We start from the raw sequence: 70,645 nt of genomic DNA on the forward strand, positions 1-70,645 counted from the left end.
TGATGTCCATTCCTTTTGCCTTTAGTCTTGAAGTCTCCTCTCATTTCCCAAGTTAATTCTTCTAGTCATTAGAGAGATTGTTTCATAATTTGTAATGCAGTGGGATTCTTTTATCACATCGAGCAGTCCATTCTGGAATTCCTTCAAACTTCTAAATTATTTTTAAGAATTGGTTTACATTATAGTTTACTTTTTGTTATTTAAAGGCCTGTGGGTACTGACAAATGTATAGCTAGCTTCACGTATCTACAACTACCCTGTCAGAATAGTTGCACTTCCCCAAAAATTCCCTGTGTATATTCACATCATCCTGTCTTAGGGTCTAGTATTTGTTAATTACTCATTATTGGCCAGGAATATGTTATTTCTTGGGAGATAGAAAGGGGATTTGACCTCTACACTTGTATGGATAGGAGTAAGGTGTATCTGAAGGAGTCAAAGAGTTGTTTAGCTGGCCTCTTGAGTAGGATGCCCATCAGTGGATATAGAAATGTCCATGCTGTCCAAGGATGACTTTTCAGTAATTCAGGTCAAAGCATCTTTTAGTTCAGGACCTGGGCACTTAACCCAAATGGTCTCAATTTGTCTGGAACTGAGTTAGCTCTTTGAGAAACCACTCAAATTGTTGTGGGACGGCTCCTTTCACTACTCTTAGAAGCTTACTCTAGTACGCGGGGCTCAGAAGCCCATGTAATACAGAGCTTACTGTTTTCTAGTTAATTCCATAAATATATGGGTATAGTTTAATCAAGGACATTACAGGCACTCTCTGGTACTATCAAACACAGGGTCTAGTGGTCATTCAAACACATTTGGAAGAATGGAAAAAGGAAAAGAAGGCTAATATTTATTGAAAACTATTATATTGCATATATTCTAGGTCCTTCAGATCACATATTCTAAAAGTTCTAAAAATTTCAACTAACAATGATTTTGGTGAACCAACATCATCACACAGATATAAATCCTCAATTCCCCTACTGCCTTCTTCTGAAGAAATACTGTCACTTCCTTTGAAATATTTCAAAAGACTTGCCTCTTCTCAAACATGTGTATGACGATATTGACAAATGGCTAAATAAGTATCTCCCACAAGTACCCTTCCCATCAACCACAATAATTTGGCATTCATCCATGGACAAAAGTGCCTTTGTGAAACTTTGAGATCCAAGTAGGCCATTGTGAAACTATGCTGTAGTCCAAGACTGAAGATAGGTATTGTGAGAAGGCAGATTGGCATTTAGGTGGCTGACTCACCAGCTGTGGTCTTGGCTATAGAAATGGAAACAGTTCGATAACCCTGAGAATTTGATCACAGTTCTGTCTGGCTTTGGGTCTGGCATCAGGACCATAGACAGGCCAAGGGACCCAGGAAGAATCACACCCATCCGTGTGCAGGGTAATAGACATATAGACCTCATTCCTGGCTGTGTGCCCTGAAATGGCCTATGAACCAGCTCTAGCTCCCCTCCTCTTGTGGTCTGTGAGCCCCTGGAAGCAAGCCTTCCAAACTTGGTCAGAATGTAGATTCTGGAAAGACCCTGTAACTGGGCTCCAGCCCATCCCACCCAAGTCTTCAGGGTTCTATTGGTATAGGGATCCTGTAGGAGACATTCCTTTTTGTGTCCCCAGAGATCCTGAAAGGGTGCCACACATAGCTCCAGCTTCCTTAAAGCCCCAGTCTCCAACTGGCCATCAGCACTCTAGGTTCCAGGGTGCCAGAGGGAGAAACTACCATATGTACCCATGCTACAGTTCTGAAAGAGCCCTATATTCAGCTCTAGCCCTTCTCAGCCATGCTCCAGGGCCAGTTCTGCCCATCCAGGGACCCATGCAGTGACCAGGCAGCAGCCCTGCAAAGGATCTAGTGGGAGCCACACTAACTGAACATCTGGTAATAGGCCTACTATCTGAGACCCCAACTGTGGGGCCTGAAGCAGACCATTGTCCCTCTGCTATCCTACTGAGCAGGATACTAGAGGCAGTTCTGTCTATCCAGAAACAGACAGGATCTACACCTGCCTGTACTTCTGAAAACAAGCTGGCCAACTATAGATTCAGCAGCATCCTCATAACTAGATCTAACCCAAGAAGACTGTGATTCCCTGAAAACCTCTGTGAACTATTGTAGAGAATGTAAATTGATACAGCCACTATAGGAAACAGTATGGAAGCTCCTCAAAAAACTAAAAAATAGAGCTACCATATGATAAAGGAATCCCACTTCTGACTTCTGAAATTAATATTTTGAAGAGATATCTGCACCCTCATGTTCACTGAAATATTATTTACAATAGCCAAGGTATAGAAACAACCAAAGTGTCCATAGACAGATGAACGGATGAAGAAAATGTGGTGTATACATACACAATGGAATATTATACACCTATAAAAAGGAAAGAAACCCTGCCATTTGCAACAATATAGAAAGACCTTATGCTAAGTGCTCATGCTAAGTGAACTAAGTCAGAGAAAGACAAATACTGTATTATTTCACTCACAGGTTCAATCTAAAAAAAGGCCAAACTCACAGAAACAGAGTAGAATGATAGCTTCCAGAGGCTGGATGGTAAGGGAAATTGGGGAGATGTTGGTCAAAGGGTACATACTTGCAGATGAATAAGATGAATAGGTTCTGGTGATCTAATATTCAACATGGCGACTATAGTTAACAAGACTCTACTACGTACTTCAAAGTTGTTAAGAGAGTAGATCTTTAATGTGTTTTCACCACACACAAAATAATTACAATTATGCAAAATGACAGATGTGTGAATTAACTTATGTAGCAACCATTTCACAGTATATACATGCATTAAGTCATCATGTTGCATACTTTAAGCTTACACAATATTATGTGTCACTTATATCTCAGTAAAGCTGGAGGAAAACATATGTCTGGGCTCATTTAAAATATGTCCTATTAGTTCTTCTTTCCAATGGCCTCTTTCAAGTTTTCTAAGTAATTAGGTTCACCTTTTTTTTTTTTTAATGTGTATTTATTTTTGAGATGGAGAGAGACAGAGTGCAAGCAGAGGAGGGGCAGAGATATAGAGAGACACAGAATCCAAAGTAGGCTCCAGGTTCTGAGCTGTCAGCACAGAGCCTGATGTGGAATCAAACCCATGAACCACGAAGTCATGACCTGAGCTGAAGTCAGATGCTCAACTAACTGAGCCACCCAGTTGCCCCCACTTTTTTTTTTCTTTTTTGAGCACTGAGGGGTCATCTTTTTCCTATTTAGTGTTCTAAGAGATCTTACCTCCACTACTGTCCTGATGTCCATAAAACAATTCTTGGAGGATATTTTGGGTATAACCAGATATTTTTTAAAAAGCCTGAAATTTTGATGCATTTGTAATTGAGGTATAGTAATTTTCAGACCCTGACTGTTGGACCCTTCTCCCTTGCTGCAATGTAGTTCTACAACGTAGTTCTTATTAATAGCAAAGCTTTGTTTATACATTTTGAGTTTCTGTCCCTTTTCCAAGATACACGTCATGATTGCACTTTTATATCAATTTTAGTATAGGTTAGGTTCTTTATTTTATTTTGCTTATACAAGTATTGATAACATTAATATTCATATTAAAAACTCATTACATATGGTAACAGATCTAAAAAGATAGTTTGCCTTGCAATTTTAGGATATGATTCAATTTAAACTGATTGAGAAGCTTTAAAGGGGAGCAAGAGTAACTAATACTTGTTTCAAAATTAAGTTTCTAGGAATATCTAGCATAGGTCAGTTTTTTCATAAATATAAAAGTTAAAAAAATAAGTCTCCTCCCACCCTTGGGGCTCCTGGGTGGCTCAGTCGGTTGAGCATCTGACTTCGACTCAGGTCATGATATCACGGTTCATTGGTTCGAGCCCTGCATCGGGCTCTGTGCTGACAGCTCAGAGTCTGGAGACTGCTTTGGATTCTGTGTCTCCCTCTCTCTCTGTTCCTCCCCTGCTCATACTCTGTCTCTCTCTCAAAAATAAAGATTAAATTTTTTTTTAAAAGTCTCCCCCAAAAATGTAAACATTAAAATTCTTCTAAGGTGCTGTTGTCACAATACAGTTGTGTTCTCTTGTACACAATTGTTCAAGAGACAATTATGCCAAAGTGAGAACATGTGTTGAAAGATATATCTGAGCCTTGCTTGGTATTGGACAAATAATTACACAGATATGCACAAGTATGAAAGAAAACAAAGATCAATGTAAATCATTAGTATTCTTAATGATGAATTTACAAAAACTTAAATGGATACTATGGCAAGGCAGGAAATACTCTCTTACAAGTTTTGCCTGCAACTAAGTTATCAGGTAAGTACAAAAGTTAGCAAATGAGAATTCTGACATGTTCAAATTTGATATACAAAATATTTACTTTCAAAATTGTAAACTCTTTAAAAGATACACAAAACTATTCTTTGCTCAGACCTTTGCAGCTCCCCTACAACTTCTCTCTAGACCTAATCACAAATTCATGTCTGTAGAACCCAGTTTGAAAAAATCAATATCCCAGCATATGACAAATGGTTAATCTAAGGCTTAGCCAGACAAGTATGTGTCAAAACTGAGCCCTGGAAAGAAGTGTGGCAGATCTGGAGATCTAGGCAGGGGCAGAATAAGTTGGGAAATTCACAGTGTCACTAGGCAAGGATGAGAGAGAAGAAGAGAAAGTTTGATAGGTAGAAAAGAACCATGGAGGTAACAATTGTCCAGAGACTGGAGGGGCACTTGGTCGGGGAACTGATACTGAGGTTGATGTCACACAGTGGTTTTTATGAAATGCTGTTTTTAGTTGGCCTTTCTCAGAGTCTTTGGTTATCTTTTGAGTTCTTTTCGACACAGGAGTGATCTATGCATTGTGGAATGAGAGACATATATTCACTGTCATTACCTCCCCAGTTGTTCCTTGAATGGGTATTTTTTTCCCATTCCTGATTTTAAGATAATCTGGTCTGAAAGGACGTGTGGAATTTCAGAAAAATGTCTTACTCTTTTCTGTATCCTTAAAAGGATATTGGCTATAGAAATTATCAATTTTGTTTATATTTTTGAATGTAGGTTTCCTATCATATTCCTCTTCAAAGTTAATTTTCATGACATGTATAATTTTCTTTTTTATGTTGATTAATTAATTAGTTAATTTACTCTAAATGGCTGACGGGCCCTTTCCAGGGAACTATGCCTCTGTAAAATGAAATCAAGTTGAAATTTCGCGATGAAATTTGGTATTTTGGTCAACTTTCCCAGCAGACGCTGTTCTCGAATCCTGGGATTGTCCTCACACCTGCAGTGTTGAATTATTCACTCCCTAGATTTCATCCCTAGCATTGTTGATCCTTAATCTTTGCTTGTCAGGAGAGTCATTCAGTTGCAAGAACTAACTTTCAGAAAGGCGCCCAGATTGCTTCGGGCTAAATCCTGTATTCAGGTTCATGCTGAGTCCCTAAGCGAAAGTAATGGGAAACGTGCAGCTGCATGGCTGTGTAGACCTTCCCTTGCTTCCTTCGGTTCTCCCCACTTGCCCTTTAAGCACTTTGAGGACTGTTGTACCTGCTTCAGAGAAAAGCATAAGCTCTGTTTCTGTGACTCTTGCTGGCTCATTTCACTTGAAGTCTGACTATATCTTGTCTGTGGGCCATAGATTAATTTCAGCAGCATGGATATTTGTAATATACCTAAATGAGTTGGATGAAGGCACTGAAGCAAAATTTCTGAGTCTGCAGATGAAACTGGGATTGGAAGCAGAGAAAATAACGAAGGGTGATGAAACCCAATTCAAGGAGAAGATAGTTTGAGTAAGAAGAGTGCCAGCTAGCATCCAATCAACTTAAATGAAGACAAATATTAAATGAGTTAGGAGCAAAGAGCCAAGCTGGAGGCTGGCTGTTAAACAGAATCATGAATCAGCGGTCCAATCAGTATGTGGTTTGAAAGTTATAGAAAATCACAAAAGCTGACTCAGATAAAACCTAACAAGAAGTTAATGGAAACATAATAACGTGCTTATATTTTGAAAGAGATGGAATATGTATTACAACAGTGAAAAAATGCCAACCCAGGACCCTGATTATATCACTGTAGAAATACTCTACTTTGCTTACATTTGTAAGAGGTTTTGTTGAGTTGGAAGTCCCACAAAGACGCAAAGTCTATTTTACCCATCTTCTTGAAGGGGATTTGTTGTGTTTTACAAACGCATTACCCAGTTTTTGTGCCAGCTGTTCATGAAACATTCCAGTAAAATTACCTACTCTGTTAAGCTTGTGTTTCATCATATCACTGAGCTGCCATATAGTTAGCATTTAAGACATTCAGCAGTTATATAATTATAACTAATTAATATAATATAATATAATATAATATAATATAATATAATAATGTTTTTGGGCAGTAGCTTGGGTACTGATACGAGCACTTATATTATCAAGTCCAAACTCTTTCAAAAAATTTTTTTTTGTTTATTTATTTTTGAGAGAGACAGAGTGCAATCAGGAGAGGGACAGAGAGAGAGGGAAACACAGAATCTGAAGCAGGTTCCAGGCTCTGAGCTGTCAGCACAGTGCCCAATGCGGGGCTCAAACCCACGGACTGCAAGATCCTGACCTAAGCCAAAGTTGGATGCTTAAACTGACTGAGTACCCAGGTGCCCCTAGTTCAAACTTTTAGAAAAACCATCTGAGGTAGGAACAAGGAATAATTTATATTTCAATTTTAAAAGGGGAAGGAGGAACTGAGATGTTAAATAACTTGTCTAAGGTCATACATGGTAGAAAATGGAGCCTGGATTCAAGCCCTGGGTTATGTTCAGAATCCATGTTCTTCTTCTTCTTCTTCTTTTTTAAGTTTATTTACTTATTTTGAGAAAGAGAATGTGTATGTGTGAGTGTGGGAGGGGCAGAGGGAGAGACAGAGAGAAAGAGAGAGAAAGAGACAGAATCCCAAGCAGGCTCTATACTCAGCATGGAGCCCTACACAGGCCTGGATCTCACCACAGTGAGATCATGACCTGAGACAAAATCAAGAGTTGGTTGTTTAACCGACTGAGGCAAAGCATTTTCCAAAAAAAAAAAAAAGTTAAATTCCATTTCAAATATGTCTTACATGTGTGCAGACATATTTTGAAACCCACCTGTTCACTGGGAAGCAGCAGCCACTAGGAAATAGAGCCTGTTGTAGGGGCTGGGAAAACATCCAGTTTGGCAAAAGGAAAATGGTGTTCAGATGTGACAAATGAGAGGAGTTGGCAGTGTGGGTAGACAATAGGCATCATGGGTATCAAACCATTACAGTGGGAGGGTTGGAGTTGATGCATGGGCATGGCAGTTAGTGGTTCAGGCACAAGTCAATGCCCATGATTTTCTGGTTGAAACATCTCTGCATGGGGGAAAATGCTCGGTAGGGTTTGGGCTGGGGTTCTGAGGTAAGACATCATCTCACCCAGGGGAACTATCAACTGTCAGAAATAAGGCAGACCCCTAGTTTTAGAAGTGTTAGACAAGTTATAAAGACAAAACTCAGGGTCAGAGATGCAAAGCTGGGATATGTTAACTGGGTGTCAGTGAAATCCAGACCAGGTTAACTGCAAGGATGACCTCTTGCCAATCCCCAGTTGGTTACACAAAACAGTTTTTACCCCTTTCATCTGAAAGAGGGTTCAAACTTTAGGTGTTGGTTCCTAAAGAAGAGGTAAATTCTGAAGGCTAAAATCCAAGTAAAGACTAACGATGTGCATTTAGATAAACTCAGATTAAACACAGTGTTTCAAACATAGGTGTTTTTCTTTTTAATAGATTTTCCCTTAGGAAAATGACAGGAGACCATAATAGCAAGGTAGTTTCAAGAGTATATATTATAGATATGGTGTATATATCAAGTTTATATTGATATTAGATACTAGATTAGATATTAGATTTTACCACTGTTTCATCAGAAAACTTCAAATGTAATTCATATCAAACCACCCCCAGGAATAAATAAATGTGTTCTATCTATTTTAATCATTTTTCTTGAAACCAGAATTCATTAATGGAATACAAAAAGCAGTGCAATTTCAGAGTGAAATCCTTTAATGTAGCAGTTTTAGTACACACAGACTGATTCAAAAGCGTTTCATTTCCTCACAGTCACTATAGCAAAACTCAGTCATCTGTATTCATTATATGCACCAGCCCCTCTAGCACGACTTATTAGCTCTGAGCTATTTGCATGGTGTGTGAATCACCAATTTGGCAAGGCTGCATCCAGACAGACAGGTCACAAGTGAATATTTTGCATTATTATCAGCTACGTTGCACTTTTGACAGTTATTTTTAAAACTCTCTTCATGATACTCTCTATTTGATAAACAGTGCAGTTTTAGTGGTGAACATAAATAGGCACTTCACTGAAATTATAAAATTAGATCTATTTACAATAATCAAATATCTTAATTATTTTTCACTTTGAGGACTATAAACAACTGTAATTCACATTTATAAAAGGAGCGAAAAGTCCTCCTTCCCACTACAGAAAAAGATATGCAAAAATTTACCAATTTTGGTAATTAATTACAAAAGTAATTAATTTCAAGTAGCTGGTATAAAAGCAATGTGAAAATTATATTGCTTTTCACACTTTGATTGTATACAGTGTTACAAATGTGTTTAAAAGGATTTCTAGGGGCGCCTGGGTGGCTCAGTGGGTTAAGTGTCTGACTTCAGTTCAGGTCATGCTCTTGCGGTTTGTGGGTTCGAGCCCCGCGTCGGGCTCTGTGCTGCCAGCCCAGAGCCTGGAGCCTGCCTCGGATTCTGTGTCTCCCTCTGTCTCTCTCTCTCTGCCCCTCCCCCACTCATGCTCGCTCTCTCACTCTCAATAATAAGTAAATATTTAAAAAAAAAATTAAAATAAAGCGTTTCTAAATGAAATGTAAGTTCCAAGAGGGCAGAGGTGGTGTCAGTCTTATTCACCTAGTACCTAGCACAGAGCCAACACATGTAGGCGCTCAAGAAAAGCTTGCCGAATGCATGAGTTCAAAAACAGTTTAATGTGTTTGAGATATGTAATTTAATGTCACATATTTCTGCTTTTTCAGTGAACACATGTTAAAAAGCATAATCACTTATCCTGAGGTATTCTGTGAAACTTTATATAATCATTTAAAGTATTAGGAACCAATGTTTGTAATACTACAGTATTACTTGTGATTTTTAGTATTATGTGCTACATCTTAAGTGGTTTAATCCGATGATACAGCAAGACACACATAGTCTAGGCTCTATATCAGTCAGCGTAGCATTTAGAAGAGAAGCAATATTCGGTCTTTAAGAATACATAGGAATAGGGCACCTGGGTGGCTCAGTTGGTTAAGCATCCGACTTTGACTCAAGTCATCATCTCACGATTCGTGAGCTCAAGCCCCGCATCAGGCTCTCTGCCAGCACACAGCTCACTTCAGATCTTCTGTCCTTCTCTCTCTTTCCCTTCCCTCTCTCAAAAATAAATAAACATTAAAAGAAAAGAATACATAGGAATAGAATGAAGAAAAAAAAGAAAGAAAATGCCTTTAAGGCAAGATAAATAATACACTGAGGGGAGTGAGGTGAGGAAATGATGGTGGATGCTTCTGGGGGCTAGTCTGAGCCTGAACACTTTGTAGTGTTCCTACAAAGAGAAACTGGAGACTTAGATGAGAGAAGTGGTCCCCATTATTGAGAGGCTTGACTCTCAGACCTCTGAATGAGTAAATGAGAATACAATTGAAAGCTATTTTAAATCCCAGGGAAGAGAAATAAAATGAGAAAGAACTATATTTTAGGAAGCCTGTTACCTCCACCAAGAGGGACTTGAGGGTAGGAAGACTGGGTAGAAGGTTTCACTAGAAATGCAGGCATGTGCTTTAACAAAGGCTGGACTGGGGTAGTGAAGGGAGACAACTGTGAGTGGAGATAGTTCAGTGTGGTTTCATAGATGAAAACAGAACCAGCTGAAGATGGAGGAAGGACCAGAGCACAGGAATAAAGGACCTACCACATTTTCAAGCAGGGGGTGGATGATATAACTGTAGGAAGCAGGTGGTATCATTAACTATAGTGAGGATACCAGGATTTTGGTGGAAGGAACATGATGACTTTGGTTGGAAGCTTCAGAGAGTTGATGGCTGTGTGACTCCTCCTAGAAATGTTCAACGGGAGTTGTAAATACGGTACTGAAATTCAGATAAAGTACATAAGTGGGGATGCAGCTCCAGTAGTTAAAGGCCTAGTTATTGACAGGACAGTAAAATGAAGCAAATGGTGAGTCTTTCAAGAATGTGGTCCAAATGGAAATGAGCCTGCTGGTTTTAGATGTTAGTTAATAAGTGAAACACTTTTTATTTATAATTGATGTCATAAATTTATGTATTTCACTAGTGCATTGGTTTCCAATCCTTTTGATATTGAAAATCACTATTTAGCATAATGATGGTTCTTTTCTTTTCTTTTCTTTTGATGCTTATTCTCTTAGAGGATGTTTACTTGAGGCTATATTGCTGAAGTATAAAATTTCCCTGATCGTCTTACATGAATTTATATGGTATTAACCACTGCCATTAAATACATTTGTAATATTTTCCATATGTGTGAGGTAACTATGATGGAGTGTTATGTGAAATAGAAGTTGATATTTTCAATCACTGATGGACCCTTATTAGAAGCTCTATAGAAGGACTCTTAGTGCTTAGGAAGTATTTATAGCTGAGAATAAAGACTTTATATTTTTAAGCTTCTAAGTTTAAAAGGCAGGAGTTACAACTTGATTAGGGGATGCGTTTGAATACACAAAAATCATCATTTTTTCTTGTTGTCAGACAAGGTAGTTGGTCCTCTGAACTGGAGAAAAGTGAGGGATGAGGGTGGGTAGTTTGGGGAACAAGAAAGAAAGAAAGATGCAGTGTGGTCACATGCATTCTGTTTCCTACCCCTTGAATATGGGTGGTTGGAACACCTTGGAATCCTCTTGGAAGTGTAAGAATGGCAGAGTTGTATCCTATGTCTCAGTCTTGACTTATACAAAAGCAAGAAACAGGGAGGGCCAGAGACAACTTCCCAAAGGGCTCCGATGTTACTAAGTGGCATGGGAGGTAATTTGCAAACTTCCTGTGGGCTCCATGTTGGGTGGGGAATTGAGATGCCAGAGAGTGGGTCCTTCCCAGGAGGTCTCTTGATTGGAGTGAAGAGCTAAGCCTGGGAAGGTTGTAGTGTGGGTCATGTGTCTGGAGCCAGCAAAGGAAACCTCCCAATTTCCAGCAGCTGTCACAGCCAGGTAGTCAAACAGGGGACTGAGTCAACAGAGGGAAGAGAAGAAACCATAAAACATGTGAACTGATACAAATAATTGACAATTGAGTGTAATGTTGCTTTACAAAGAAAACAGGGAATGTAGGCATAAGCAATATGGAATTAAAAGTGCTGGACTATTTCCTTTATTTATTAGTGGTCATTAGTTATGATAGTATGAAATTAATTAGTTGTTTTCCCGCCCCCCTCACTTCCCACCTATAGAGAGCCAGGATGTGTGGCTTACATATTAGAAAGTACACACAGAGAAAAGCACAGGCTTGAATCCTGATCCTTCAGGGGATTCTCAAGAGAGAGGAGGAAGAAAAAGATCAGCAGCTTCTAAAGAAGGATGAGCTATGAGGAAGGAGAATAAGCAAAGAATTTCAAGAAGGGGATACTTTGAATATTATACAATGATTTCCACCCTTGTCTCAAAAAGACCTCATTTTTAGAAACTGTTTCCTATTCTAGAATGGGTTAACTTTCCTTAAGCAATCTCAAAGTTCGTCTCTAGAAAGATGATCATATTTATCTGGAAACAGTAACAATACAGAAGACATTTTTTAATGGTCTGTCTAGTGCCGCAGAAGGTCAGGGAGAATGATTCTGTGGGATGGGGCAAGATCTGGGTCAGTGGTGACTTTTTAGAAAACCATTTTCATAGAAAGGCTTGCAGAAGACAAATTGCAAGAGGAAGGAGAGGACGATATGGCTAAGACAAAGAAAGAAATGTGCCCCAAAAGAAGTGGTTAGCAGAAGGGCAAGAGTTAGAAAGAATAATCTCTTTAAAATATTGGCTAGAAAGGAAGAAGCCAATTGAGAGAGATTGCTTGAAAATACTAGCGGGAGAGGAGAAAACTAGTTTGTGAATTGCTGTTAAGTTTAAACCATAGTGATATTTCATAAATAAAAGCTTTCCTGCAGAGTTGTGTCATTAGTATTGGAGAAAAAAATGTCCAACTAATAGTTATAATCTATTCATAACCATGAAGTAAATCATGTTTGGGTATAATTAGTAAGAGAGCATCAATAAAGGAGAAAAATATTTTTAATCTACTAATAGACCTGGAATAAATCATGCATTAGGTGTAATTACTGGGAGAATACTTGGATCATGGCAAATAATTTGACAACATGATTCTACTTAATGCATCTCCCTATTTTAAATGAAAACATGATGCTTGTGATGTATTTGATTGTCTCTTTGTTGGACCAGCACATTGAAGGAAGAGTAAGAATACTGTGAAGTAATAAAGGAATGGCTGTTCTCCTACAGTTATGAGAAGAGCCAAAACATCCTAAGTGTACATTAAATGTTCTTTCGTGATAGTAATTTATTTTACATTAAAATCTTTCTAAACACGATCGCTTTCTCTGCCAGTGCTATCACAAGCTGTCATCTGTCCCAGTGCTGGTTGCTGTCATCCTGGCAGGATCTGGGCCATAACACAGTCCCTAGGCTCAGTCACCAGGAACTTTTCAGTCTTTTACCTTCTGATTTCATTTTCATGGTCACTTCCCTGCCACAGACTCCATTGCCCCGCTTTTGCGTTATTGCTGAAGTCAGGGAATTTGTCAACTGTCACACGTCTTTCTTTTATCCTCCCCTTTACTCTAATACCTCGTTCCTCCTCTTCAAGCAGATCTTTAATCATTTTCTCTCTTTGCCAAAATTCACTAGCACCTCTGAGCTTCATCTTTGTTATCCTTTTGTTGATTTTTTTTCCTCTTCTATCAGAGGAAAAACAATATTTGGTCACTCTGCCCCTAAAGAGAATGTTTGTGTCCTACCTGAGGTCCCTTGTCTAATGTGGTACACATTTAATTAATTCACATGTTGAAACTGAATATATTATGTGCATATTTGAACCAAACTTGGCTTCAGGGCCTGCTGATATAAAGATGCATATGGAACTGGGAAAAAGGGCAAAACCTCGGTGCATTTGCCCTTAAGTACACCAGTCTGGTGTGGCAAGCAGATGAGAAAACTAGTGATTTCAACTTAGAATTCAGAAGAATACCACAGAGGTGAGTGGACAAGTTAACGCTTTAGAAAAAGTTAGCTGGTACATAGGGGGCTTGTTACAGGTGGGTAGCTGAGCTGGGAGTATCACAGTGTCAAATAGAACAGCACAATACAACTATAATTTGTTTGCTAATGCCAGATGATCAAAGACCACACCAGTTAAATAGTGAGCAGATGGAGAGGTCCTAAAAGATTCAAAACAGGAAAGTACCATGATAAAATTTGTGTTCTTTGTTTTTTAATGTTTATTTACTTATTTTAGACAGAGTGAGAGAGACAGAGAGAGAGAGAATCCCAAGCAGGCTCTGCACTGCCAGCCCAATACAAGGTTCTAACTCATGAACTGTGAGATCATGACCTAAACCTGAGTCAGATGCTCAACAGACTGAGCCACCCAGGTGCCCCCGCATGATGAAATTTTCAGTTGAGAAGGAAAACACTGTGGATGCCTTGTGGAAGATGGATTTAGGTTGAATGAACTAACGGCAAATTTACTAGATAGAGGGCTGTTACAGCAATACCGGTGAGCTACCACGTGGGTCTGAAAAAGGGAGTGCCGGCATGGATGGAGTTAAGGGAACAGATTTAAGTGACACCTCAGTGTGTGTGTGTGTGTGTGTGTGTGTGTGTGTGTGTGTGTGTGTACATGTGTGTTTTAAATTAATAGATGACATTTTAGGATAGTTTTAGATTTATAGAGAAATTGAATGGAGGGGCGCCTGGGTGGCTCAGTCAGTTAAGTGTCCAACTTCAGCTCAGGTCATGATCTCGTGGTTTGTGAGTTCTAGCCCTGCGTGAGGCTCTGTGCTGACAGCTTGGAGCCTGGGACCTGCTTTGGATTCTGTGTTTACCTCTGTCTCTGCCCCTCCCCTACTCATGCTCTGTCTCTCTTTGTCTCTCTCTCTCTCTATCAAAAATATAAACATTAAAAAAAATTAAAAATAATAGTACTAAGAGTTCCATATACCTATCCTAAACCTCTTACTTTAGGATGGACATTTGCTACTATTGATGAACCTAATCTTGGTGAACCTAAACCCAAACTGATACATGATTATCAACAATAGTCCACAGTTTACATGAGGGCTCACTCTTTGTGTGGTATGGTTTTACGGGATGGGGATCAACAGGAATGCACAATGTAATGCATCCACCATCACAGTATCATACAGAATAGTTTCTCTGCCTTAAATGTACCCTGTGCTTTATGGTTTCATCCCCTCACCTCACTCAATCAAAGGACACTGCTGATCTTTTTACTGTCTCTACAGTTTTGCCTTTTGTTATATAGTTGGAATCATACAGTGTGTAGTCTTTTTACATTGCTTTCTTTCACTTAGCAATGTGCTTTTAAAGTTTCTTCATGTCTTTTAGTGGCTTGATAGCCCTTTTCTTTATATTGTCGAATGATATTCCATTGTCTCAGTGTACCACACTTTATCTAGTCACCTACTGAAGGGCATCTTGGTTGCTTCCAAATTTGGACAATTATAAACAAAGCTGCTGTAACATCTGTGTGCAGTTTTTGTGTGAACATAAGTTTTTAACAGTTTCGGTAAGCACTAAGAAGTGTGATTGCTGGATTGTTTGGTAAGAATATATTTAGCTTTGTAAAAAACTACCCACTGCCTTCCAAAGTGTCTGTACCAATTTGCATTCCCACTACAAGTAAGAGTTCTTGTTACTCCGTATCCTCGCCAGCATTTGGTATTAATATTATATGTATATATAAAAAACACTGTCTTTCTCAAAGTAGAAGTTTTTAATTTTAATGAAGTCCAACTTTTCAATTTTTTTATGGATCATGCTTTTGGCATTGTATATAAAAACTCACTGCCAGGACTACATAGTGAATGTACTTAATGCCACCAAACTGTATATTTAAAAATGGTTAAATGGTAAATTTTATGTTATGTATATTCTCTCTCTCTCTTCCCCTCCCTCCCTCTCTGTCCACACACACGCACAACACACACACACACACACACACACACACACACACACACACACACACACACACACACATTCATTACCATACCTAAGATCACCAAAATTTTCTCCTATGTTATCTTCTAGAAGTTTTGTAGTTTTGCATTTTACATTTAGGTCTGTGATTTTTTTTTGGCTTAATGTTTGTGAAAGGTTTAGGGTTAATGTATAGATTCATTTCTTTTTTCATGTTGATGTCTAGTTTTTCCATTTGTTGAAAAAACTATCCTTTTCCTTTTGGATTGCCTTTGCTCCTTTGTCAAATGTCAGTTTGCTAGATTTGTGTGGGTCTGTTTCTGGGTCCTCTTATGTTTCACTGAGCAAGAACAGGTGTTGATTCTTTCATAAATACCACATTGTCTTGATCACTATATCTTATCTTTATAGTAAGTCTTGAAGTTGGGTAGTGTTCGTTTTCGAACTTTGTTCTTTTTCTTCAATATTGTGGTGGCTCTTCTGGTTCTTTTGCCTTTCTGTAACTTCTTTAAAATCAGTTTTTTTTGATACACATAAGGTGTATCAACTACTGGAATTTTGATTGGGATTGTGTCTAATAGATTAAGTTGGAAGCGCTGACATCCCAACAATATTAACAATTTTGTTGATATTAAGATTACAATAATTAGTTGCAGTGATAAGCACTGCTCAATGCTTATTTTAAGTGGAGAGTAAAGATACAGGAATTAGAGATTACTTCTACTTCTCTGATAAAGGGAAACTAGACGGGTCTTGTCACTCATTTGGGCATAAGATCTTGAAGTGATAGTGATAAGTTAGATACTGAATATTTAGAATTTGAATTTCCACATGGAAACTGGATAAATACAACCAACATAAAATTGAATAAAGGGATCTGGAATACAGTGAACTAGGCAGGATATAAAGATGTGGAAATCTTCAACATACATATAATTGAATCCATAGATATACATGATGTTGCTTAAAAAGAACATACGATGTAAGAAAATATAAAAATTTAAGGTGGATATAGGAAAAGTTGCCCAGGGAGAAACCATAGTGAAAATGTCAGAGGTGAAATAAAAAATTAAACAATAAATAGTAGAGGGGCACCTGGGTGGCTCAGTTAGTTAAGCGTCTGACTCTTGGTTTCGGCTCAGGTCATGATCTCATAGTTTGTGAGTTTGAGCTCCCATCAGGTTCTGTGCTGACAGCATGGAGCCTGCTTGGGATTCTCTGTCTTCCTTCTGTCTCTGCCTCTACCCTGCTCACGCATGCACTCTCTCTCTCCAAATAAATAAATGAACTTTAAAAAAAATAAAAAAATAAATAGTAGAAAAGATTGCTTTGGAAGCCACAAAAGAATTTCAAGAAAGAAACTTGTCAGTGATGTCAAATGTAATAAAATGGCATAAAGAGGAAAAATGCAATGGCAAACCATAATTCATGGACATGAATTAAAGCCATGAATATATACAGCTAATAAAAAATGCTTACCTTGAGACAGGGGTGTAGTATAATCAGAGAGAGATGATAGAGGGGCGAGGAACAGTTTGGCATTAGCATTACAATTGCCACCCTTGGCACAATGGTCATTTTCATTATTATGATCATCATCATTTAACTGGAATAAATTGGAATGTGTGTATATTGAGGGCACAGAACTAGGAAAGGTTGGAAGGTACAGAGATGCAGAGATGTTTTCCCAAAGCAATGTAAAGGAATATGATTCCCAGCACAAATGCAAGAAGTAATCTGGACAAAATGTAAAGAATTAACCTGGACAAAATTTCTCCCAAGCAATTAATAAATGAATGGAGAACTGGTTGAAGAATAACAACAAGTTTGATACGTGGGCCATCGTAAAAAAAAGAATATAAATTCCTAGTATGTAATAATATGACAACAGCTAATACAAATATTTCCCCTCTGATCCTGAATAAATGTTCAAGAAAACATTAGAATAACTTATTTCCAATATTTTACTTTAAAACTTAGCATTGATTTATTGGAAGTAAAGTGGAAATTTCCAACTCCTTCTCCCTGAAATCATGCAAAATATGCAGGTAAAATTGAGATGTGGGTCAGTGAAACAAGTCACTAAGCTTTTTCTCATTACTGAGGGTAATGGCAATGCAGCAATGTCAGATGTTGTCACAAATTTGTAAATCCCAAGATTTACAAATCTTGAACAGTCCAGTTCTCAGATAGATGGGTGGATAAGGCATGGAGTCTGAATATGAGTTTGTTCCTTGAATGGAATCTAGTGCCACTGATGTTAATATGTCTTACTGATGCTCTCTTTACTCCCTGTCAGGATACAATCAGAGAGAATTAATGCATAAGATTGATATTATATAGATAGGAAAGGAACTGAAAAAGGCAGACAGAGAAATCTTTTAGATTTTAACTGCAGGGACAAATGATCACAGCTAAGGGAAGAATGGCAGGATCTGAGGTTACTAGGGATCAGAACCATGGTGGGTTTCCTGGAGCCAGTGCATGGAGAAGAGGCAGTCCCAGGTAGGTTCTCGGAGTTCCGAGAGACTCTGAGCACTGATGTTCCATCTAAGGATGTGGTTCTGTGCTTAAGGACAAGGATTGCAAAAAGCATTGAATATTTACCTTTATCACGGTCTAGAGACCAGCAGCTAGAGAGTCTTTTTCCTATCTTCCTGTCTTCCTTTAACCTGTGAGTTCCTCTAGTGGGAGGAATTTGGCTAAGAAATTTCGAACGTGTGACTTAGAGAGAGGCCCTACCTCCCTTAAAATGCACAGCAGAGCACAGAGGAGTAGGAAGGGCAACTAAGGGCAAATTATGACTGGTAAGATGAACTTTCCACTAAGAGCATTCTTTGAAAACATTCTAGACAAGGGTTTTGAGTGAAAATTGTCATCACTCCTGCTGTCCATGCAACAGTATACTTGAAATCTGGACATTGCACACATCGACCAGAAGATCTAATTTCAGATGCCAGACTTTGCTCTTAATAGAAAGATAAGGAAGACATCTACCACAAGCTTCCACTCTTGGGAAGATTTGCAGAGACTGATGTTTTGTGCTGGCTCACTATCAGTTGTCCTGAAGCTTTTCCCACCCCAGGGAAATGTACCATATTAAGATAACACATAGGGGCAGTTATGCCTGTAATCGTACACTGGGAGACAAGGCAATGTGGGAGAGAAGAGCAAGACATCTTGACCCCAGATGTATTCTCAAAGAGATACATTTTGGCAAGATGACACATGGAATTTGAGTGCCTGAAAGTTGATTCCTGTAAAGATATCATAACCCTATAGCCCTTGGGATGTCTTTATGAACACCTACATGCATGCATGCTTCACTTTGAATATTGCTGTTGTATTAGATAACTTTTTAAAATATGTGTAAGGAAGTGAAAATTTATACTCCAAAGCGTGCAAAGGGGAAAATGATTATTTTCTCTAATGTTTTCACTTTGCTCTGAATTCTTCTCTTAATTCCTATTAATTTGAGTGTGGGTAGCTTGGAGCTGAAGTGTTTAATTTAAAGGTCACCAGTTTGAAATTTGAAGTGATCACTTTAATTCAATTTTAATGTGGTTTTCCTTTTGCAAAGAATTTCCTTTCATATCCCTCCTTCTGTGTGTGCTGTGGTGAAGATATGTGTTCAGTGGCTATCCTCTGATACATGGCTGGCTTCCCATAAAATGTCCATCTTCCCCTATGTGGGTGCTCTGAGGTTGCAACCAGCCATGCTGTAATGACCCCAATCACAAGAGTGTAGGGCACTGTCGATCTAAATATCCCAATGGGAAATAGGGCACAATCCTTCTCTGCTTAAATCGTGCACCTCCCCAGGCTTAGGGCCAGAAATGAGAGGTAGTTTGGTTTTAGTCTTAATGTCAATCCTTAATAATCTCCTTTAATAATAATTTATTAATAAATGAAGTTGTGGCCCAAAACAAGCATTAATCATTTGTTCTAGCCCTTATGTGTTTGATTCCTGACTTTTTTTTGTTAGTTCTCTTTTTTTTTTTGCATTTGTCATATTGTATTTTATTTTATTTTATTTTATTTAATATATGAAATTTACTCTCAAATTGGTTTCCATACAACACCCAGTGCTCATCCCAAAAGGTGCCCTCCTCAATACCCATCACCCACCCTGCCCTCCCTCCCACCCCCCATCAACCCTCAGTTTGTTCTCAGTTTTTAACAGTCTCTTATGCTTTGGCTCTCTCCCACTCTAACCTCTTTTTTTTTTTTTTTTTCCTTCCCCTCCCCCATGGGTTTCTGTTACGTTTCTCAGGATCCACATAAGAGTGAAACCATATGGTATCTGTCTTTCTCTGTATGGCTTATTTCACTTAGCATCACACTCTCCAGTTCCATCCACGTTGCTACAAAAGGCCATATTTCATTCTTTCTCATTGCCACGTAGTACTCCATTGTGTATATAAACCACAATTTCTTTATCCATTCATCAGGTGATGGACATTTAGGCTCTTTCCATAATTTGGCTATTGTTGAGAGTGCTGCTATAAACATTGGGGTACAAGTGCCCCTATGCATCAGTACTCCTGTATCCCTTGGGTAAATTCCTAGCAGTGCTATTGCTGGGTCATAGGGTAGGTCTATTTTTAATTTTCTGAGGAACCTCCACACTGCTTTCCAGAGCGGCTGTACCAATTTGCATTCCCACCAACAGTGCAAGAGGGTTCCCGTTTCTCCACATCCTCTCCAGCATCTATAGTCTCCTGATTTGTTCATTTTGGCCACTCTGACTGGCGTGAGGTGATATCTGAGTGTGGTTTTGATTTGTATTTCCCTGATAAGGAGCGACATTGAGCATCTTTTCATGTGCCTGTTGGCCATCTGGATGTCTTCTTTAGAGAAGTGTCTATTCATGTTTTCTGCCCATTTCTTCACTGGGTTATTTGTTTTTCGGGTGTGGAGTTTGATGAGCTCTTTATAGATTTTGGATACTAGCCCTTTGTCCGATATGTCATTTGCAAATATCTTTTCCCATTCCATTGGTTGCCTTTTCGTTTTGTTAGTTGTTTCCTTTGCTGTGCAGAAGCTTTTTATCTTCATAAGGTCCCAGTAATTCACTTTTGCTTTTAATTCCCTTGCCTTTGGGGATGTGCCAAGTAAGAGATTGCTATGGCTGAGGTCAGAGAGGTCTTTTCCTGCTTTCTCCTCTAGGGTTTCCTGTCTCACATTCAGGTCCTTTATCCATTTTGAGTTTATTTTTGTGAATGGTGTGAGAAAGTGGTCTAGTTTCAGCCTTCTGCATGTTGCTGTCCAGTTCTCCCAGCACCATTTGTTAAAGACACTGTCTTTTTTCCATTGGATGTTCTTTCCTGCTTTGTCAAAGATGAGTTGGCCATACATTTGTGGGTCTAGTTCTGGGGTTTCTATTCTATTCCATTGGTCTATGTGTCTGTTTTTATGCCAATACCATGCTGTCTTGATGATGACAGCTTTGTAATAGAGGCTAAATTCTGGGATTGTGATGCCTCCTGCTTTGGTCTTCTTCTTCAAAATTACTTTGGCTATTTGGGGCCTTTTGTGGTTCCATATGAATTTTAGGATTGCTTGTTCTAGTTTCGAGAAGAATGCTTGATTCCTGACTTTTTAATGTGTTGAGTGGATGACAGATCCAGCCAACTAATGGACATACTACCTCAAAAACATTATTACATTTCATTTGTTTTATGGGTAGAATGGAAATAAATATTTTTCACATAATTTGGCTTTCCAAATAACATTGTTCTGCCTTACATAAGGTCAAACAAAAATATAAGGTCCATAAAATATTTTATGTTAGAGAAAAATAAATTAAATTACAAATATAAAATTGCATTAAACTAGTATTATAAATTTGCCAAATACGCAGTGGACATAATGAGAGAAAAAAGTTAAATGATCTGAAAGGCATCATATGCTTATGATTTTTTTATAAAGATTTTTTTTCAGTAAACTTGTTTATTGAAGTAGCACATGAATACAGATGTGTGCAAATTCTGTCTGTAGAAATCCTTACCATTAATACAGATTCATTATTCATATTTTCAGGAAAAATAATAATAAAGTATATATGTTTAACCTGAACCAGTCTATTCCCATTTGACCTCTTCCCATGTTATTCAGAACTACAACTGTGCAGTTAAAATGGATTAAAAGAATAAATCTCCATTAAACTTTTTTTAATGTTTATTTATTATTTTTGAGAGAGACAGAGACTGAATGCGAGTGGGTTAGGGGCAGAGAGAGAGGGAGACACAGAATCTGAAGCAGGCTGCAGGCTCTGAGCTGTCAGTACATAGCCCGACGTGGGTCTTGAACTCACGAGTTGTGAGATCATGACCTGAGCCGAAGTCGGATGTTCAACCGACTGAGCCACCCAGGCGCCCCAAAAGAATAAATCGTTTTTGAGCGTAGGTCCAGTGTCCTCTTCATTTAGGTTAATAGCTACCAACAGTGATGTCTTTTCAGCATGGCCAAATTTTCTTTCTCTATTTATAGTTTTTCAACTGTTTCGATATGCTGTTTATTCTAGGCAATAATAAGTAAAGAGTTTCTGAAATATGTTTATTTTTCTAGGCTGTTGGTATTCTTGTCTCAAGTCCAGTAGACTTGACAATGTTAAAATATACTAGGATATTCATGATTTTTCTCCCTTAGCTTTTTCATAGTTCTCTGATTAGATAGGCATTTGATTACATTAATAAATTATGCATATTTAAATAATAATTGTACCATGAACTTAAGTAAGAAATAATAGTTCTTTGCAGGGTTTTTATCTATTGTAACCTTGTTTCATTTCTTAATGGAGAAATCAAGCTCTAGGCTAATTGCAGTCTTCCTTATTAGTGAGTATTAATTAAACAATTATTAAGAGGTCAATGAAAAGGATTTTTTAAATTGAGAATAGAAAGACAAGACACCAAACTAAAGTATTTGTGCTGTCTCTGGTTTAATATGTATATGATTTATGACAATCATGCTTATTAAAAACCTTATGTTTCTGCCTTAGTTAAAAGACCTGGAAAATAGAAGGTAGTTTCATTATAACTGAGTGTTCTGCATCACCCACTCCACATGAAAAGTCCTAGGAAGAGTGAGACTCCATTTCTCTGTTTGACCTTAATGCCCAAAGGGGTTATTGTGAGTCTTCATAATCAGTGTGATTAAAATAAAATTACCTGTAACTATTTCTTGTACAGCTTTGAAGAGAAATGAAATATATTGTACCTAAAATTAATTTTAAGGATTCAAAGATTAGTCTTCATTTCTAGAGATAATAAAGCCTCCTCACCAGTTATACTGGTTAACAGTACAGTAACTTCATTTTCATGAAAGAGATTATACCCAGAGTCTTCATTCCTAGTTTATTTTTCAACATAGTCCCTTATATCTCCTCCTAACAACAAAATTATGAGGTAATAATTGGAAGCTCTCTCTCTCTCTTGTTTAACAAGAATAGACTTTTAAATGGGCTGCATTCCATTAACGCACAGTAGTAGGCTGATTAATGGCCCCCAATACATCAGATCTTAACGCCTACAAAGACTTTGCAATATGATGAAGGATATTGAGGTAGAGCTATTATCCTGGGTTATCATGATGGGCCCTGCCTACAATCATATGTATCTTTATAAGAGGGAGGAAGAGTCAAATTGGACCACATGGAGACCAAGAAGATGATATGAAGATGGAACTGAGAGAGATGTGAAGATGCTCGCCTTGAAGACTGGACTAGTGTGCCACAAACCTTGGAATTCTGGCAGCCATTAGAAGCTGAAGTGGCAAGGGGCAGATTATCCACGGGAGTCTCCAGAGCAAATGTGCTCCAGTTGATAACATGATTTTGGTCTCATGATACTGATTTCAGACCTCTAACCTTCCGAAATGTGACTGAATTTTCTGTTGTCAAGTTTGTAGTGATCTGTTACAGCAGCTGTGGGAATCTAATAGAAGCCCCATGCATCATCTACAGAGAAAGATATGTATGACAGCTACTGGGTTATGTTCTGCCAGAATGAATCTCATATGTTTCTTTCAACTTGAGTATTACCCAGGTAAGGGAATTTTCCAAGTTTGTCATAAAAAAAAAAGAAAAAAGAAAAGAAAAAACAACTCTACATTCTGTGTTCTTATAGCTTATTTACCATAACTGATTAACTCCCTGGTTACCTTTTAAAATAATTAAGATTGTACTTTTTGAAGGCTTTCTCCAATCATGACTCCAAATACAGCCATTCCCCAGTATGATGCCCAGTTGGATAAGTTCAAGTAATTTGCTCAATGGGGTGAAGTCTGAAGAGGTTCAAATTGTGATGCTTTTCAGCCATATTGTTGATGCTGTCTTGACTGAATTGTAGGTATGTTAAACTTACGGTATTTGTGGCAGTGAGAAAATCTAGTATTCAAATTCCCATAATCATAAACCACGTGACTGGAAAAACAAGTTTTGAAAGGTTGTAATCATGATGCTTTCTTTTATAGTTTGCACATAAATATAAAATCATGCTTGGAGATTTTAAAAATATTCCAGTAAAGATTTTAGAGTTTGAGTTTTGTGACATATTCTCAAGATTGTTTGCGAATACTTCTTTTTTTTTTCTGTTCAACTACCTTTACAAGTGATGGAAAATGTACCATTTGTCAGCAGATTTTGATTGTGCTGTAGGCTTGATATACAATAAGAGAAATTCTTTTGTGCTTCGAAGAATGTTTTTGCATTTGAAAACAGCAAAGTGCAATCAAGGAACAACTAATTTTAGACCAGAATGGAACTGGATGTACTTTCTGTCACATGATGCAGAGTAAAAACTTTCTTTTTTGAGGTTTGACATACTTTTTAAAATACTACCACATGCTTAACTCCTAATCTTACAATTATTTTTCAAAGTATTATAATCTCATAGCTAAAAGAACTAAGGCTCAGAGCAATTAAATATTTTCCCTTTGGAGTGCTGAGTCAGAACTGGGAGGCAGGTCCACGTAGTTTTTCCTATCTGCATTCAGCACTACCCTTAACAATATGGTCATTCCATTAATTATTGTAATCATTTCATAGTTCTAAGGCTATTTACCTTGATATACAGGAAATGAAGTTTTGAATATTTTCACTTAGTTATTGCAAAATCTGTCTTCTCTCAGAAATTACAGGAAAAATGTCATTCAGCAAATGATGAAATAGAGCCCAGCATTGTTTAAATGAAAGCAAAATGTTACCTCCTCAGTTTTATAGTGCACAGTAATGAGTTTTTCAAGAGAAAGAAAAGGATCTATAACATAAAGTGCCCCTGGTTCTCATACTTTTAATGTTATGAAATTAAGTTCCATCTTAAAGTGCAGTAACAAACTGTTTATTATCTTTTGCTTATTTTAGTTCACTAAAATAAAAGCAGGCTTAAACGTATTTGGGCAGAACAAGGTAAAATCCCAAATCCTCATTAACATTTGTCTTTGTCACACTTTTGTCCAACTCCCTGTCCCCACCATTCATCACTCTAGAGTTTTCTTGCAGGAAGGAGCCCTAGGAGATTAGATGAGGTCTATGATAATGGTGATGATGGTGATGTAGGTGACAATGACAAATCTGACACGAAAGGAAGTCCAACTGCGGAGAATACTATGATCCATTCCCACTTTTGTCTAGGTCAATGTCAGCTTTCTTTCACCATATACACTCTTGTTAAATTTTATAAGCTATCATGTCAATTAGGGCATCATCGTTAGACTCACTTCAACGAAAAAGTAAAGGAATATAACATTTTGAATACTTACCATCTTCCAGGTACTGGACTGGGCTCTTGGCATACATGATCTCATGTGGCCACTGTAGTCTTTAGCGTCACTAACAGTGGTTTCCCATCCTCACTGCACAACAGGATTATATAGAGACATTAAAAATTATTGATGCCTGGCCTAGACTTCACCCCAGAAAAATCACATCAGGATCTTTCAAGAGGCCTGAAACAGGTATCACTATTTTTTTTTTTTAATTCTCCCAAGTGGATTAAAAAATGAAGCTGGGGTAGGGAGAGATTGTCAACTTCGAGGTAAAAATATTACTCTGTATTATCTCTGGTCAGTTTATAAAATTCGGGAGCCCTTTTTTCACTGAAAAACCTTTTTGGCAAAAAATACCTCTATGAAGTATGAGGTATTGAAATCTTAATTCAACTTGCTTTTCCTCATTCTTCTTATAATCAGAATAAATCAATAATCCTAAAACTACGTAACTACTTACCCAAAGGGCTCTCATCTCTAACTCTGATACTCTTTAGTTTGTCTTCTCTGCACTCACTTTACTATTTCCTTCTGTAAGTCAAGAGCATCTGGTCTAGGGAATTCCAGTGAAGAGAATTAGAAATTAGAATAAGGAACAGGACACATACATAGCACTTGGCTGTGCCCACTCAGTTCTATCAAGCAAGCTAATTACTCAGGACTCACCTAATTTGATAATCCTGACATGAGAAACTACCAAAGCATAAAGCCTATTAAAATTACTTAATTTAAGAAATATGAGTTTTTGATGGTCTTTCTCTGTTTTTTGTTTGTTAACTCAACATGTTCAATATTGCTAGCAAAATGTATTCCCAAGTGAGTTGGTTTCCTTTGACCTACCTAGCATCTTTTCCCCTCTAATGGACTGAAAAAAGAAATGGCACAAGGTATAGAGATACTAGTAAAATTGAGCTAACGGCCCTCATGAGGCATAAAAGAGATATCACAGATAATTCCTTTCTTAAAATAATACTGCTTCAGGTACACCATTTTCTTTTCTTTTAAAAATGAAGATTAAAAAAAACCCACCACTCTTCCCCCAAATTAAAAAAAAATAACAATTTTTGATAGCACTTCAAATATTTTGCAAAGGAAAATAATAATAGTAGTAATGATTATAATTTTAAAATAGTCTTCTCAATAGAGGAAGATGTTTGAGGATGTTAATGACCAATGTGTTGAGTCAGATAATTCAGGAATCTGCATTGCTTTTTCTTTTTATTTATTTATTTATTTATTTATTTATTTATTTATTTATTTATTTTGGTCAGAATACAGTCTTAGTTTTATTTAGAGAAGATAATATTTTTTTAATATGAAATTTATTGTCAAATTGGTTTCCATACAACACCAGTGCCCATCCCAATGGGTGCCCTCCTCAATGCCCATCACCCTCTTTCCCCTCCCTCCCACCCCCCATCAACCCTAGTTTATGCTCAGTTTTTAAGAGTCTCTGATGGTTTGGCTCCCTCCCTCTATAACTTTTTTTTTCCTTCCCCTCCCCCATGGTCTTCTGTGAAATATGGACTTTTGTTGCATTGCCTTTTCTAATAAGAATGGAGCCACCACTTATGTGGCACCTACTGTCTAAGATATTGCATGGATATTATCTGAGTTAGTCATCAGAAAATATGTCTGTCATTTTCCCATCTTATAAGGGCAGCACCTGAGATTCAGAAAGGTTAAGGAACTTGTCTAAGTGGCAAAGCCAAGGTGTGAATTCACAGCATGTGCTCTCTCAAACCACCATGCTGTCTGCTCCACAGGACTATAACAAACCAGTAGAGAACCAATTGGTTTGTGCTTACACCAAATATTTGCTTTTTAGGTTAGAAGTCATGAAAGTCTCTGGTTTCCTGCAGGGGTTAGATCCATATATAAGAATAATATGAGTTCTTCCTATAATTTTACCTAGTAAGACTTATATTCTGTCAAGACTGTGTATAGGTTGTGAAGATGACTCCAATATGGTAATGTACCTAGAAGACTTGACAGCTTATCTTAAACATTTTCCTCTATATTACAGAATTATTTTTAGTAATAATCATGAAATTAAATAAATTATTAAGATGACTAGAAAAGTAATACAGTTAAACATTTTTACTGAACTTTTACATGAATATGTGCAATTAAGAAATAAATGTTATAGTACAAAAATGTAATATGTTGTATTTTTAAATTACATTAATGTATTTTTAGAAAACAAAAAAAAAATCCACACAGTGGTCTATCATAGAAGTGGATTATGACATTCCAAGTTCAGTTTCTAGTCTTCTGCAAATTTCCAAATTTTTAATACATACTCCAAAGAGTTATACACAAACATAGAATTAAAGTAAATCAATGTCTGATTCTTTATTTTTATATCATTATGCTATCAGTATGTTTTTATAAATTACTGTTTAAATTCAGATCTAGTGTCACAGAGACATGAACTGCACAGAAACAAACTTTGATGATTCCAAACTACTATGAACTTATTCTCAAAACAAATTGTATGTGCCTGGGTGTATATGAGTTGGGGTCAACTGTATAACTAGGAATTCTTTGAATTAACATCCATCCACAATAGCATTTATTAAAAGATAAGTAATAAAATGCTATACACATGCATATGTATAAATTATTTCATATTAAATTGTGTAATCATAATAGATGTATATTGAAATTTTATTTATTTATACAATTGAAACACAGAAGAAACCACAGTAGTTATTAGAACTGCAATGTCCAATATGGTAGCCACTGCCCACAAAGGTTATTTATAATAAATTTAAATTTATTAAAATTAAAGGAACTAAAACTACAGTTCCTCAGTCACATTAATTGCAATTCACGTGTTGAATAGCCACATATAGTTAGTGACTACAGTGTTGGATAGCACAGTGTTGGATGTGGTGGGATTTAAGTTTCCTTCACCCCCTTAATAAGGCATTATCATGATTAGTTTGGTTTGGATGCCAGGTTATCCTATCTCCTGAGAGAACATGCTCCATCAACCATTCTCCATTTTTCTCCACTTACTGGCAATTCATCATAAATCTAAGCAATCTGTGCCTTACTCTTATAAAAATTCACATTCTTGTACCTTGGCTTTGTCTTACAATGCTAATCAACTTTTAACCATTACATTTCTTTCTATATTCTATTTCCTGAAATAGTACTCCATGGTCATGGTCTGTTTGTGTCCCAGTCATTCTTCATTCCACTGCAGTCTATCTTTCACAAAATCTGCACTGGGTATAGCCACCCCAATGTGTATAGAAAGTCATCCCTGACCCACCTCTGCTCTTTTATATAGTCTTGGTGCATTCTGTATTGATACTACTTTTCATGGTGTACTTGAAAGGTAGATTTCCTGTCTCTTATGCTCAACAGAATATAAACTCCTAGAAGATATTAGAAATATCTCATTCAATTCTGAGCCCCCAGGATTTGGTTCAGTGCTTGTATAGAGTGGTAGCTAAGTAAACATTTGTGGAATAAAGGAGGGAAAGGAAGGAAAGAAGGGAAGGAGTGTTACTATTATTTTGAATAACCTATTTGTGAGTTAGGAGTAGGGGCAAGATGGGGCACCTGGGTGGCTCAGTTAGTTAAGCATCCAACTTCAGCTCTGGTCATGATCTCGCAGTACCAGGTCATGATCTTGCGGTTCATGGGTTCAAGCCCCATGTCAGGCTCTGTGCTGACAGCTCAGAGCCTGGAGCCTGCTTCAGATTCTGTGTCTCCCTCTCTCTCTGCCCCTCCCTTGCTCATTTTCTCTCTCTCTCTTTCTCTCTCTCTATCTCTCTCTCAAAAATAAATAAACATTAAAGAAAATTTTAATGGACGAGGGGCAAGAGTATGAGCAATTAAAATGAAATGTATGAATGTCAGCTACATGTTCAAGACTATAGAATACTTGAGGTGTATTACTATAGCAAATCAATTTTTCGGTATGTCAAGGTCCTCCCTAATGCTCAGATAATTACAGATGTTTGATAACCTATTAGAAATTGTTATCCTGAAATTCTTTGTGGCTCTGTTCAGTTCAGTGTAACAAATATAATCAACGGCTTTCTTTTTGTTCAGCACTCTGCTAGAAACTGATGATCCTAAGATGACTAAAACATTTTATCTGTCCTTAAGAGGTAAATTTATTTGTTAGGAACAAGGCACACACACACAAAAGAAAGATAACTATGATGATAATGAGAGTAAATGTCATTTAGCACCCACAGTTTGCCGCACTAAGTGCAGCAAATCTTGACTTTGGGAGAGCTAAGGTGGAAATTACCAGCGGGGTACGTTTGCTCCCCTTATCACTTGTCATGGTAGGCTGTCTAATAGTTTATGCTGGATGAAAAGCATCAGTAAACACAGTTCTGGGGGGGTAGATAGGGAGTTCTGGGTTTAAATAGCCCATCATAAATCCCACTGTTTTTCTCTTAAAACAACCAAATCCAGGTAACAACACATCCCCAGAAATAAGGAAACTCTTTCCCAGTTTAGCTGTAAATTAATTCTGTCCTGAACAGAAAGACTGGTGATAATGATGAAAATGCAAGGGAAGAAGCTTTGGCTGGGGGGAATTTAGGGGAAAGATAATGAGGAACCACAGATGAACACACATAGTGAAATAACAGGAGAGATGTTTTCCTAGTGCTCTCTCTGCCTGGGCGACTGGTAGATGTGAATGCCAATAATACAATAACATTAGTTACTATGAAGCACTTACTGTAAGCCAGTGATTGTGTTAAGCACTTCACATACATAACCTTTAATGACATAACAATCCTGTGAAATGACAGTGATCCCTCATTTATAGGTGAGAAGACTGAGGCTTAGGGAGAATAAGCCATTTATCAAAGTTTACATAAAGAGAAAATAGTAAAGCTCTATCAGCCTGTCTCAAAAATCAGTGATCATGATTTTACAGTGTGGTCTACAGGGGTAGGTAAGTAGAGATCTTTGTTTTTATTTAGGACCAAATGCACAAAGGGATCTGGTTGGTAATTCTAAAGTACAGTTTTCTGGGTTTTGATAACTTCAAGGTCCTTGAAGAAAATATGGGAAGCAGTCTCATCTCAGAAAGACTTGCTCTCATTTAAGCATCCTTCTTCTCTTTGTCCACATTTGTAGGCAATCCAGGACTGGTTGGGTAGTGTTGTGTTTTTTATTGCTCCCATGACCAATATTTGGCATCATGATCGACCTTCATTCTTCTCAAGAAGAAAACTCTAGAGACAAGATTGCCTAGTTCTTTCCAGCTCTACTTAATTCTGGCTTGTCACTATGCAAATATCAGGAAAATGACGTGGCTTCCTTCTTAATCTCTTAAGCTTAAGGGGGTGTCTAACAACAGGCCTGATTCTGGTGATGAGCTGGCTGTCACATCTGTGATGGCAGCCATGAGAAGAGCTAAATAGAGGTTTAACAACTTAATGGTATACTAGTAAGATCATTGTAAACAGGAGCAGTCCATTTCCTGAAGTGGTCATATGAACATATTCTGCTGTATCATATAGATATAAATATCAGTATGAATATATCTGTATGATGCACAGCATGTATATACACACACAAGCTACAGAACCACCCCTTTTATAAATACAGAAATAGAAATTATCAAAACAAATTGTACTTTTTTTGCTATTCTCCTTAATCCTTTTTTCAAAGAAACCAATTTATACATCGATAAATCTCTAGTTTTTGAGTTTCACTCAAAAAAAATCCTAATAGTCTTACTTAACCAATATTGGATATGATCACACATTCTTGAGTGTTTCATTAAAGAAGGAAGAAACCTGGCTCTAGTTTTAGCTTAAAAATTTTTTTTAAATTAAAACATAAAATTTAAAACTTGGGCACACTGTTTTTTTGAATGCTTAGAGAGTAAGTTTTTGCTATTTCTAGAGTAATGAGTGATCCTACACTTCCTGCCTCTAGGTCTTGACATGTTTGTTATGGAACAGAGTGAGTAAATTACAACAATCAGTATTTTGTGTCTGCCTCCTTTGCTCCGAAGTGACTGCAACCACTAATTTTAGAGCACTGTGCTGAAATTCCAATAATCTAAGGTAATTTAAAATGAGCATCCTATAATGTTTATGAGAGAACAAAATGTATTTTACAAGAGATATTTTTCTTTGGTTATTATTTCTTTTTTTTTTTAATTTTTTTTTAACGTTTATTTATTTTTGAGACAGAGAGAGACAGAGCATGAACGGGGGAGGGTCAGAGAGAGGGAGACACAGAATCTGAAACAGGCTCCAGGCTCTGAATGGTCAGCACAGAGCCCGACGCAGGGCTCAAACTCATGGACCGCGAGATTATGACCTGAGCCGAAGTCAGCCGCTTAACCGACTGAGCCACCCAGGCGCCCCCTTTGGTTATTATTTCAAAATTAGTTTGTTTCTGTGCTAACAACAACAACAACAACAACAAAAGGCTCAAGTAACATATTGGTATTCTGGTTCCCTGAAAGGTTAAATAGGTTTTATTGAAGAAAATAGATTTTATAAGAAGGGATTGAAAAATTTGGGGCAATGCATATTGCATAAACCTCTATGGCCGTTTATAGTATACCACTTTGCCTTATGAATGTCTGAAAGGGCAGTGTTGTATATTGGGTTTTCTAAAAATAGTCAACTCTAAATCTGTTTTCAAGAGGATTCCATGGTCATGGAATACCCTTTGGGGGAACATTAGATTAAACAGTCTTAAAACTTCTGGGAAGTGAAGCTAATGCCAGTTTTGTATTAATACCAGTCTCCAGTCAAAGCACAAAGTAATTCTGACCCTGATTGATGAGCTTCTGTTTTATTAATAATCTTTGCTCACCTTACAAATAATTTTTAGAACTTGTTCATGTATGAAAACAAGAATATTAGTCAAGGGTATATCATTAGTTATTATCAAAAACATATCAAAATTTTATATGCCATTGTTGGAATTTAAAGGCTTTTATTTTCAGGCTTTTTACTTCTTAAAAAAATAAGTTCAATTTTCTTTTGGTGACACTATGGTTTTTGGAACCCATAAAGGCTCAGCTGTTCATCTCCTTCTACAGGTTCCAAGGCCATGGGTTCTTTATTCACCGAGATTTGAGACTAAACTTTTGTCTCTTCTGTAAATTATACACTGTGTGATCCCACACGAAGACCTGTAGGTTGGTAAAGCACCATTAGTGTACTGAGATGGTGACAAGATAAATAGATCTTACCTAAATAGCTTTACCTTTTATAACTCACATCTCTCTCAAGAAAATGATATCTGCTCTACCTACCTCACAAGAATGTCAGAAAATAAAAATGAAAGGGACGCATTGCGTGTAAAAATGTTTTATACATTGCAAAGCAGCCTACAAAGGCAAGAAACTTCAATAATGATGATCATAATTCCCAATTGTACGTGGTGGATTCTGAAAAATAGAGCAGCTTATAAGTTAACCAGAGACAAAACCATCTCTGGCTCAAATACATATTGTGTCAAGGCAAATGTTTACTTCAAAACATTATTCATGTTGGGAAAACACTAGAAGAGATAAGTAAATATTGATATCGATTTTCAGGAGCTTTGTAAAAATTCAGAAATGAACTCTTCAAGAAACTATGAGAGTAAAAATAATTGAATGGTGATTTTTTTTTCCTTTTGGTCTTGGGTTTGTTTTTTTGGACTATTTTTCTCCTTACACATTGGAGGAACACAATTCCCATAACAGTTTTTTTTTTCTTCCCCAAGTTATTGTATTGTTCAAGGTAGAGTTATTTTGAGTGGAAGTCTCTGAGGCATTGAAGAGAAAATACTGAAAGTGTCTCAGTGATCAGAATATTTCCTTCTTGGGAAAGTTATATAGTACTTTTAAAAGTACAGGTCAGAATGTGTCTTTGCACTCAATTTTGATTTTTGTGTAACTCCCAGATATTTCTACAGCGACTAGATATCCAAGGAAGTAGTTAAGAGAAAGAAATGTAAACCCAGCTAACATGTAGTTCTTTTTGGTGCCAAAGAAAAGCCATAGTGTTATACTCCTGAATAACATACTTTTTGATTCACACAAATCACCTACTTTACGTGGTTAAAGCACATATGTTTTAATTTTATTTAAAAATTTTTAAGAAAAAAGATGTAATTGTATTTTCCAATGATAAATTCAAGTTAAAGATAAAAAAAAATCATTAAAGTCCATTTTTATTTTAACTACAAACATTTGTAATTACTATGGTGATGTAAAACCTTTAGGATTTTTTTCTACCCCATGCAATCAGTTTTTCCATAGGAAAATGGGATCAGACTATGCATAAGTTTTCATAACTTTTGGCACTTAAATATTTTTGTGGGCATTTTTGTGGACATCATAATTACACATTGTAGTTTTTAGTATTTTCATAGCATTGCATTGTAATGAATATTATAATTTTTAACTAATTCTAGTTGTTGGGCATTTAAGTTCTTTTTTCCTAAAGAGTACTTTGATGAACGTTGCCAAACTAACATTTTTATACATTATTGTAAATGTATATACACAGTTATTTTTTTTCAGGGCCAAGCCCTAAGATGAGTAATTGTTTTAGCCAAAATTAGCACTTATAAAAATTTACACATATTGCTAGATCTCCTTTGCGAAAATGTAGCAATTTTCTCTGCAACCTAAGTGTATGGAAATGCCCTTTTGCTCATCTGTATATCATTATGAATGTGTTAACAGAGATCTTTTCTCCTTTCCCAGTCTGATACATAAAAAACTGTTGTTTATTTCAGTCTGAATTTATGTTATTAATAATGAGGTCAACCATCTTTTCATGTATTTATTGGCCATTTCTTTTCCCTTGTGTAGAATATGTTAACGCCCCCCTCCATTTTCATAGACTTTGTTCATATTTTTCGAATGGTTATTAACGTTTTGTAATTAAAGATACTTTTTCACTATCTTTATTTTCTACTAAATACTAAAATACCTGTGTTTTCTGCTAAATAACTAAATCGTCTTTGCATCTGATGCATCATTAAAAAGCACCCATTTAATTCTGAAACTAACTCTCTTGCTAGGAGTAGTAGTAGGAGTAAGATTGTCGCCTTCCGAAGAAGGTCTGAGGCACGGAAATGAGAACTTCATAATCGTGTCTTATCTGTGGTTCTTAAGTGTTGCTGCCCAGTGAGAGCAGCTATGCCCACATTTGGCTGAGTGTTTGTGAGCGAGGTCCGAGCCCTCCTTGTAGCAAACTTTACTGTAGTGCCCATCTATAGCTGATTCTTGGACACTCTGCACCCCCATTTCTTCCAGGGGCAGGCCTAGGAATCTTCATTTAATCTCTAGGTGTTTCTTCCTTTTTTTTTTTTTTAGCTTTATTTAAATGTTTATTTTTGAGGGGGCGGAGGGTAGGGAGGGAGGGAAAAGGAATGAGGCAGGGGCAGAGAGAGAGACAGAGACACAGAATCTGAGGCAGGCTCCAGGCTCTGAGCTATCAGCAGAGAGCCCAACATGGGGCTCGACCTCACGAGCTGTGAGATCATGACCTGAGCCAAAGTCAGACACTTAACCAACTGAGCCACCCAGGTACCCCTATTTCTAGGTGTTTGTTACACATGCTGAAGTTTGAGAACGCGTGCTTTTGTTAATATTTGAATATTAGTCCCCACATATATTGAAGACAGTACCATCAAAAGAGACCTTTGGAAAGCTGTTTTGTTTGTTTGCTGTTTGGTTTTTAATCTTCAGTGCTCCTTCCTTTATACTTGAAGCTTTATAGAGACACTGTCTTACATATTCAAAACTTGAAGTTCAAGTAACTCAGCAAAGTGATAACTCTTTGTGGGATGAGAACTACACAGCATCGTATTTTCTTGGGTCATTATGACTTCCTTTATGTCTGGAGTTAAAATTAATACTCAATTTTTAAAAATTCCATTGGCTTGCACATTGGACATAATTATCTACCTCAGTTACATGACGTTAGCGCTTTACCCTTATTTTAACGTTGTTATTGCATATTTATCATTTATTAAAAATGACCACAAATCATTTGGGAAACAGGAAGGGAATGGAAATAAATATGCTGTACTCAAGAAAACTAATGTAACAAAATGTTCTCAGAAGCAGAGCACAAACCTATCTTTTCTTTCTAGTTGGATTTGAGGTCTCCAATGTGGAGACTAATATAGTAGAGGCCAGACTCTTCTGTATGTGATAATTAACACTTTCTGAGTGCTTGTTATAAGCTAGGAACTGTGCTAAGACATTAATATTTATTATACCCCCATATTATTTGATGAGGTTAAAGACTACCACCAGTTAGTGTCACCATTCACAGATTAGGGTAGCAGGCATGGAGAATTTCAGTAACTTCCTCCTGATTATTTGGCAGGTTGGTGGCAGAGCCAGGATTTGAGCCCAGGTCTGACACCTGGCTCCAGGACATGTGCTCCTCTCCTCCTTCTCCTTCTTCTTCTTCTTTTTAAAATTTAAATTTTAATTACACGAAGGTTGTCACATAATTGGATATTTAGCTACTTTCCACACAATTATTCTTGCTTTCCACAGAGAGGCTGCTTCTTAACTTTTCATCTGGAGATGGCAAGCACTAAAATCCCGATTTTAACAGAATAGTCATAAAAATGCCCCAGTGATTTATGTTGAAAGTAGTACGTTGGTACGTGGCTCTTGCATTCAGTACAGGAATGTACAAATGTCTTTTTATTTAAAGACACAAAATAAGTTGTCTGTAGGCATGTAATACGGTGACCGCAGTAAACCATTGAATGTTGTCAGTTGAAACTAGTAACTGATGGTTATATGACTTTTTAAAATTTTATTTTAGAGAGCGAATGTGAGAAAATCTTAAGCAGCCTCCACATTCAGTGAAGGATCCCATGACCCTGGGATCCTGACCTGTGCTGAAATCAAAGAGTCTGATGCTCAACTGACTGAGTCACCCAGGCTCCGTATTGTGATTTTCTTAACCACCAGTCAGCCTTTTCCTCAGTCATTTCCTTCAGCTGATGTCTCTGAAGTTATTGTTGAGGAGGACTGCTTTGACCTTCCTCTCACTGTGCATTTATAATAGTAAAGCGCTATTCTAGGAATTAGAACATGTCACCTCCCATGCCACCCATTCCGCCCATTTCAGGGTCCTCCTCTTAAGGAATTCCAGTGACTACAGCTTCTGCTGTAGTTGACAGAAAGGCCACTCCAGGAAGATCCAATAAAGCAGTTCTTATAAACTTAGTTGGGTCATTGGTTCCTTTTCCCACCATATCCCAAAAATCTTCAAGCATAGCGTCATGACCAACCTCTGAGGTACTTTGTATAATTTTCTCAGTTATCAGTGATCCTTCAACACCTGCATTCTTAGCAATGGTCATTGTAGGAATATTGAGTGTTCTTTCAAATAATTTCAATAATTACGAACTTTTCAACCTTCATTAGCTGGAGTTATTGAATCAGGCTGGAATGCACCAAAGCAGGCCACAACCCCCTCCCAGAACAATGCCTTCTTCAATAGCAGCTTCTATAGCATTGAGGGCATCTCTGCCTCTGTCTTTCCCTTCAATCACTTCAACACCACTTGTCCCACCACCCTTCAGCACAGCTGTTCCATCTGAGAGTTTTACCAGATGTTCATTCAACTTTTCCTTTTCATATTCACTAATTGTGATATTAACTGTTCAATATATTTCTTGAATACATTTTTCAACTGGACGCTTGTCACCTTTTTCTTTTGAGAGCATGGCATCATCTTTGGTCATGATGACCTCTCCAAATTTTCTGAAGTTGTAAGGCTGAACATCTTCAAGATTTAGAGTCAGTCCTTCTTCAAACACTGCCACCAGTAGCAATAGCCATGTCTTTAAGCTGTTTCTTTCTCTTGTCTCCAAAACCTGGAACTTTGACTGCTAGAACCTGAAGACCAACTTTTAGCTAATTTCAGAATGAGTATGCTCAGATCTTCTCCATCAGCATCTTCAGCAATTATGACCAAGGGCTTATGGTGAGCATTGGCAATTTCAAGAAAAGGTGCAAAGGACCAGACACTAGAAATTTTCCTTTCGCTCAATAAAATGTATGCATCTTAGAATTCACATTCTGACCTTTTGATGTATTAATAAAGTATGGAGAAATATAACCTCAATCAAACTTCATGCCTTCAGTAAACCATACTAGGTACGTTATATCTTGAGATGTTATGAAATCAGTTCCAGTGGAATTAGTATCTGATTCTCACCAAGAGAGGTCAAAAGCCAAAAGATTAACTGGAATGGTATACCTGCCTATAGAGTAAAGAGAATGGAGTTGCATCTCATTGGAAAAGAGGGGCCCTTTATTCTGGGGGGCCCCCTGAGCGATTCATGTTAGAACGCTGTGGCCCATCTGCCATTCTGAAGGGGCATGTCCCTGGAGGATGACCTCAACCACAAGTGACCCAGGAGAGGAACCAGCAGTCCAGGTGGAGCAAAGCAGCCTACTGGAGGAGGCATTGACTTATCAAGGGAATTGTAATATAGAAGACGACCCAGAGAAAGTACCTCTGAAAACACCACAAATACATCCAAGAAGGAAAGAGAGACCACACACCTACCCTGGAGAATATTCTGATGCAGCTTATGACTGCACCAGCCATGTAAGGCTTTGCTATTCTGCATGAAGCTTCTCTTCAAAAATACAACTTTGAGGAAGGAAAGAAGTGAAATGAATAACAGAGAAGCAGCATCTTCATTGACAGTTTTACCAGACTGGGACTGGCCCAAGCTGGAGAGAGGGAAAAAACAAACAAACAAACAAACAAACAAAACCAACCAAACAACAACAGCAACACCAAAAACTTTAAACACTGAATACTTTCAATAAGACAGAAGTGGAGGGGCACCTGGGTGGCTTAGTCAGTTAAACATCTGACTCTTGATTTCGGCTGAGGTCATGATCTCACAGTTCATGGGTTCAAGCCCCAGGTCAGGCTCTGTGCTAACAGTGCAGAACCTGCTTGGGATTCTCTCTCTCCTTCTCTCGCTGCCCCTCCTCTCCTCAAAAATAAATAAATAAACATTTTAAAATAAATGAAGAAAACTAAAACCAAAAGGAATATTTATTGATTCTTTTTTTTTGTTCTTTATTTATTTATTCTAGTTTCCCCTGACCTAGTTCAACAACTATAACTGAGTACCCCTAATATTGTCACAGTTAGAATGTATGTTTTTCAAGGCCCTTAAAAAACACCGATGTTAAAAATTGTGATCTTCACAATCTGTCACAGGAAAAGATAGTCACCTATTTCACTGACCCATGAAACAGGCTTAAAATTTCTCCAAAGTATCTAAGGTATAATTAGGTAATATCTGTGAAAAGTGTGTAGCCAACTGCTTGGCACAGTAGCACTCAAAAATGTTTGTCTTTTCCTTTAGGAAATTGGGTATTTTACTACCAGAGGACAAAATGAAAGAAATTTTGTTGTGCCAGTTTCCTGTATTTTAGGAACTTAGGGATTAAGCTTTATGAATTCCTTTTAGGAGCCCAAGTATAAAACTCAGATATATTGTATAGTTTGAAGAACTGTTCTATCAACTACTTGTCATCTGAGTCATTTATGTTTTCTATATGGAAGCATAAGAAAACATTTTATAAATTTCCCCTCCTTTGGACTGTTAGGAACCTGATGGGGAAGCCAGAAGTGGTATGGCTTTGGAATGCTACCTGCCCTCCTTAGAAAGGATAAAGGCAAGTTCACCTCTCTGTGAAGATGTTTGATTGGAGGGAACATAGAACTGAAATTGACTTTGTGCTGTGCTTTGTACAGAGAATTACATTTTAAAAGCCCAATATCTAAGTCGGCTTTGTTCTAATTTCAAAGATAATCAAAATATCTTCAACACTGTGGGAGGTCTCTCAGTAAACATGGATTTATATTTAGCACAATTTATTTGAGAGTCAGAAAGGCTGCCAAAATAGTCCAAACATTAAATTATTTCCATTTTGGAGGGGTATTACTGAGAAGTAATAAAATATTGCCAGCCTGGATAGGCAGCTCATCATCGCTAGTAAGATGAAAAGACCAATTATGCCTCACATGGACAAATGTTGATTAAAGAGTGGACTTCATAACTGCCTGGCCATGTTAGAGGCTATAATCACAGAGGAGGGGGAAGGAAGCACTTAGCAAAACACCAAAAGCTGCAAGGAGGAGTCATCCAATGAAAGAGGAAAGATCGAAATTTTAAAGAAAATGTCAGAGGAAATTGCCTGGTGGTAAGAGCTCTACTTATGTATGACTCTTAAGGAAATTGTCTTCTTAGAAAATTATAAGTTCTCAAAATGCCTTAAAAAAAATGGATCTATCTAAGGATTCTGCGGATCCCCAAACTTGGTATTCTCAAACTTTAGAAAAATTGTTTTTATCTGTCACAGCTCCTCATTCTTCTGAGGACGATTCAGGAATTGTGTGAGTTTGGGTTAGAAGAGGGGTTCCAGAGAGATACTAAGCTTGCTTTCCATTCAAGCCTGTTAACATGACCTATCAAATACTTACTGAGTATTTTTGTATGTGAATAATTGCCTGCAATTCAAATGAGGTAGCATATATAAAATTCAGGAAACAGCACTATACAGGCAAAGCAATATTATGCAGAAGATTACAATATGTAACAATCTCCATGTCTTGATTGAGAACCCACCCCAATGACTCAGTACTGTGCTGTGCATAGGAAAGATAGAGTTGCGGCTTTCAAGGTCCTAGAAGGCTACTAAGGGCAAACAACACGGGTGGGAAAAATTTTAAAATAATATGATGCGGTGTGTAATTAAGTGCCACATTATGTAACACAGGATTGTTAGAGTTCAGAAAAAGAATGAATGCAGTGAGAACTGGAAGCATTTTCTGGGAAAAGGGGGACCTGAAGTGGGACTCGAATAATGCGTAAGATAGGGAACTCTAGAGTTGAAAGGGAAGAAATTCCAAAAAAGAGAAATAGCAGCCCACAGGTTCCAGGGAGGGAATGGGGAACCATTGAGGCATAGGCCAGGAACACAGGCTCTGGATCCAGGTTTACTAGATTTGAGTCCCAGCTCCCCCCCACTTCCTGGTGCAACCTAGGCATCATGTGATCATTTTGTGCCACACTTCTGTTGTTAGTAAAATGAAGGCAACCATCATATCTATTTTAAGGGAATATTTTGAGAATTAATGGGTTGACGTATGTCAAGCACTTACACTAAGACCCGATACCTAGGAAGTACTGAACAAATGTTAGCTACTATCACTATTATTGTGTTGTTGTATACTCTTTAAAAAAATATATTTATTTTGAGAGAGAGTGCATGAGTGGAGGAGGGGCAGAGAGACAAGATCCCAAGCAGGCTTCCTGCTGTCAGCGCAGAGCCCCACATGGGGCTTAATCTCATGACCAGTGTGATCATGATCTGAGCCAAAATCAGATGCTTAACCGCTTAACTTACTGAGCCACCCAGGGGCCCTTACTGTTGTCCACTCTTAAAAGATGTGATTTTCATGGCTGGAATAAAGCCAGATTTTGCAACAACAGCAACTACAACTTGTTACAGATAGCGTGATGGACATTGTGCTCAACACTTTGCCTACATTGTCTCTTACTCCTAACAACCACCCCCTGGAGAGGGGGAGAGGGAAGGATTATTTCTCTTACTTCTCAGCTGAAGGAGCTGAGAATTAAAGAAGCAATTTTCTGGAGAGTCCCGCAGCTGGTAAAGAACAGTCAGCAATTGGAAGTGCAATCTTTTGGCCATCACCCCAGTGTTTTAAACTGCTCCATTACAGTGCTTTCACTTAAATGATGGAGGGTCCTGAGATTGAGGCAAAAGTCGGACACAAGTTTACTAGATGAGTTCAAAGTAGAAATGGGTTCAGGTTCAGGAAAAACAGCCTGGTGGTAGCTGGTGGCAGCCGGAATACTCTAGGAGAGGTGAGGTGAATAAACTAAGATGGCAGCCCTGAGACCTGAGAAGAACCAGTGCTATAGATTCACTCGGCAGGAGGCAAAAAAAATGGATGAGACTATCCTGGGCCCTGAAAATGAGAGATAGTAGGCTTGAGTCTTGGTGATGGGGCCCCAATGACTGAGAATGGTAGGTCCCGGAGGGCTGACTTGCTGAGAGGGTGCAAGAGGGACCTCAGCTCCTTGCACATAAGGCCATGCACGTTGGAGAGAGTGTGCTGTTTATCTCTGTATGTTTTACAATGTTAGCTGGGCCCATCTTCCATTTCCTTCATGCGACTGGAAATTAGCTTTCCTCTACCGCTGTGTTGCATTTCACTTGTCCCTTGGGAGCTCTTGCTCACATTTTCAAAGCTGCTTGCTGTATAGAAGTCATTTAAGGAAGGACAAATTAGTGCTGGAAGACAATAGTTACACCTAATGCAGTTAAAAGTTCTGTTTTGTAGCCTCCGACCCTTTACAAGCAAGGAGTAGAAATAAACATCATGGCTAATGCACTTTGGCAATATAAAAGGTTTCTACATGGAAAATGCTGCTAACAGTAAACAGCTTATATAAAGCAAAGATAAATCATAATGGAGTGGTAATTTGAGTTGTATTGTACATCTCCTCAGGGAACTCCTAGACTCTAAAGACACCATCTCATTACTACCTGGAGTACCTCTGAGAAACATACAAAAAGCATCATTTTCTCCCAATTTTTTGTGTAAGGACCTAAGTCACAGGGAATTAATGTGACTTGCCATTATATGGAAATGGATTTCTCATTTTCATGGAAAGGATTGTTTCAGTGAATTGGCCTATTTTCTCATGAAATTAGTCACTAAACCTGAGCGGGGGGCGGAGGGGGGGAAGCTAAATAAAATCCCCCTGGAAAACAAGCAAACAAAATACCTTTAACATATTTCAGTACCTATGTGGACTTGTTTGAACTTAATAAATGCAACTAGAACCAGAATATATTTGATTGACTTTATCCATTAGAGTAACACACCACGTGTTTATGTGAAAGTTTTTGATGGGAAAGATGACAGTTTTAGGAGAAAATGTAGGAAAGCTGCAGCTTCCAGGCAAACGCATGACAGAGTGGGAACCAAGCTGCCCTTTTCTGCCCTCCACTGTCTCAGGCCAACCTTAATGACAAATGGGCCTGCTCACCAGAGCATGATCTCTGCACCCAGAAATGATGAATCAAGAATGATCGATTACTTTCTTAGGACTTCAAAGGAAATTGCGACAGAGCCCGCTAAGTCTGGGAGGCATTCTGCTCAGTAGAGTACCCACCACGACTGCACATCTAGAGAGTCTGACCTAAGTGCTTCTCTGCACACTTTTCCTATAATCCTCCCCATCTCCAACTCCCTGCCTTGTCTCGGGTGTATGGATTGAGAAATCACTCAAGTTGGAGCAAAGTTCTGGAAGATTCTAATGCCTGTCTTCTTCAGTGATCTTTTTGCGCAAGGCTGCATAGAACAACTTAGCTCAGTGTGTCTGATCTTTACTCCAAGATGTAATATCCCACATTTTATTGCTCTTCATTGTATGGATTGCTAAACATCCTATTCTCCTGGTAGTTCACTTTCAAAGGAAAATGTGTTTTGTAACTACTGAGCATGTCCTTTATGGACACAGATTTCTGGCCAATGGTTAAGATTTGTTATTTTTAAACAGGTGCATTTTCCTAATCTTATTTCTTTACATATGTATTTCAGAGGTAGGAAAAGGATATTTGGATTATAAATCCTACATTACGGTCTGTTAAATCATCCAACATGAACCCTTGTTTTCAGCTGCAGAGTGATTAGGAAACACTGATTATATTTGATAATTAACAAACTGCTAAAATAAATGAGGATCGAATTACAAGTATTCATCACCATTCTTTTTTATGCCTGACCTCCAATAGAAATCTATACATGTTAATCCCCAGGGCGCATTTTTCTGACTTGAAAAATATGTGAAAGTTGGGCATTCTGGTGCATATTGATATGAGGTATGGAGCCATGTAAAAGCCAAGAAAGTAACTGAGGTATTTGCTGATCTTGGATATTTTCCAAATATTGCATAAAGGTGTCTGTGCAATCTGTCTCTAAGTGAGCAGTCTACTCCTCCTCAGCACCTCTTGATAGTTCTTCTGTCTGTATCATAGTTTAATTTGATTTGCCACATTTTTACTTTATTTAGTTTTTTAAATTTATTTTTTAATTTAAATCCAAGTTAGTTAACATGTAGTGCAATAATCATTTCAGGAATAGAACTTAGTGATTCATCACTTATGTATAACACCCAGTGCCCATCCCAACAAGTGCCCTCCTTAATGCCCATTGCCCATCTAGCCCATTCCCCATTTTCACTTTAAAACCTTTTAATTAGCATTTGCTTTAGCTCCTTTAGCTATTTCCTAACAGAACTCGTATCACAAAGGTCTTTGTTATAAATTCTTTTACTCTGTAAGTCATTAGATATGTAGATATTCTTACGTCTTTCTTATACATTCCATAAAAAATATACTCCATATGATGCAGAGAGATGGTATTAAGATGAAGGTTTTTTATTAGCTCATGTCATTTTACTCTCAGTACCAAACTTGATATTTTAAGATATATTTTAGTTGTGAGAAAAGGTATCATGTATGTCCTGTCTACTTTTGACATCTTTCCACATATTTTTGTCTGACAGGAAATATAAATGTGCTTCTCACTAGCTTAGATGTGTTTACCAAAAGGGAGATGACAAAATTAGTCATTTTTATATGTTCTAAACACATTGAAACTGCATAAATGAACAGAATATGAAGCTCTCATTTGGCTTACTATTCTTTATTGATCATATCACAGTTAAAAAAAAAAACCTGAGAAATATCAAGTGCATTTTTGTCTTAGAATTATTTTTAATCTTGAAAAATTGTTCAAAATTTATGCGCTTTGAACTTGCTTTTGGAATGTACAAAGGCCCCAATTTCTCCACATCTTCACCAACACTTGTTAGTTTCTTATCTGTCTTTTTCTTTCTTTCTTTCTTCTTTCTTTCTTTCTTTCTTTCTTTCTTTCTTTCTTTTCTTTTCTTTTCTTTCTTTCTTTTTCTTTTCTTTGTTCTTTTTTCTTTTTGAATAATAGCTATCCTAATGAGAATGAAATTTTTCTTTGCTTTTGAAATTAAACATTTTATGGGAGTTCTGCAAGAACATTTTCCTACAAATTTCAACACAGTGAGTATATGTCATTTTCTTCCCATTATTCCAACATGAGCTGGTATAAATTGCCTTAAATCATTTCTGGTATAGAAGTCCTAGCATGTAGATAAAATCTTTCTAATAACGTTAGATAAACACATTCTATTCAACTCATATCCTTGTATGAAGAGTATCTATTTATAGTTACTCCTGGTGAATGGAAAAAAAAAGTATAGATATTAATTTCTTTAAAGTCTTAGTAGGGTTTATGAAACCTTTATAATCTCCCAATAACAGGGAAAATATATTTGAATTAGCTTAGAGAAACACAAAAACTTTCATTCAGAAATGTCATATGAACTTAAAATTCTCTTTATACTTTTCTTTATTTTCCATGAATCCTATAATTAATGCATGTCATTTTATTTTAAGGAAAAAATTGTCATAAAAATAGTGGTAAGCTTTAGGATCCAGGCTAATAAGCATTCTTTTCTTTTAAAATAATGGATAGATCAAAGTGAATAATATCTAGTAGGTATTTGCTAGTATTCTATTGCAATAAAAAAGAAATAGAAGCCTTAAGTTTTATTTTTCAAGAAGATCCTAAATCTAAAATGGCATTAGACCTTCAATAAGTCAAATGAGCTTTACATGATTATATATTTATATTTCAAAAAATGTCACCAAAGAACAATGTTTTACAGATAATTAAAGAAAAGAAAAAGAGCTAGTATTCATATGTAATAAATGAACACATGGGAGGATTCAGGAATGAAACCATGGTTATATCTTGAAAAGACAATCATTTCAACAATAAACATGTGATACTGTGACCAAATAGTGTGATAGTTTAAACATTGAAGTTATATTTGTTTTGATGACTTCACTAATGTATTCATACGTTAAATATTACTTTACATATACGGTGTGTCCAGCACTGTGTTAGGTAGGAGAAGACAACCAGTTCTTTGGTTTTCTGATTATAGCATTATTCAGCTCTTAAAATCATCAGATTTTGATTTAAGGAGTCGTTTACACTCTATAAACTAATTGTAATCATGAACAAGATCATGTAATCATTTTAAAAACTTGATTCTTTCCACAAATGTGTACTTATTTCATACTGTGGACCAGATCCTATGCTCCATTTTAGTGAACAAATTGATGAATACAATGGGTTTCCTTCCCTAGGTTGTTCAGAGACATTCATTATAATTGATTTGAGATCAGTGCACTAATCCAGAGGATAAAACCTCTTTTTTTTTTTTTTTTTAATTTTCAGTTAGTTCTGTAAAGCTTAGGTTGGGGAATTAAAAAAACGAAATCTGTTCTTTCATCTTTAAAGTCACAAAAATTAGACATATTTTCCACTTAGCTCCTGAATTCCGTGCTGCATTTACCACTCCCAGAAAGTTTTTGGCATAAAATCAAAATGAACTAGGATCTTCAGCATACTCTGAATCAGTCTCCAAATAAAGAGATCATTGAGCTTCCAAATGATGTTTAAACTCATTATCCTCCAACAGGGAAGCATTAAAATATCATCCCCTAGAAACATTATTACCATGGAACATCTGTAAACATCAGTACGTGGTCAGAGATATTGATGGGATCCACTTTTTTGGTAAATTTAAAAATACTCAAAAGATGATGAAGAAAATCAATGAACATCTATCAGAAATGAGACAGAAAAAAGATCTTATAGTTTAAGCCCATTTTGTAGGATGCAATAATGTACCCATAAAACTACAGAATTACTTATAAGCATATTAGGATGTGACATTAATCTAAATGTAGGGATAATGAACATGGCAATAGCAATTGCCAGTCAAGTACTTCTAAGAGCGCTTGTAATGAAATTAGGAGACATGTAAATTGCAATGCATTTAAAATGCAGCAATGGGTGTAAATGATAAGCTGAGGTAGTTTCCTATAGATGTCCTATAGACTTATAGAAATAAAGTAAAGCCATTCAGACATTCACAGTTTTTCTTCCTAAAGTCTGCCATATAAATAGACAGTTTTCAAAATGGTACACCTTGAAATACTTGAGAAGTAATTCTGCACGTTTCTGGAACTAAGGGAAGCAGAATAGTCAAGGTAACTATAATTGGGACAGACGTGTATACTGGGGCTCAGTTGAAAGAGGATAAAATGAACTGTTTAAGTTAAAAGCGTTGAAGATAAATAGTACAATTAAAGTGTTTATACATGAATGTGTAAAGTATAGAAAAAAAAAATGTGATCACAAAGCGATTCTACAAGCAGACCTGAAAATAAATCAAACTATAAGAATGCCGTATGTATGTTTCCAACCACTGATCAATCATCATTTGAATTTCTAACCCAGATATTGGAGAGCAGAGCCCAGATTCCTATTGGTTTTGTTGTCAGTGAAAGGATGATAAGGATTCCAGCCCTAGTCTTGTGCCTGCATTTGTTTTCCTATTAGTAAGTACTAGCAGATGACATAAAAAGTGGCCTAATACTAAGGGGGGAAATGTCAAAACTTTAGTCATGTTGATTCAAATACCTTTACTTTTTAAGTTCCTGAATATAGTAGTTAGTAATTATTACATAATTTACCTACATATAGCAAGAGAAAATGTAGAGTATGGAGAATATGCTATGAAGTCAAGCTAACGTAGATTCCTAGTCTAACTCTGCTACTTTTGATGCCTGTAATCTTGGACAAATCATTTAATTTTAATTTTCCCAGCTGCATGGATACAAGATTTATATCTTCAGATTGTTATCACTGGTTAACTAAGTTACTTCTTGTGAAATGTTTAATAGGGTAACTCACTCATAGTACTTTTCCAACAAATGTTAGCTATCGTTTCTGATTGAATATTATTCATCCATACCGTTTGCTAGTAAAAGTGTTTCCAGTGTGTATGGTATAACTAAATACAGTGTGGCTTCCAGATACCTCTGACATACAAATAGCAAATAAGAGTATATGAGCAGAAAAAGAGAACAGAAATAGGCAAGTTGTTCATTCTCCTGGAAATTTCAATCTCTTATTTTATCTGTATTTTACTTTTAACTTTGTCTACCATAAACAAAGAAAAAATGTAGATTATCTTACTGAAGCAATTCTAAAATAATATCTATTTAAAAATATTAATATCAGTAGTCTGATGAATAAAATAAAAAGTGATTTGAAAATTAAATCAATATTTTCTCCAAAGAAATCAAAAGGACCTGATTTACCCAAGAAAACTGCTGCTGTTGAAATGCAGGCACTTAAGAGGTTTGTGAATAGAACTTTTAATAATCACATACCACAGGCCATCATCAGATAGACACTACCCAGAAGAATCTAATAAATGATGTTGTATTGACTACACCTGTTGAACTGTCCCGTTTTTGAACTCTCTTCAATCTTTTCTATTCTCTGATGAATATCCCTGTTTAAAAAAAAAAAAAATCTCGAGTTTCAGTCTGTTTCTCTCTCTTACTACCTTAAAAAAGGAACAAGCTAGCCATAAACAATCAAGTCGACAGATGCCTATGAGAATTAGTTGCTCTTTTTGAGTCACTCCCGGGGCTTCTTTGGAAATTTCTGACTTGCTGCCTGGGAGAATTAGGCTGATTTTCTGCCTTTGGCTTCTTATCCTGTCACTCAATGGAAGAAGGTATTAGAAGGTTACCTCTGAGCTGAAATTGAAGTCAGAGCTACTGACCCTACTGCACGAACCTTTCATTTTGTTCTCTGGGCTGGGTCACATCTTATTTGTCCATTGTAAATTTTTAGTGTCTATTCACCGAATTCCCATTCAGCATTTCAAATCAATTTCCCAAGGGTTTCCTAGGAAAACAAACCCCAAATAACAAAATTTAAACTGTCAGTCTTGAACTTACATGGCTTACCTTTGCAGATGGAATCCATTCAAAATAAAGGTACAAAACCTTGGCCAAGAATTTAAGTTTTTAAAAATACTACTGTATAAAGAAAGTCACAAATCTGCCATTCCGTTGATTATAGTTATAGTGATTATAGTTACTTTTAATTCCTACAGTTACCCTAAGTTAGCCAGCATTGATAATAAGTCAATAGTGACAGTGGAGTTATTATTTTTCTTCTTGGTAAATAACATGTAGTGAACAAGTATTCAAAGACAGTAATTTATGTCTTTTCAATTATTCTATTGTAAAAATGCCAAAGCACTTTTCATATCTTAATGTCAAATAGTCATTATCTAAAACTTGAGATAAGAGTTTTATCACTTAACATGTGGGGAGAAAAATCCTCAAATCTATTTTTATTTTAAGTATTTAATCTCAGAGAGTTCATACTTCCAAAATTCATGCAGTCCTGGCACAAGGAGACAAATAGTAAATCCCCATTTTGGAGCACCGAATCGGCAGGAACGAGGGGCTTATGCAGGGTTCTCAGTATCATATCAAGTCAGCCCTGATATTCATCTGGTAAATACCACTACCAAACATCCATTGTTGACAGCTGGTATCCTTTAGGACCTAGATTTAATTCTATTTTGAACAGTCCATATCTGTGCCATAATTATTGTTAAATATTTTGAATATTATAGATGGCTCTCCCATTGGAAAACTGATTCTTTGATTGTGTGGTGGGGCTGAGAATTTACAAATGTATAAGTACATGCATTGACTCTCATTAAGATGATCCAGTGAACACACTTAGAAACATTGTCTTGTTAGACGAAGCACAGGGCTAGGAATCTGCTGGCCCAACCTCCAGTCCCATTTTTTCATTAGTTAAATCTTTGCCCTTACATAGGTCACTTAATGTTCTCTGTATGTCACTTTACCTGCAAAGTGTGAGGGTTTTAAGAGTGTCTGGAAGATTTAAGAACTATAGAGGTCACAGATCCTTCTAATATCCCCTTCATTTATTTCTTAAAAAAATTTCAATGTTTTTTACTAATATTTGAGAGAGACAGACAAAATGCGAGGGGGAAATGGGCAGAGAGAGGAGACACAGAATCCAAAGCAGGTTCCAGGCCCTGAGCTGTCAGCACAGAGCCTGATGTAGGGCTTGAACTCGAGAACCAGGAGATTATGATGTGAGCTGAAGTCCAACGCTTAACTGACTGAGCCACCCAGGTGCCTGTGTCCCTTTCATTTAAGTTATATTTCTATAGTTGGTCATGGGTAACTTGTCAAGAGATGGAATTGGGATATTAAGCGTTTCCCCCAACAGACAAAAGGGGTACGTTTGAAAGGGATCAAACTAGAGCTGTATTCCAGAGAAGGGAGCAGGAAGGAGCACCAGGCTCAGGCTTTTTGAGGGGGCTAATCTTTCCCAGGGTACATGGCATCCTCTTTGGATGGTGTATGAATATTTTGAGACCCTTAAATATTATTTGGTGAGTTTCTACCTATGAAGCTATGGCACACCCTAAACCCTTGAAAAATTAGTATCTGTGCTTAGGGTGTGTCAGTCTAAAGAAAGAAGGACAGGTTATTAAATATTCAATTGCAGTTAGTACATCAGAACTGGTATAATAGCTATAAAGTACACTGGAGTAGACATTCTAGAAAGAAAAAAAAATTCAGATTAAAGAGGTCAGAAAATCAAATTATTGGATTGTGATACAAAGTCATGTTTATTTTGATCCATTTTTAAAGTAATTAAAAAGTACTAGACTCAAAATAATCCCCTCCTTCCCACACACCACCAGATCTGAAATTTGGAATACTACATTTGAGGTTCAGGTGAGAATTGGGGGAAAACACAGTGTGGTATTTTTTGACCCCTGAAATCTCATTACTAGTAAAGGCTGCATAGGGATTTTACTACTTATATTTTATTAGAAACTCCTTGATCAAATTAATTAATTTATTTACTTAATCTGCTTTGTCATTGGTGTCATAATCCATCTGTTCCCATGTGATTGTAATACACATACTCCAATCTAGAAACACAGTTGTCAACATTAAAAGCCCTTGTGGTCTCTTCTCAAGAAATAATTTAACCACCAACGTACAACTGAACTCATGGAAAATAATTTGTTTTATTGAGTACAGAGACCACAGGTGTTTTTCATGATTATTATTAATTTTTAACATTCATAATGAGTTTCTGACTACAAGATGGTAAATCAACTTATACTAAATATAAAACTGTTAAGTATTCAGGAATATAGAACAAGATGTGATAGAGAATAAGCATCTAAGTCAACCTATTCTGGCCTTATGTGGAAAGCAATTTACCTGAAAACAGTGCCAGGAACTCTGTCTAAAGAGCCTATGAATGGAACTATAAACCTGGGCACTGCTATATGGGGGAGATGGTGGTGTAGAAGAACCCACAACTCATAGACCATCTTTACTGTTGAATATTTACCCTTAGGGAGGAACACTGTGTAAGGATCACACAACAGGACACAGATGTGGTTTTGTTTATTGGTTTGTTTGTTTGTTTGTCATGCAGGTGTCAGGAATTTGTGTGTCAATTTTGATAATTTTTTTGCTGTTTTCTGTTTTTTTAAATTGTTAACCTATGAATTACACTAATAAAAGTATGGTGTTAAACCTTGCTGTTCCTGGGATTCATCCAACTTGGACAATATGCACTATTATTTATATTATTCATATTGACTTACAGATAATTTACACTATGTTTATATGGATTTAGCTTGCCATGTTTTGTTTAGAGTTTTGCCAGATATTTTTAAGTAATGTAAAGGAGCTAATTATCTTTCATAGCAAGGAGTCAACTAATGCTGATCCAAACTATAGCACATTTTTCTTCAAACTACCAATTTGCTTTTCAAAAAATTTATCCTAACTTTAGAGAGATATTTTAAGAACTCATAGGTCTTATTAAAAAAAAAAAACTTGTCTGAAGTTTAGCAATTTCTTCAGCTTTAGTGTACTTTCTTCTGCTAAATCCAAATAAAATTAAAATGTTTTTGTTTAAAAATTGTGTATGAATATGATCCTATTTTTCAATACATTGACTATACTATCTTTACACATGCAGAAAGAGGTGTTCAAAATAATGTTCACACAATTTTAAAGGATAGTTAATTTCCCAGTTTTAGGTGATTTAAAATTTTAGTCTTTGATTCTTTCTGTGGCTTGAATTTTTTCATAAATATATTATCATTCTTCAGCAAAGCTGTTATTCTTTATAAAACATATAAGATATAATTACTTATTTTCTTGATGTTAATGATAGCAACTAAATAAACTTGCCTAAGTATTTTCTTGTTCTAAAATGTAGTCTAAATTACTACTTCTGCTGATTGACATTTTGCATATATTCTGAGACTTTGCCTGCTCATGTTCAGATGACAAGCAGCTGTAGAATAGGTAAACTGAAGTCTTCTAGGTCATTGGCCATATGTATGCTGACTGGCCTTCTCTCATATCCCTCAATCTTTAAGACTTTTAGATATCATCAATGAGTGTATGCATAGATTTTAACAACAAAAATTAAGATGTCATATCTCTTTTTAAATGAAGATTATAAACTATTTTTATTATTAGGCAACTGCCATTCTGCTATATTATTATGAGTTTGACTTTATGTATATCTATATCTTCCATATCTATGTGTGACTTATTTCATTTAGTATAATGTCCTCCAGATTCAATGATGGTTACCAGAGACTGGGGTATGGGGCAGGGGGAATGGGGAAAAAACTCTTAGGAAGGAAGGAAGGAAGGAAGGAAGGAAGGAAGGAAGGAAGGAGAAGAAGAAAGAAAGAAAGAAAGAAAGAAAGAAAGAAAGAAAGAAAGAAAGAAAGAAAGAGAAAGAAAGAAAGAAAGAAAGAAAGAAAGAGAAAGAAAGAAAGAAAGAAAGAAAGAAAGAAAGAAAGAAAGAAAGAAAGAAAGAAAATGCAGCATTCTTTCTTGATAAAAACCCTCAGGAAAGTAGGGATAGAAAGAACATACCTCAACATCATGAAAGCCATATATGAATGACCAACTGCTAATATCATCCTCAATGGGGAAAACTGAGAGCTTTCTCCCTAAGGTCAGGAACACGACAGAGATATCCACTCTCATCACTGTTGTTCAACATAGTGTTGGAAGTCCTAGCCTCAGCAATCAGGCAACACAAAGAAATAAAAGGCATCCAAACCTTCAAGGCAGAAGTCAAACTTTCACTCTTTGTAGGTGACATGATACTCTAAGTGGAAAACCCTGAAGACTCCACCAAAAAAATGCTAGAACTGATAGCTGAATTCAGCAAATTTGCAGGATATAAAATCAAAGTACAGAAATCAGTTGAATTTCTATACACCAATAATGAAGCAGCAGAAACAGAAATCAAGGAATCAATCCCATTTATAATTGCACCAAAAAAACCCCACTAGGAATAAACCTAACCAAGGAGGTAAAATATATGTATGCTGAAAACTATAGAAAGCTTATGAAAGAAATTGAAGAAAACACAAAGAAATGGAAAAAAACATTCCATGCTCACGGAAGAACAAATATTGTTAAAATGTCGATACTACCCGAAGCAATCTACATATTCAAAGCAGTCCCTATCAAAATTACACCAGTATTCTTCACAGAGCTCGAACAAACAATCACAATATTTTTCTGGAACAACAAAAGACCCTGAACAGCTAAAGTAATGTTGGAAACAAAAATCAAAGCTGGAGGCATCACAATTCTGGACTTCAAGCTATATTACAAAGTTGTAATCAAAAGATGTATGGTACTGGCACAAAAACAGACACATAACTCAATGGAATAAAATAGAGAACCCAGAAATGGGCCCATAAATGCATGACCAACTAATCTTTGACAAAGTAGGAAAGAATATCCAGTGAGAAAATGACAGTCTCTTCAGCAAATGGTGTTGGGAAAACTGGATAGTGACATGCAGAAGAATGAAGCTGGACCACTTTCTTACACCATACACAAACATAAATTCAAAATGGATGAAAGACCTAAATGTAAGACAGGAAATCCTAGAGGAAAGAACAAGCAACAACTTCTTTGGCCTCAGCCACAGCGACTTCTTACTAGATGTCTCCAGAGGCAAAGGAAACAAAAGCAAAAGTGAACTATTGGGACCTCATCAACATAAGAAGCTTCTGCACAGCAGAGGAAATGATCTGCAAAAATAAAAGGCAACATATGGAATAGGAGAGGATATTTGCAAATGACATGTAAGATAAAGGGTCAGTAACCAAAATCTATAAAGAACTTATCACACTCAACACCCAAAAAACAATAATCTAGGGAAGAAATGGGCAAAAGACATGAATAGACACTTTTCAAAGGAAGATATCCAGATGGCTAACAGTCACATGAAAAGATGCTTAACATCAATCATCATCAGGGAAATACAAATCGAAACCACAATGAGGTACTATCTCACACTGATCAGAATGGCTAAGATGAACAACTCAGGTAACAACAGATGTTGGCAAGGATGCAGAGAAAGGGGAACATTTTGCACTGTTGGTCTGAATGCAAACTGGTGCAGCCACTCTTGAAAACAGTAAGGAGGTTCCTCAAAAAATTAAAAACAGAACTACCCTATGACCCAGCAATTGCACTACTAGGTATTTATCTAAAGGAAACAAAAATGCTGATTCGAAGGGGCACATGAACCCCAATGTTTATAGCAGTGCTATCAACAATAACCAAATTATGGAAAGAGCCCAAATATCCATTGACTGACAAATCAATGAAGAAGATGTGGTATCTATACACAATGGAATATTACTCAGCATTCAGAAAGAATGAAATCTTACCATTTTCAACAAGGTGGATGGAAGTAGACTGTATTAATGCCAAGCAAAATAAGTCAGTCAGAGAAAGATAAATATCATATGATCTCACTCATATATGGAATTTATGAAACAAAACAGATGAACATGGGGGAAGGGGAGGAAAAATAAGATAGAAACAGAGAGGGAGGCAAACCATAAGAGACTCTTAAATACAGATAACAAACTGAGGTTTGCTAGAGGGATGCCAGCTAGGGGGATGGGCTAAATAGGTGATGGGCATTAAGTACTTATAGGGCACTTGTAGGGACACCTGGGTGGATCAGTCAGTTAAGCTTTCAACTTTTGTTCAGGTCATTATCAGGTCATTATCTCACAGTTCTAGCCCCATGTCTGGCTCTGTGTTGACAGCTCAGAGCTTGGCGCCTACTTAGGATTCTCTGTCTCCCTCTCCCTCTGCCCCTCCCCAACTTACATTCTGTCTCTCTCTCTCAAAAATAAATAAACATTAAAAAAAATTTAAAAAGGAGAGTACTTGTTGGGATGAGCTCTGGGTGTTACATGGGTGTGATGAGTTACTAAATACTACTGATGCCATTATTACACTATATTTTAACTAACTTGGATTTAAATAAAATAAAAATAAATTTAAAAAACAGAACAAAAAAGGAAAGAAAGAAAGAAAAAGGGAGAAGGAAGGAAGGAGAGAAAGAGGGAGGGAGGGTGAGAAGGAGGAAGGAAGGAAGGCAGGAAGTCGCCAAGGGTCATGGGTAACTATTGTCTAATGGATACAGAGTTTGGCCAGATTAAAAGAATTCTGAAGATAGATGGTGATGGTTGCACAATGATATGAATGAATATAGTAACACTGAACTGTACTCCTTAAAATGATTAAGATCATAACTTTTAGGTTATGTGTATTTACCAGAATAAAAAAAGTGTGATAACAGAAAATTATTAGAAACTAACACTCAAAAGCCTACTTGTGTGTAACTACCATATTTTATATTTTATCATCAACATAAAAATAACATGTGCTCAAAAATTTCTTCATCATATGTTGTTTGAAACGTCCTTGTGGAGGACTCCATTCAGATCCCCTGACTCAATAGCTCTAGTGGAGAGAGGAACTGAGAAGACGTGAGGGAAGAACAGCGAGGGAAGGAGGCTGGACTGCCAGAAGGTTTTGGAATCAAGAGAGATCACAAAATTGAAAGAGAAGAGTTATTCAGCCTTAGGCTTGCTGTCTCTAACCGTCTGGCCCATGGTACTTCACACTGGATAAATCCAACACATCCATTTGATCCTCCAACCAGAAAGAAGAGAGTAAGCCCAGATTTCTCCTTTTGTCAAATGCCCCATGTTCAAATAGCTGCTAGTTCTGTAAATGCTACAAGTGTACGGCTCTAAAATATCATCTCTCACCTCAAAACTCATGCTGCTGTCTTAGTGGAACATCTTACCATGTGTCTCTTCAATATTGCAGTAGATTCCTATCAGGTCACCCAGCTTCCGGCCTCACATCCCCAGAATTGTCTTCCACTCTGCTGTCAGTGATGCTTCAAAAGTGAAAACCTGATTATTTGGTTCTCTGCCACTGTTTTTCTCCATTTTCTACTAATCAAGACTGGTTTATGGCATGGGAGGCCATTGGTATGTATGTATGTGTGTATGTATGTATGTATGTATGTATTTAGAGCATGCATGTGCACTAGTGGGGGAGAGGGGCATAGGGAAAGAGAAAATCTTTTATTTAAAAATTAAAAAAAAAATTTAAGTTTATTTATTTATGAGAGATAGAGACAGAATGAGTTGAGGAGAGGCAGAAAGAGAGGTAGACACAGAATCTGAAGGAGGCTCCAGGCTCTGAGCTGTTAGCACAGCTGTGAGTTAGCACAAACTCACAAACCATGAGATAATGACCTGAGCCGAAGTCACACAGGTAATTGACTGAGCCACCCAGGTGCCCCAATGGGAGAGAGAGAATCTTAAGCAGGCTCCACACTCAGTACAGAGCCTGATGCAGGGCTCAATCCCACAATCCTGGAGTTACGACCTGAGCCAAAGAGGTGTAGGTTCAACTAACTGAACCACCCAGGCAACCCTGGCTCTTTTATCTCACGAATCTTCTGTCCCAATGATACTCCACCATGCAGTTGCTTATTCACCCTGACTACTTGCTGTTTTCTAAACATACCAGTCCCTCTCATGTCTTCATGTCATTGCGTATTCTGTGATCTTTGCCTAGAATGCCTGACTTTGATGATGATCACTTGATTTTTTTTTTCCCCAACACTTTCTTTAAACATTGCTACTTCTAAGATGTTTCCTGACCTTCTCTTTTTCAGGAAGAATTTATTCCCCAGCATGTGTTTATCTGTTGTGCTCTAGCATTACTTCCTTTGTATCATTTATGTTGTTACGCACTTGTTTGATCTGCCTGATTCCCTCTCCTAGACAATAGTGTTCTTGCTGATAGAGATAGTGTTTTTCATTTCTATAAATCCCTATTTGCCTGTGTATAAAAGAAACTTAAAATATCTTTCTAGAATGAGTAAATAAACATAAAGAGATTAGCCATGCAGTCTTGACAAAGAACAAACTTGGAGGCATCGCATTCCCTTATTTCAAATTCTGTTACAAAGCTGTAGTAGTTTGAACAGTGTGGGATCGGCATAAAAATAGACATAAAGGTCAATAGAACAGAATAGAGAGCCCAGAAATACATGCATGTATATGTGGTCAATTTAACTTAAGACAAAGGAGTCAAGGATATTCAATGGGGAAAGGACAGTCTGTTCAATAAATGGTACTGGGAAAACTGGACCACTATCTTATACCATAAACAAAAGTAAACTCAAAATGGTTTGAAGACTTGAACAGAAGACCATAAACCATAAACTCCTAGAAGAAAACATAAGCAGTATACCTCTTGATTTTTTTTTAATCTGACACCAAGAGAAAAGCAAAAATAAACAAATGGGACTATGTCAATTAAAAAAGCTTCTGCATAGCATAGGAAACCATTAGCAGAATAAAAAGGCAGCTTACAGAATGGGAGAGAATATTTGCAAATCACACATCTGATAAAGGGTTAATTTCAAAAATATATAAGGAATTCATATAACCAATAGCAAAAAATAAATAAATAAAAATTTGAAAAAATGGGCAGAAGATCTCAACAGAAATGTTTCCTAAGAAGATATACAGAAGACCAACCAACAAATACATAAAAATTCTTAACATCATTAATCATGTTAATTATCATGCAAATAGAATGCAAATAGAAACTACAATGAGATATGATCCCTCATATCTGTTTGAATGTCTCTTATAGAAAAGGAAAGAAAGAAAAGAAAGAAATAACAAGTGTTGGCAAGAATGTGGAGCTACTGTGGAAAACGGTATGAAGTGTCCTCAAAAAATTAAAATTAGAACTAGCATGTGATCCAGCAATCACCAATCTGTTTTCTGTAACCTTGGTTTTTATGTTTGTTTTTTAGATTCCACATATAGAGAGATCATACAGTATTTGTCTTTCTACATCTAACTTATTTCACTTAAGATAATGTCCTTGGGGCGCCTGGGTGGCTCGGTCGGTTGGGCGTCCGACTTCGGCTCAGGTCATGATCTCACGGTCCGTGGGTTCGAGCCCCGCGTCGGGCTCTGTGCTGACAGCTCAGAGCCTGGAGCCTGTTTCAGATTCTGTGTCTCCCTCTCTCTGTGACCCTCCCCCGTTCATGCTCTGTCTCTCTCTGTCTCAAAAATAAATAAACGTTAAAAAAAAAAAAAAAAAAAAAAAAAAGATAATGTCCTTGACATCCATGTTGTTGCAAATGGCAAGATTGTATTCTTTTTTATGTGTGAAGAATATTCCATTTTGTATATACGTACCACAAATTTCTTTATCCATTCATTCATTGGTGGTCACATAACTTGTATTTCTATAACTTGGCTATTATAAATAGTGCTTCAATGAACAGAGGGATACAGTTATCTTTTTGAGTTACTGTTTTCATTTTTGGATAAATTCCCTGAGGGTAGAGAGTGGGAAAAATGGGGGAAAGATGTCAAAAGTTTAAAAAAAAAATCTTTCATGTGAATATATTAGTTGAACTGCAATCATGTCTTATAAAAAATAAGAATACATAATGGACTTTGCTCATTTAATTTTTATTCAATAAATATTATTTAGAATTTTTAACCAAGTATTTTATCATAATTTATACATATAACTTATGAATGAATAAATATGAAGTTAAGAATATTGAGAGAAAATTATAACTTCTGTTTTACATTTTTCTCTTGAGCTCAAGATCAGTTTTGGTGCTCAGGAATTGAAACATAATTTTTTTAATTATCTTTTATTTTAATAGATTAACATAAAATCACTTGCTTATTGTATAATTCTCTAACAAGGCCAAAACATAAATGCATTACTAAAAAATAATAAATGGAACCTATATTGTTAACATGTTAGGGTATTTTTTCCAGAATTTAAATAAAGGAAAAAATATCTATATAGAGAATACTTTTTGATTTTTATTATAGCTAAAGAATGACCTAGAATTAGTAAAGTTAGATCGATACATTATGATTTTACATAGAGTATGGTATAGTTGACAATTTGAATTCATAATGACAACAGGTAATCTGGGAAAATGAAAAAAAAAAAAACAAACAATAGCTTAAAATGTTGGGTTAGAGTCCTTGAATTTATAGTGGATTCAAGCAGCATAATTTTTGGACTTTCTACGGCAGCATTTCAGGACCTGTGATGAGCCATACCTCTAATGGGTACTAAAAAAATAAATAAATAAAATAAGAAAAAAAAAAAAAAAAGAAAAAGAGCCACCAGAGGTGTTCCTCTCAGTCTTCAGGTGCTTTCCTGAAAGTCATGCACAATGGTTAGTACTTGCAAAGGGGACCGGAAAAAATGTAGTGTTTTAGCTGGGTACAGAAAAAACAAACGAACAAACAAACAAAATAAAGAAGTTGGAAAAACACACCCCATCTTCAGGGCTCATCAGTCCCCTCTTGGTGCCAGGGACTGACCAAGTGACTGACTGTTGGCTTCCCAGGACTGCTCCCCTTCCAAAATACAAGAGGATAAATGAGAAGTGGATACTTCTTTGGTAAGATGTATTATGGTATCTGTAGAAGACTTTGAAATCCTGGAAGACATTTTCCAGTTGTGCAAAATTATCATATTACATACAGTCTTCTATGACAATCCACTTCATAGCTATAAAATGAGAGTGACAGAACAGACTTCTGCCCATTGCTATAAGAGTAGTGTGAGGTAAGGTATGTGAAAATGCTGGGAACATAGTAGGTATTCAAAAAGCATTGATTCTTTTTCCTTATGTCTGTATCTTTAGAGAAGCCTACCTCTGCTGGAGGGTTGACGATGATGATGATGATTGTTACGATGATGATGAATTTCTTTAATCAATGGTTGCTTTTGTGCTACTTCTCTTAGACAACATAAAAAAATATGTCCTTTAACGTGTAAGGTTCAGCTGTATATTTCCGACCTTTCTTGCTTCTTGAGATAGGCCTGAACTGCAACATACTTTCCTTTTAGGGCTGACTTTGCTGTATCCCAAAGCGTTTGGATGGTTGTGTTTTCATTTTCATTTGCTTCCATGTATTTTGTTTTGTTTTGTTTTGTTTTGTTTTGTTTCTTCTTTAATTTCTGGTTAACTCATTCATTCTTTAGTAGGATGTTCTTTAACCTCCACGTATTTGAGGGCTTTCCAAATTTTTCTCTTGTGGTTGATTTCAAGTTTCATATTGTTGTGATCTGAAAATCTGCATGGTATAATCTCAGTCTATTTGTACATGTTGAGGACTGATTTGTGACCCAGTATGTGATCTATTCCAGAGAATGTTCCATGTATACTTGAAAAGAATGTGTATTCTGCTGCTTTAGGATGAAATGTTCTGTATATATCTGTTAAGTCCATCCGGTCCAGTGTGTCATTCAAAGTCATTGTTTCCTTGTTGATTTTCTGCCTACTTGATCTGTCCATTGTTGTAAGTGGGGTATTAAAGTCCCCTACTATTGTGGTATCATTATCAACGAGTTTCTTTATGTTTGTTACTAATTGTTACTAATTGCAATTGTTGCTAATTGTTACTAATATATTTGGGGGCCTAAATATTTACAATTGCTAGATCTTCTTGATGGATAGACCTCGTAATTATGATATAATGCCCTTCATCTCTTGTGACAGTCTTTGTTTTAAAATCCAGTTTCTCTGATAGAAGTATGGCCACTCTGGCTTTCTTTTGACATCTCTTAGCATGACAGATGGCTCTCCATCCCCTCATTTGCAATCTACAGGTGTCTTTGGGTCTAAAATGAGTCTCTTGCAGGCAGCATATAAATGGATCTTGTTTTTTAATGCATTCTGATACCCTATGTCTTTTGATTGGGGAGCATTTAGTCCATTTACATTCAGAGTGATTATTGAAAGATACGAATTTCATGACATTGTGTTACCTGTAGACTTATCTCTAAGCTTGGCAAAAATGAGAACTGTAAATGGTACCTGTACACTTAAAGACTGAAACTCTATACCGGTCAAAGATAAAATAGACTCAAGTGATTGTGTCTTACCTTTCTTCTCCAAGGATGGCAATTACTGGGCATTTAATTGCTGCAGTGAGAACCATTCAGAACCTGATAACCAGTGAGCAAGGAGGGAGGTAGGAGATGGAAAAAGCAGTTGTGGGATTTCCCCTCCCCTTCTGCATTTCAATCCCACACACTTGGCTTTCAAAAGACCCTCATTACTTGAGAGTAGCACAGATGCAAGAGGAGAGGCAGGAGCAAACTTCTGTGGGACAGGCTCTCAGCTAGGCATGCTGTTTATATTTAGTCCCAGGATGCACATGAAACAAGACTTGTTGAAAACAAGCACCCGGGGTAGCACCCTATAATTATGGGATTTGCTTAGGTTGGACATAGTTAGGATCCAAATTTATCTTATTCTTTAAAGTCATTTAAAACCAAAGTTATGTTATCTAAAATACAAATTAATTAACACATCCTATTTAATAAAAAGGAAATGTCAAGATTTCCTAGGCTAATTAGTGATTCGTCTTTCTCAACCATCAATTTTCATCCACAATTAGTGAGAAAGCTTTTGATTTTTGTAAGCTTTTTATAAGCTGTAAGCATGTACTAAAACACTTCTTTGATGAACATATTGTCATCCACTAAAATGTAATAGGACATCAGATTTTTTTTCAACAAAATTAAAAGGAATAAAGTCTTTTGATAATAGTATTCTTTGATGTTATAAAAGTTATCTGACTTCCGATCTGGTGACTGCAATTTTGAAAAGGATTCATTAATCACAACAGAGTAATTATCTTCGGCAGTCATCTTTCTCTGAGTCAGGAAGAGCCAATCCAAAGGTGAATGTTATTGTAAAGTTAAGGGGAATAGAATGTCCATGATGCTGAGGGAAGAAAGATTTTGAAATACAAAGGCTGTGTTTGAAAGGCAGTGTGTGGTGAAATAAACATAGCCCTGTAATCATGTTATGACCTCCAAAGTTTAATACTGTGCCTCTTACCTAATTGACACTGACTTCAGCATGAACAAATGACTGAGTGTTGCACAATAGATTGCATATAGATGAACATCTCGAGATTTCCTAGACTTAACCATACTGTGCTTAACTCAACTCCCCATGTGTGCCTCACTTTGAAAATAAACTTATAAACCAAGTTGATAGGAGGTAAATCAGTCCACATGTTTCTCTGATGTCTAGTTGAAATGTTTTTCAGCTTCCCTCTTGTTTGTGCACACTTACATAGAAAAGGTAAAAGACAAGTCAGGTGTGAACGTAAGTCTGATCAAGGAAAGCAGGTTTGACTTGAAAAATTCCTTTCAAAAAAGGCTGAGAATAAGTGATGGAAATTGAAGTGAAAAATATATTCAAAGTTTATACTGTGAATTGGATAAACTTGCCAAATATACTTAGCTTAATGACTAATAGTATAAAATATAATTAATAGAAATTAATAACTTACACTTCTACTATTTTGGAATTTATGTGTCCATTTCAGAAAGCCTCATAGGGGTGTTCTCCTTATGACAACAAGCCTAACTTAACCCTAAGGTAACTCTTGGGGCTTAACAAAGGATATATTGAGCTGACATCACAGTATGAATCTGGTTTGAATTACTTTCTTGGCTCTAGCTTCAAACTTTTTTCTGAGCTCTAGACTCTGGTACAAACATCTCCTAAATGTTCCATAGAGTTCTTCAATTTACAACTGAATTTTATTTCCCTAAAGCAAATCATCATACAGTATCCTCTTTTTTTTTTAATTTTTTTTAAAGTTTGTTTATTTTGGGGGGTGGGGCAGAGTGCGAGAGAGGGAGGGGCTGAGAGAGAGTGAGATACAGAATCTGAAACAGGCTCCAGGCTCTGAGCTGTCAGCACAGGCCTCAAACTCACGAGCTGTGAGATCATGACCCGATCCCAAGTTGCACACTGAACCGACTGAAACACACAAGCGCCCCAAGTATCCTTTTTAAATTAAAGCTACTGCTCTCCATATAACCTCCTCAGCTAAAAATCTCAGTCACTTTTTCCTCCTATTTCCTCCTCAAACCCTCCATACTCATTCCATTACCAAGTTCTTTCAGCTTCATCTCTGAAACACCTTGTATTCTCAGGACCATTGTATCAGTCCTGCTCTCATCTTCTCTGAGTTTGATTATTGCTATGATCCTCTAACTCGTGTCTTTGTTCGGCTCTCCCCCACTCTGATTCTCCTTCTAACTGCCACCAAAATAATAGTCTTCTCCCCTTGTTTAAAATGCCTACTTATTCCTCAGTGAATTATAGTTTATACTTAGTAAATCATATAAATCATTTTAGAACCCATACGATTTTCCTAAGTTCATCTCCTGTACTTCTATTCTGCAGTTCAACTTTTAATTCTCCATGTCTTTGAAAACGATTTCCCTCTACTAAAAATTCCCCTTCACAGCCTTACATATGTCTTTCTCCACCTACGAAAAGATGAATCATTCTTTAAGACCTAGTTCAAAGGTTCCTTTCCTGTGACACATTTCCTAAAAAGCCCAACAAAGATAAACCATTTCGTGTTGTGAACTTCATCAGTACTTTTAGAAAATATTTATCTTGTCATATAACATATAGCTCATTCCTGACTTACTGATTACCAGAATCACTTGAATAGCTCTTAAACAAAAATGCATTCCAGGACTCCATTGTAAGTGTCTGAGTTATTATCCGGGGGATAGGGTCCCAGAGGTTCCCAGTAACGTTAAGTGCCATGGATTTGCTTCAGCATCTCTTTTCCCCAACCTTAAAAATGGCATCTTTCACAAACATGGACATTGGTGAATGTTGGCCAAATAAAAGTTGAACTGCATTAATCATTCAGTTCTCTACTCATGTCCACAAGCTCACTCTGACTCAATCTGCAACCTCAATCCAGAGATAGCTTGGGCCCGGGCACACTGAAGCCAAAAGTGGATGAGCAGTTAGAAATCCCACGACCCACAGATCTGTGGAGCGTCAAAGAACCCATGTTATGGACTGAATTGAGCAAGGTCCCTGGAGATGGATAGAGCCTGGTTTTACCATTTTTTAGTTCTGTGATCTTGGGCATGTTACCTGATCAGCTTGAGCCCAAGTGTCTTCATGTATAAAGTGGTTGTAAGTTACAGTGCCATAAACAACTGGGAGAATTAAAGGCAATGGTGTAGGTAAAGCAGAGAACAGAGGGGATGTATATGAAATAGAGGCTCCTGTTATTACAGACCCTTAGTGATCTTCACTAACTTCATGAGTTAACATCTGGTAATATTCCATAAATGAGTAATTTCTTACTTCTAGTACTTAACTCATGAAATCTTTAATGATGGGTGTAGAATATGCTCACTGACTCGAAATGAAGTATTTACATATGTCCTGTTGAATAATTCTTTAAGAAGAAAACATTCACGGTAGAGTAAGAACTCTCCGTTTATGGTTTACAATATTGCATGGGTTTAGGGAAGGCTTAAGAATGAGAGCCAATTTAAGGATTATAAAATACTTAAAAGTTCCCAGACAGCCAGCCATCCTTCCAACAGGGTCATTGGAATATTTTCTTAACATGCAAAGCAAAGAAGAATCCAGATCAAGCTCGTATTTGATATAAAGACATAGCTAGCTAGCTGAGTGATGACGTATGTTTGTGTGGCCGAAAGATGCCGTGGCATTCATATCTACTCATCACTTTCTCTTCTTCTTGATATGTTTAAACAGTGGTAATTCTAAGGCGGACATTATCTTATAGGATATCTCATTATTAAACATACTTCTGAAGGAGTTCTTAATTGATAATTAATTATTCTAGTTTACCTTGGCTTAGAAAACCTGTAATTTTGGCAACCGCGCCTTGAGACAGCACTTCGTGTGACATCTTTGTTTACGCTTTGTATGTGTGCATGTGTACAATAAATCAGACTCAATAGTATCTCTCCTGTCACATTCCATCATGTCACACTAATAAAATTTGACATGCTCTAGGATGTGGTGATGAATAACCATATGTGGTGACATCTTGGAGAATGCTTAAAAATTATGCTCTGCAGTGGTTCCAAAACCTTATGTGTACTTCCCCATTGTTGAAGTAAACCTTACAAAATAAAATTGTCCAGCCATGAAAAAAACAGTTTACAATTTTAGTACCAAAAGCACTGAGAGAAATTCACATTAAATTTATCAGTAACCATTAAATAACACAGGGTTGCAAAATGGAACATACCTCATACTGCAAAAAAGATGAACCCTGTTTTGCATGAATGAGCAGACAAGAGCTATGAGGCACTGATCAGAAAGAATAAAGACATTTATCAGATATTAGAATACCTTAATTTGTATGTATTTCTTTGGTTGGCTTTTTGATTTTGGCTTCTTTTTAGATAGCTATTAAATTGATATCTGAACTGAATACCTTCTTCATGCTAAGCACATTATAGTACAAATTCTTGGCTGTCATCCTATATCATTATTTCCTTTTGCTAGGAGAAGAAACTGAGGCTGAAAGAGGGGAATTAACAAGGTCAAAGTCACATAGTCCAAAGTAATACAGCTTAGTAGCAGAACTAAGACTAGAAATCCAGATATTTAGTGCTATTTACAAACACATCAATTTCCATGTCCTGCTATTCACTCGTTCCCTTCATACAAAGGTGAACATCCTGCCAGGAAACCATATCCTGCAATACTCAAATCACTTTTCCTGGAGAGATTGCCTCATGGTTAGGTTTCCATTCCCTGGGAGGGACAGGGCTTGTGACTTCTGCCTGAGAGCCCAGGACTGACTCCCACAGCTGTGCAGAGAGACCTTTGTAGCATGTGAAAGCATATTGTGCAATTGTGCTCTGATTAGTAGCACAGCATGACTTCTGAAATCAAGCAGTTTCTAAAACCCAGCAGGATTCATCTAGAGAAAGGCCTGTCAACACTCTTCTTGAACCCGTACATACTGAATTTGGTGCTAAGCTTTGAAACGGAAGCCCACAGAACATTCCCTAGGTGACATGAACTTGATGCTTTGCAATTTTATATTAAAAACAATTCTCTTGGAATAAACTAATGTATATGAAACAATGGCTAGTGCAATAAAAAGTATGTATGATTTTATTAGTATTTAATTTAGAAGTGGTAAAAACAGTTATAATTATTGAAGAAACAAAAGTTTTATTACTTTTGCTTACGAGTATTATTTTCTGAATAGGAAACTTGTTTTTTGGTAAAGAATTTCTTGTCTCTTTGTAAAGAGCTGGTAAAATATCTCAAAATCTGGGTAAAAGTGGGCATTATTAATTCCAGTTTCAAGAGATGTTAAATTATGAAAGCATTCACTCATATATTTATTATATTTCCGTTCCTTTTCTGATGTAGGAAATGTATTAGGATAGTGATGTATAAAATGGTTAATTTCTATACCAATATGAGATTGTGAATTTTAACCACATATATTACATGTAATAAAATTTCTCATACATAGCATGTTGGTAATGGCCTTTATAGATAATGACTGCATAATGTGATGGATAAAGGGAACATATTTAGGATTTATCATGTGATATATTATTTGTGACATTCTAATAATATCTATTATTATGGAATCAGCTTTGTGTCTGTGTACTGTATTCTGAGGCATATGAATGACATCTCTATTGGGAGAAAAGAGAGAAGCCTTATTGAATGTAAATGTAATTTGCTACAACTGGTCACCATTTTGAAATAAGAAATAAGGATATATATCTCCCTAGGGCCCTTCCTTCTATTTTTTTTAAACGTCCAACTCTGCAGTTAATTCCGAAGCTTTATTATAAATTCATCTTATGAACATATGCAGCACTTCAAATTTGGGATTGGAGGTGACTATGAAGATATCACTTAACCCAGTAGTTTTTCAAATGCATTTTAGCTATATGACCAAAATAAAACTTCTAAGTAGCTTTTGAACCAAAAATAGAATCTAGGAAAATATTATGCAGTTGTTGATTGAATGTAATGAATCGGTGTGATGATTCAACTTAATGTAGATCTTTTGTAAAATTTCCCTCTAGTTTGGAAAAAAAAATCCTACTTAATTCTTTGTATGTACTACCCACTTTTATTTTTTCCTATAGTGAAATCACAGCTGCCAGCAGAGGCCACTGGTGGCTTTAAGAACTTTTGCAGTTAAAGACAAACAAAGGAGCTCAGTATTTCTTCCCTTAAAAGTTTTGTTTTGGGTACATTACTTTTTAAATCAAGAAACTCCTTTCTCCATTTTCTTTCTTTCTTTTGGGGGGTTGGGAGCTGGGGGCTTAATCTCTTAATTTGTTTTCTCTAAGGCAGAGAAAGTGGTAAAGAGTCAGCCAATGCAATGACAGTATACCTTTTGGGGGAAGATAGAAAAAGTGAGTTCTATATCATTTAGTGTTATCTGTATTTCCTTTATTTATTTTACTTCCATCACTCCTAGGCTGTCAGCAGTAAATCTAGTCAACAAAAAGCAGCTATAACTGAAATGTCCAGTTGCAAGAATAAAAATATCTTTATGAAATATTTATGGATTTTCAATGTATGATCAAGAGTTTGGGTAGACAGTAGAGCAGTTGGTTGAATCTATACCTGCTACCTGCTTCATAAACCTTTTCCACCTAGACCTTCGAAACAAAGAAAAAAAGATTATCCTAAATGCAGACATTGTCTTTTTAACCACTTAGAACCAGTTTCTTCTTCCATTTTTTCCTTTGTTCTTGCCTTTTCTTTCTTCTTCCCTTCTTTCCTTCCTTGCTTTCTGTCTTCTCTCCTTCTTTCTTTCTTCTCTTCCTTCCTCTCTTCTTTCCTTCTTCCCATCCTTCTTTCCCTCTCTCCTTTCTTCCTCTTTTCCTTTCTCCATTTCTTCTCCCTAGATATCTTGGCAAATATCAGCCAATACCTTTACACCAGAGAATAACAAATTTGCATTTCTTTAGTTTGAAAGGATTTTTTACAACAAAACTAGTATCTTTCAAACAATGTTTCCTCAAGCATGCTTCAAGAACATGTTTGGAAACATGTTCTTGTCTCATTAGCAGGATACCTGAAATTCAGACATATCACTCAAAGGTAATAATACTGTATTATGTATTTCGAAGTTGCTAACAGAGTAGATCTTAAAAGTTCTCGTCATTAAGGGAAAAAAAATTGTAACTGTGAGGTGACGGATGGTAATTTATTGTGGGGATCATTTGTATATAAGCATATATATAATCATCGTGTTGTATGCCTAAATCGAATACAATATTATATGTCAATTGTGTCTCAGTAAAACTGGAAAAATTTTTTAATTAAAAAAATGTCACTCAAAATATTCATTTTTTTATCAAATGAGTTTTTTTTTAACATTTATTTATTTTTGAGACAGAGAGAGATAGAGCATGAACGGGGGAGGGTCAGAGAGAGAGGAACACACAGAATCTGAAACAGGCTCCAGGCTCTGAGCTATCAGCACAGAGCCTGACGCGGGGCTTGAGCCTACGAACTGCCAGATCATGACCTGAGCCTGAAGTCGGATGCTTAAACGACTGAGCCACCCAGGCGCCCCATTGAGTTTTGATAATATTGCATAATCTGCTGTAGAAGTTTCTCATTGACATTAGCATACAAATGACCCAGAGAATAACTGACTGCAAAAAGACGCTTTTCTTGCCCATTATGACCATGTGGCAGTGTTCTCAGGGTCAGCAGTTTGAGAAATACTAAAGAGCCAATTGTAGTTGTATGTCAGGAATCACGTGATCTCACAAGTGCCCAATACCTTTCCATTTCTGAGGCATCATGGGGAGTTAGAAAAAAGTGTCAGCAAGTCAACTTTGATAGCTCGTCTATTTTGTGAACAAGCACAGTGCTAAGTGATCCCATTTCTGTTGCCATAGACTGAAAAGTAAGCTTTCAGGAAGACTTTGGAGCTTAAGTGATGCACTTTGAGTAGTCTGTTCACAGGGCTGCAGTAGGTATGTGATTCGTGTTTTTTGTCATTCTCAACGCTGATGTTCCCGGTAACTCTCTTCATCGTGTCTTTAAACAATACTGAAAAGATGTTCACTTTAGGTATTTATTCAGTTCCAAACTTAGCATTATCTTTACTGTTTTGTGACAAACTTGAAGTTTCTAACAGACTTCTCTCTTTTCTCGAAGACTATAAGAATATAATTTTGATGGTTTAGATGCATCCTTCAGTCCTCTTTTGCTGTATTGAACATTGATGCCGTATGTCTATAACCTTTAGGTATTTAGAACCGTTTGTCTCGATGCTAAATAATGAGATGGAAAATTTAATAGTGACAGTTTGTACAGTGTTTTCAATGTGTTGGCCTTTATACCACATATTATATATATATATGTTATGCCATTTAGTCCTCATAGCAACCATGTATGACATGTATTTCTACCTTACTTTTAAATATGAGGAAATAGTAGTTTATTACAATCTAATAACTTACCCAATGTTATACAGCTAATGGGTAGAATAATTAGGATTTAAGTCCAGGTCTTCCAGATTCAAAGTTTATGTTTCAAACTGATTATTTTGCCTCATATTACAACCAGAAAGCTATGGGGGAAAAAGTAGTTTGATTTTTATAGTGCTTTTCTGCCTTTTCTCCAATATGGAATATATGTATCACCAGGCTACCTTTTGCCACTGACCTATGTCTGAATTTCAGGTATCCTGCTAATGAGACACAGTCTCTACAGATAAAGAAATGTCTGAGGTCTATGCAAGGCATGGAAGATAAATAGAAAATAATGTCACAAAGTGTTATACTCAAGTAGGTTAAATTGAATTGGTAAAATAATGATTAATCTGTACTTTACAAAAACAAAACCATAAAATATTGCAAAGTCAAACAGGAAAATTAATGAAAAGAAATGAGAAGTCTTTTTTGGCACAATTGTCCAATGAAGGAGATTTTAGTAATTTGGGGGGAAGTCAGAAACCTCTCTGACTTACAGCTCAGGAGTAAGCCAAGATGGGAGTTTTAGCAATGAAAGAAGATTTTAGCACTATACAGGAATATTTTTTTCATATTTTAAGAAGCCAAAGAAGAGGTAATTAAGCCAGAACTGAATGAAGACACCAAAAGGCAACATCCGGAAGCATCTGCAGAGACATGTTTAAATACCTTATGTGTTAGTCTATGTCCAGTGAAAATTAATACAAAGACTGTAAGTGCAGTCATTTTTATTTTCTTTATACAGTCTCTAAAGAAATCCTGCACTCCTAACAGCAGATTCTGGTTAGAGAGTATGATTGTGAAACAGATTTAGAAAGAAACCTGATTCACCTTCTCCAAGAAACTATGAAGAAAAACAGCTCAAATGTACAATCATGTTGTTAGATGCTTTTAGAAGAGAAATGAATGAGTTCCTAAATACAATCATTGCAAGTCAGTGTTGACCTATTGCTTGTCATCCCATGTCTTTGTAATCAGAATGTGTTTTGAGTAGTTTTACAAGACATTTTAATTTATGCCTTGAAAATTTCATTGTGTTTGTTTATAAAATAACTTCTACATTACTATTTTCTGTCAAAGAAGTGATTTCAGAATGCCACCAGACTTTGCATAATTCTTAATTATTTATTTTTTTTTTTATTGTTGGGAGAGAGAAAGAGACAGAGCATGAGGAGGGGAGGGGCAGAGAGAGCGGGAGACACAGAATCTGAAGCAGGCTCCAGGCTCTGAGCTGTCAGCACAGAGCCCGACACGGGGCTCAAACCCGCGAACCGCGAGATCATGACCTGAGGTGAAGTCGGATGCTTAACCAACTGAGCCACCCAGGGGCCCATAGATTTTGCATAATTCTTTGCATAAAGAAGAGGTGCTGGATTGGTATTCTATCCTGTGGTTCCCACAAATGCAAAGATTTCAGGTTATACTGCCTCATATGTCATTATTTTATTGATATTCATTTTTGCATATTGGGATTCCAACATGAAATGAGTTTCTATGCAGCAAGAACACATGAAACTGAGTCACCAAGCTGTATTTTAAACAAAGCAACTCATTCCCAACAAGAAAGTTAGGACATATGCAAAAGGTACTGGCTTCTTCAGTGCTTTTAAAAAATTGTGAACAGTTGGGATAAGAGTTGCCAGAGTTAAAGAATGACGTTTATGAAGAGAATAAAAGAAAAGTCCTGCTATAAAAATGCTTTAGAGTTCGTTGAACTCTGCATATTTCAGCTCAGGTAGAATG

General features: G+C 36.7%; 1 pseudogene; it reads right to left on the reverse strand.

Annotated features, from left to right (window-relative positions):
- Positions 1-36,123: 36,123 nt before the first annotated feature.
- LOC102969422 lies at positions 36,124-40,789 on the reverse strand (annotated as a pseudogene).
- Positions 40,790-70,645: the final 29,856 nt, after the last annotated feature.

Source organism: Panthera tigris, chromosome A2 (assembly GCF_018350195.1).
Source record: "Panthera tigris isolate Pti1 chromosome A2, P.tigris_Pti1_mat1.1, whole genome shotgun sequence".
NCBI classification, from domain to species: Eukaryota; Metazoa; Chordata; class Mammalia; order Carnivora; family Felidae; genus Panthera; species Panthera tigris.